General features: G+C 38.0%; 1 protein-coding gene across 1 annotated transcript; it reads left to right on the top strand.

Annotated features, from left to right (window-relative positions):
• Positions 1-21227: 21227 nt before the first annotated feature.
• On the top strand, positions 21228-42604 carry LOC145991487 (inactive pancreatic lipase-related protein 1-like). The gene is made up of 9 exons (XM_083127503.1): positions 21228-21320; positions 23466-23498; positions 24958-24994; positions 26961-27069; positions 28544-28680; positions 34721-34978; positions 36960-37166; positions 40957-41125; positions 42251-42604. The coding sequence occupies exons 1-9, from the start codon at positions 21279-21281 to the stop codon at positions 42342-42344; spliced, it is 1086 nt and encodes a 361-aa protein (XP_082983629.1). The 5' UTR covers positions 21228-21278; the 3' UTR covers positions 42345-42604.
• The last annotated feature ends 29485 nt before the right edge of the window (positions 42605-72089 follow it).

Below are 72089 nucleotides of genomic sequence, written 5' to 3'. Positions count from 1 at the left end.
GGCATGGGTGACATACTTCTTGAATCAACATGGATGGGTGGTCCACAGACCTTGGAATACTAGGCTCGTTCGGAATACTCTTCTGGTAACCTTGAGCGCAATTGTTGTGGGAAGCCCCCATCGTAAAGCCAGGCCAATGTGTGTTGCTCTTGGGATTTCACCCTTGTCGAGGGTAACACATTGTTTGCTTCGACAGGGATGGCGAGGGTGAGGCCAGAGGCGAATGCACGAACAAAAGAGGAAAGAAACCTTCACTTACATCAACCATGTCAAATTCAGTTTGTAAGTAGGGCCGCATATCTTGAAGGTTGGCCCAGGCGGGAGGATTCTAGTGATTACTATTCCAGCATCGGTATATTATATAAAATATATAGAGAGTCCCCCACCCTCAGGTGCTAAAAATTAGCAACCGGAGGAGGACGTAACAACCAGAAGGAAAAAATCTCCCTCATCCCCCTTCACAAATAACCCTGATTAGAACTGAATGACTCCATAATTACGCACGTATGTAATTGTAAAGGAAAATATTTCAATTTTAGTTCTTATATAAAAAGGAAAAAAAGTAAAGTGCTCCCCCACGCTATGAAGGCGTATAGGAGGTGTGGGGTTATATATTTTATTGAAATAAAATCAAACTGAAGTATATTTTGGCAGTTAGTGAAAGTATTTTTTATGTTTGTTTCAAGCGTACATCGGTTACAATTGCTGAAAACATAAAAAAAAAATAAAAAAATATATATAAAAAAAAAAGAGGGGGACAATTCTAGTTTCATGTCCCACAGATTGGACACTTTGTTTTAGAAACCAGATTCTCAATGTCCCAATGCCCGTACTGTTTTTTTTTGTTTTTTTTTGTCAGTTGAAAATTCTTAATGTATACAACAAATGTGTATTAGTCATTGTTGATCGTTGGGCTCTTTCATTTATCTTCATAATAGAGAACAGGTGTTCACAAAGGAAAATGCTTCCAACATCACTAAAATTCCAGCATCAAAATGACTTATTCAAGGATGCTGCTCTGGGAGATATAAGAAAAATCTAGAAACGCTAACCTTGTGATGATATTTCTCTCTCAATGCTGAGTTGCGTTGTATTTAAAAAAGTTCCATTTCAAGGTCGGAACTTGCACACGCACCATCAAAGGAAAAGGAATTAGCGAATAAGAAAATTCCCCTTAGAAGCCTTGAACCCTGTTTTCAAATTCATCAATGCCGATATCGGTGACAGAGTGTTTAGCACAGCGCGCTACGACGCTGGGAGTCCTGTGTTCGAATCTCGGCCTGGGCATCAATGTTTTTGTGAGAGTCCCTTTCATCATATAATCGCTCATCCCCATCTTCGTGTTTAACCAAAAGCAAAAAGCGAAATAAAATAAAGAAATCAATAAACAATCAAATTAATCAAGTTTTAAGTTACTTATAACTTGTATGTGTAAATTGTAAAATATATATGTTACTAACTTAGATAAATGAATACTGTATCTTTGCTAAATGATCTCTACGTCAATGAAAATATTTCTGTTGTGTCAAGGAGGGAAATCATGACAAGCAGTTATTCTGTCACACTGAGATGAGACTCGCATCCACGAGTAAATACAGCTAACTTAGCAAGCCCACAGACGTTCATACTTTCAGCTATTTGAAGAAAAAAACCAACAAACCCATAAAATTATGATTTCAATTTTTCGTTTTGACATAGCATGTTAAGTGACCAATCCTCTCCTCATCTGTAATTCTGATACTTTAGCCTTTGATTTTATTTCGATTTTTGTTATCTAGCATCGCTTTTGTGTCACTTTTGTCTAACGGCGACGGCGATGATGCATGAAAATATGATGAAGTGGAAGAAAGGGCACTCACAAAGAACACACATATCCAGGCCGAGATTCGAACTTGGGAACCCTCGAGTCGAGTCGCACCGCGACACTGTGATAACATAACCACTCCACTAAGGAGGTCAACAACTTTATTTCGTAACAAAGAAATATTTTTGAGTGAATACACGTTATGAGGAAACAAAATATCAACACTTTTCACAACAAAAATATGCAATCTGCTATTTCGTTTGAAAAATTCTACATTCCTCTTCTATAGTCATTTTCTTACTACCCACAAGTATTACGCAGTGGCAAGGTTGTGTGAAACTTTTCCAGAAACTGAAATTTCTTCAAGGCAAAACCTTCGCAATTGACTCGTTGGCGACAGAAAGTATCCCTGCTCGTCTCCACCAGCCAGCAAGATATTTCTATACTTCAGAACCAACCTGTCAATAAACTTGCTTAATAGGCAGCCTCCTCCACCTTTTAATGGAATGGAAGAATGTAGGGAAATAGGTTAATCTGGTGAAGTTTCGATGAGTCGACGCTTGCTTTATGAGGAAAAAAACACGGTAACTTCAATTGTACCGGTATATATAGTCCTCTATGCATGAAATGTAGGTAGGGCCAAGGCGAGCCGCATCAAGAGATGCTGCGGGCCGCGAGCTTGACATGGCTGACTTACATAAGTGCCCGATGCCAGGGCCGCTGTTAGGAAGCACGAGGTCCTTATATTTTGAAAAATGAATATGTATACACCTTCAATTCTTCGTAAAATTATACACTAAAACTCACATAGTTATTAATAGGGTGCGGATATGTTGGCACTAGAAATAGCTCAAATAGGCAGAAAAATAGGCGCCCAAAAGGATCAAAATACACTTAAAAAGCACTGAAATAGGCACTTAAAAGGCATCCTAAAATTAAAAATTAAAAATTGCACTAAAATTGGCTAAAAATTCTGCCTTTAAAAATTTGTCACTCTTTGTGAACCGTTATTTCATATGCTTCTTATCTTACGTTGCTTTTCGCCATTTTACTGAATCGCGACGATGAGGATGGAGGATCATTAAATGAAATTGCTGAAATACCGAGTACAGGAATCGCACGCGGAACCTTCGGCCGCCTAGTCCTTTGGTATTTTGAAACCAAGGATATCTTCACAAATTTGAAGCGTATCCACCTTATATCCTTTGACAAGCACAACAAAACAAATGAGTACTGTGACTCCTACAAGCTTCCAGTTGAAATAAAACAGGGTTTTGTCGGAGTACGAGTCAACAACCTATTTCCAGTTTGCTTACCCTGATTAAGCGACATTTGGAATTTGCAAAGATCTGACATTCCCTCAAATCTGTCGAATATCAGATTTCAGTCAGTTCAAATTAAACAAAGGCTTGCCTTCTACAATGCAGGGTAAGTCAAAGGGGGGGGGAAAGCCGAAGTAAGCAGAAATTGCAGAATAGGCATTTCAGGCACGGTCAAGCAAAATAGGCACTAACCCAAAAAATAGGCAATTATAGGCAGGATTAAAATGCGTTCTTGAACTAGATGCGCCATGAAACGAACTTAAAACATTGAAGCCTACGTTATGATATAGAAGAATAGAAAAGGCAAATGGGCAAAAATCTGCACACTAGTTATTAATATTGCGTAATTATAACCCCCTTTCAATTTTCCTTCAACCATCAACGAAATTTGGCTGCGTGTAGAGGATATCAAGACAACAATTTTCCGTAATAACTATTGCTACTTTAGGACCTATTTCAGGTCCACCAGCCCTCTAAAAACATAATATTATTATCTTGTGTATATGTAACCATGCAGTGCAGATTCATCGTTGCCAACATACTAAAGACATGAAGCGGGATCATAGGCCAGGGATGATTTTGGGGTCCAATAAGGAAAGAAATCAGGGAAAACTGGAACAAATTTTATTGCTTTCCTGAAAGGGTTCTTAACAACATATTAATTTTGCACGCCTCTACAACCCGGATGTGGCCGCCATCTTGGAAAAATAGGTACTAAAATACCTATTCTAAATGTTCTAAGGACTTTCTTGAAAACGTATTTTCAAGTGGTAATATATGTATATTAATCACTCGTAAACAATAATTTTATAGTATTTAATACAAAACAAATGAATATAATGTCTGTATTTCTTGCTACTGTTAGAAACCAAACCATCCCTTGTCTTTTACCAGCAAGAATTCTTGTAATACGTATGAAAAATATCATCACAGTTGTCGTGAGCTTTCAGATCGAAGCAGACCTTAATCTACCCAGGGATTTCAAACCGATGTGATGATGACATGTCCCCCTTTAGTCTATAGTAAAACATTCCCCGTGCAAGCGCGAACAACAGACGTGCTACGATGCACGGTATTGAGAACATGGCGCAGTTGGAGCGACACGTGCAGCTTGCTTCGAAAAGTTGCATTTACCTCTCAAGATTAGCTTCCGTCTCTTCTATACTCTGTCCCGGGAATCTATGGAGCCAGCGAATGAAAACAAGTCTCTGCGCACGTAGTAACTCGAGAGGGCTCGACGAATGAACACGTGAGAGGAAACGGGATTGCGTGGCGTGGGAAAATAACTGAAAGGACTAGCCGTTTACAGGAGCGTGTACTGCTTCGCTCCGCCCACTCGCTTACTTCCCTTCTCTACTGTAATACACGACCTTGCTCCAGAGATTCCTAGGACAGAGGATAGAACAGTGTCAGATTTTGAACACATGAATATATTGCAATGTTCACAGATCATTCAACAATTTAGCCCAATTTTCCTACAGCTACAAGGCCCCTTATGAAACTTTTAAGGCTTTTACAGAATATAATGCGAAGAAGCTCAGACTGTGCAGTTTCTTGTCTGTTGTGATACTTTCAGAGAGTGCTACACAGAGATCATAAAGATAAGACTTCTTGGTTTTCCACATCCTTACCTCATCAGCTATATCGGGTACGGGGCAAATTTGTACTTAAAGTTTTCTCTGAATTGATCTTGATTTTTTAGTAAAATATTTTTTAAATTAAAACTGGATACAACGTATCTCTGATTTTTATTTCAGAAGTGATCGCTTCAGTGAATCTCTCTTATTTTGTTCAAACCTGACATTTGCCAAATGCTCAACATTGAAGACATTCCAACATCATGAGCATTGGAAGGATTGGTTTTCTTATTCCCTATTACTCTTGTAACTATTGGCTTTATACAATCAAAAGCAGGGATCCCCGATGGCGTAGTGGTAATGTTGTCGCCTTGTAATCAAGGAGTCCCCGGTTCGATACCCAGTGGAGGCACATAGTTGTTCGAATCCCACTTGAAAACTGTAGGTCCAGTCCCGACTAGCCATATTGTGTATAAAGTGGACTTAAAACTCAAATGCAATCAAAACAATCAATCAAAAGCAGGGAATGGTGGCGAAGATGAGAATCACTGACAAAAGAACTGAGAGTCTTGTTTATCTCTTTGTGTACGAGACTTTCGTGCATCGACATGCAGCTCATCTATTTTATCTGTGAACTGGTAACTAACTAACTCTCTAGCCTTCTTAAACCCGAAGGTTTATGGCTACAGCAACACAATCCTTCTATCTGTTTCTATCCTGGACAAGAAATCAATATTTCCTATCCTTACCGATTTCCTTTAGGTCCATCGCAACGTTATCCCTCCATCTTCCTCTTGGCCTTCCTACAGGCCTCTTACCATCAGGTTTCCCAAATTGTTTCCCAATTGCCTATCTGTGAACTAGTAGACATGCCAAAAATCCACTTAGTTAAAACTGAGTTGATCACTCCTCTGCCATCCCCACAACTCTTATTGGAGCGCATCGCGGACGGCTCCATCGTCATATCTGACAAGATCCCAGACCAAACCTTTTCTGATCGTGTTATTGTGGTCTGAATTGTTGTTTTAAGTTTACTTTATGCACAGATAGACAATCGGGACTGGACTTACAGTTTATAGTGGGCTCCAAACCACTGAGAAATGTGCCTCCACCGGGCATTGAATCCAGGAACAAGGGCGTTTTAATATGAAATAACCTTTTTGGACCAAGTCAATATGTTCCTTTGAAGTTATCTTCTATTTTTGACAAAATATATTATCTCCTGTACTCAGGGACGCTAAACTATATCCTGTAAGTAGTGCATGCAGTGATAAAAGCAATTGAACCAATAAATTACGTTCTATGAGAAAGAACAAATGTAAAAAATCTAGTTTTATAGAAGAGAATTACCAAAACTTCATGTAAAACATGTTTCCATGAGCTCCGCACTTCCAAATCGGGGCTGAAAAAGGACTTAAAATTTCTCGCTCATCTAGCACCCAAACGGTGCATCCTAGAAGAAAAAAGCACAGAACCTTTTTCTAGAGAATTGTATGTAGATTAATTTTTGTTATAACGTCTTCTGCTGTAAAATGCTTTCCAAGTTAGATATTTGGAAAAAAACTTATTTTGGGGGCCAATTTCGAAGATGGCGGCCAAATCTGGGGTGGTACAGGCGTGCAAAATTAATATATTGTTAAGAACCATTTTATGAAGATAATAACATTTGTTCCACCTTTCCCTGTTTTTTATCCATATTGGACCCCCTTGTTGACTGGCCTATCATGGTAGCAGAGAATCTGACAGAACGACATTCCTGATTTTAAATTTCGTTCAATTCACGTACGTTGCTTAACATGCTTGATACCTTTACGTTACAAATTTTCTAAGTTTTATTAAGAGATATTCATATCCTGGAGGCTATCCTTCCTTGTCTGTCAGTAGCGTATTAAAAATTTTGTCGTTTTACAATAGAAAAAATGTTAGTGGCATCGGCATGTGATTCATGGCTGTAAGCACACAGGATAAAAGTGGTATATTTTGAGGGCTCGTACTCTCAAAATGAGACCTCAACGAACAAAATGTTATCGAAAAAAATTCGTTCATATTGATGTCGTTTACATGCTGTGGAAGGATGTCGGTGTTTCACAACGACACCCTGTGTTAGTGTATATCCATATACGTATATAAATATAAATGTGTTTGCTATTATATCTTTACCAATGCTCTAAGTTGGGTATTCGGGGAGTTGTATTCCTCCTCAATAGAATATTTTTATGCAAAGATACCCCCAAGGCTAGAACAACTTCTCTCACCTAACAATTTCCAGTACGAGCGCTGATCTTTACACATGGTTTCGAACAAATATGAATATTTCAGTTAATATGATATAGTTGCGTATTTGGAGAAAACAATGCAGCTTAACTCTCCTATAACATTTCTCTCTCACCTTTCGTGTAGCAGTCGTGTAGGTGCTCCTCTACCCACTCACCAAGGCCAATGACACCCCCCCCGAAAATAAACAACTGTTATTTTTTATTTTTAACGTTTGAATATCGCGGAAACTATTCGTTTTCTGATTTTGAAATTTAGAATACTGAAACACTTCCTGAACACGAACATGATGCATTATATATATATTCTCGATTGACCCTTGATAATCTTCATTAGATAAAATGTCCTCGTTGGCACGCCCGATCCTTCTTTCAGGTAAATAACGGAATCAATTACAGATACAGAGATAAAATTCTATGAACTAAAAATAGTATCACTTTCTACAATAGGATATAATATATCTACCTGCTCGTCTGTCTATCTCAAATGAGAGTTATATATTGATATTTCCGATTGATAAAGGCCTGTGGAGTATCGCGTTTACCTTGTAAATGCTGCTCAAACTTGTTTAGCTTCTACTGTCACAGTAGGGCGTAATTTTTAGAATTACTAAAAATATATGCTGTTGGCTTCCTGATTTGTCGGCAGAATCGTAAGAACAATTAAATCCTAAACACGAAAGCGATATAGAACACGAAGGAATGGAAGTGTACAGTGTACGAGCTACAGAGGCTTAACTACAAACGTAGAGACCCCTGCAAATGTTTCAAGATAGATCCCCAATTGATTTGTACAATTTACCGCCCATGCGTCTTGTTCGCAAATTGAAAGATCGTTGAATTTTCTACACTATAATTTACGTGTAAAATAGATGTTCTGAATTGATTTCTATGCCACGCATATGAAAAATACATTACTGAAAATATAATATATCCAAAAATAGATGATATTAATTAATTTCACTTTTCCGGAAAACTGGATGAAGGAAAGTGATTTTCCTCTGTAAGATATTAGAACTCATGCGCTATGTATTTAATTGAATGGTTAAAAATGGTTTATTGGAAGGAAGGGAGGGAAGAAAAACATAAATAGCGAGAGAAAAGCGTGCTGGCTCACTTCATATCACGACCTCTGACTCTTGTCTTTCCATCCACCCTGCTGTGACGCCCCTAATGAGCTACGAATCAAGCGTTGAAACCACTGGTAAGTTATGAATGTTTTTGTCCTCTTTGGTGTGTCATCCAATTGAATAATTCATATGCGTCTGAGTGAAAAGAAAAGAAAAACAAAGAAGGGTATAAAAGGGAAAATGATTTAAAAAATCATGGTACAGATTACAAAAAGAAGTAAAACTGGAAAATTCTCATTCTTCGTGTTTTCGTCGACATGACCGAAAGGCAAACGTGAAAGGGCATGGACTCAGTGGAAACCTTCTTCCCAGAAGCGAGGGGGAGTTATAGTAAACACATGTCCACGGTGCACCCTGGGAGGTCTTTGTCCCCTGCGTGGAAAGGAGGTGGGGGCGGTAGAGAAGTACCGTGACGGGCACGCGACATTCAGTCCGAGGACTTCACCCCCTCTCGCCCCGGACCCTTGGCGGGCTTTCGTGACCTTGAGGAGAGCGGAGTGTGAAATCCGAGATGTGTTACTTATGCCTGCAGACCGTTAACATAGGGACATTTGTGTGAGTGTGTTTATCGCTACAGGCACCAGACCTACGTTCCGAGCCACGCCTGGGAAAAGGACCAGACACTGAGAAAGCATTGGGATGCTTGAATATATTGTCGAGACGATCCGAGGACGTCCTCGCATCTACGGTCGGCAAAAAATGTCCTCGGACTGCTGATGTGTTAACACATGGAAGTCCTCGTTTACACGGGTAAACCAACGCACACCCACACATCACATACACATACATATATTTAAAATTATATATATATATATATATATATATATATATATATATATATATACACACTTTATCACATCATTTCATTAGGAAATAATGTGATTAAGCTCAGGCCATTATGTTAATAGTGTATTTACTGAGGTCCCTTAGGTTCATAGAAAAGATGTCAATGGTATTATTCTTGATTAACAATTTATTGGAACTGGTGCACATTCTCCACAATGGAGATTTCTTTTTAATTTCCGATCTAGCCTTCTTTATAAAAAAAAACCTTCATTCTTAAGTCTAATTTTGGACGACGGGATTCGAAAATTCATGTGGCGGAGTAGATGTTCAGCATCTACTTCATGATTTAACAAGTTCCACAAGAATACTATTTCATGTAACGTTCTTCTGTGACACAGCTTTGTAAACTGACATTCATATATTAGGTTGTCGTAGTGTTCAAATGTGGGGGTAAACTTTCTGAAATTTGTATTTTAAAAATCTAAGAAATCGTGATTGCACTCTTTCAATTGCTTCACTGTACTTTGATGTGTCTGTATTTCATATAACAGATGCGTATTCGAGTTTTGGTCTTACATATCAATAATATAAAAGTTTTAGTGTCTCTATATTCTTGAAATCCCTCCCCATTCTAAGAATAAACCCAAGGTTCTTGAACGCTTCACTAATTATTTGTTCTGCATGTCTATTAAAAGTAAGATTTGAATCAAAAATAACCCCTAAATCCTTGACAATAAACATCCTTGCTAGAGTAAGGTTGTATATTTGATACTGAAATTCAACTGGGTTTTTCTTTCGAGTATATATTACAAAATGGAATTTATTGATATTTAGTGTTAAATCATTGTTTATTGTCCACGTTTCTAACTTTGTAATATCAACTTGAAGTTGAACACGTTCAACACAGTTTAGACAGTGCTTTTCTATGAACCTAAAGAATAAAGTAGGCTATGTGTCCTTGTTACTACCAGGTGCTATGTGCACAACGCAAATATATACAGTTCCCATTCCATTCAACAATACTTTAATCAAAATGCAGTCTATATTCGGATGTAAACACGGTGAATCTATTAATGTACTCTTGACGTTTGATTTCACTGCAATGATGACACCACCACCCATTGTTTTAGCAGTCATTTTTTTTGCTTCTGTCCACCCTATATACAACATATCTTTCATCGAAAAGTTCACTATTCTCGTGGGAATCTGTTAACCAACTTTCAGTTATCATTAGACTATTGCACTAAAGTTATTACAAAGGAAATTCGTGTAAAAACCTCTTGTTTTGGTTCGGAGACCCCTAACATTTTAGTAACATAATTGAAACAACGAAGTGTCAAGATCTGCTGAAATACATTTGGAGTTGGCTGTACTTACTTGGCCGTTATTTTTGGTGAGATCTCTTTTGTCACCGGATTTGCTGACCTCTAGCCTGGTACGTGGAGGGAAATCACGTATGTCAAGTGGAAATCGCCACATATTAATAAATTATATATCAGACGTTTGCACATCGTTAGCACATAAAAGCACACTATTTATTTAAATGAGCACACAAATATTAATCAAGATATTAATGAGTTTATTGTGACGATTCTGGCTTGATATCAAGATAAAATCGCCACAAATAAAAAAAAAATTCTTAGCAACCAAATTGTACTATCTTCTAGGCATTTGTTAGCACATAAAAGCACACTATTTATTTTAATAACCACACAAATATTAATCAAGATATTAATGAGTTTATTGTGGCGATTCTGGCTTGATATCAAGACAAAATCGCCACAAATCAAAAACTTATTTTTCAGCAACCAAATTGTATTATCTTTTAGGCATTAATTGCCACAAATCAAAAAAATATTTTTGAGCAACTAAATTGTACTAGAGCTTAGACATTCGTTAGCACACGAAAGCACACTATTTATTTTAATAAGCACACAAATATTAATCAAGATATTTATGAGTTTATTGTGGCTTGTAATCAAGATAAAATTGCCACAAATCAAAAATATATTTTTGAGCAACCAAATTGTACTCTCTTTTAGGCATTCGTTAGCACACGAAAGCACACTATTTATTTTAATAAGCACGCAAATATTAATCAAGATATTAATGAGTTTATTGTGGCGATTCTGGCTTGATATCAAGGCAAAATCGCCACAAATCAAAAACTTATTTTTCAGCAACCAAATTGTATTATCTTTTAGGCATTCGTTAGCACACGAAAGCACACTATTTATTTTAATAAGCACGCAAATATTAATCAAGATATTAATGACTTTATTGTGGCGATTTTGGCTTGATATCAAGATAAAATTGCCACAAATCAAAAAAATATTTTTGAGCAACTAAATTGTACTAGAGCTTAGACATTCGTTAGCACACGAAAGCATACTATTAATTTTAATTAAAACGCAAATATTAACTAAGATATTAATGAACTCTGGTATGATATCAAAATAAAATCGTTAAAATAAAAATAAAATATTTTTGAACAACAGAATTGTACTTTCTATAAGGCCTTCGTTAGCACACTATTTATTTTAATTGAAACGCAAATATTTTAACAAGATATTAATGAACTAATTCTGGCGACTCTGGCTTGATATCAAGATAAAATCGCCACAAATAAAAATAAAATATTTTTGAGAAACTAAATTGTATTATCTTTTAGGCATTTGTCAATACAGTACTATTTACTTTAATTAAAACGCAAATATTAACCAAGATATTAATGAACTCCGACATGATATGAAGATGAAATCGCTATAAGTCAAAAAAATGCCTTTCAGCAATTAAATTGTATTATCTCTTAGGCATTCGTTAGCACATGAAGGCACACTATTTTAATAAAAACGGCATGATATCTAGTTAAAATCGCTACAAGTAAAAGCATTTCTTTTGAGCAACAAATTGTACTTTGTTTTAGGAATTCGTTAGCACACGAAAGCACACTATTCATTTAAATTAAAACACAAATAGTTTCAACATCTATGACACTAATACCTGAATCTTCATGATTTTGGCTTGATATCAAGGTAAATTTGCTGCAAATCAAATTTTTTTGAGCAACAAAACTGTAAATTTTACCTATTTGATAAAATCTACCAATAACGACAATTATTTTCTAGCATTGGAAAAACAACGTATGGTGAACACTGATCTAAATTAATGTAACGTTATGTTTCTACTCGGATAGGCTAATCGACACTGGGCCTGCAGTTAAAAGTGGAAACAACCCACCTACAGTATTTTAAACTGACAACAAACCCTCTTTTATAACAAAGCCACAGTGTTGCCACCATAACATTCGGCACGGTTTTCTTTTTTGCTACGTACAGTAGGATGCACAAATATTTCTATGCAAATTTCCATAATTCTCCTATGGCATCCAACTTGATTTTAAAGATTTGATTTCTACTTATGTTGCTCTATAGGCATATAGATCAACATAAGAACAAAGCACAGCTTGTTTTGAATTTTCTATAATGCATGATGCTCGCATTCTATAAAACAAGTAGAACAAACATTGTAATGGACAAAATTTGCTTGGTAATACTTATTCATCCCACTTATCAAGCCTGCACAAAAGTTGCTCAGGAAGAAAAACAAACGCAGTGTATTTTAGGTATTTAATAGATTCCTTCATTGCAGTTTACACAATACAGATTTAATATGCACAATGAAATTTCAATATATCGAAACCTTACATTTTCATGTTAGTTTAAACCATCATAGGCACACATTTTTTTAAAGTCATGGAGAAGTATCAAAGTAAGTAACATATTACCTAGGTAAAACTGAAAACATTGATGACAGCGGAACTTCCGGAGCCTCAATGTAGTGCTATAGTTCAGGTCGAGGGCCGAAGAGATCGAAGGTCGGTGTGTGTGTGTGTGTGTGTGTGTGTGTCTCTCTCTCTCTCTCTCTCTCTCTCTCTCTCTCTCTCTCTCTCTCTCTAAAGTGACTATTTCAGCAGTACCAGGTATTGGAGCGGTTAATAAAAAAAGAAATAAGCTGCACAGATCAACTGAAAATCAAAGTTTTGAGTGATGATTTAGTTGTGCCAGGACCAAATTTCGTGAATGCAGTCCGAGATTTTCATGGCATAAAAAAATACTTCTGTTTAAGCTTACTGAGTTCGATACACACTCAAACATTTAACTACCATAAAGTGACAGCCGAAAATTTTATGAATGTGGAGAAGAGAAAGCAAGAAGATGTAGACATTTTAGGAAATTGTAGGCTCTACTAGGACCCGAATCAGGCCTCTACCAACTAAGCCACAGAACCACTCTTGACTTCGACTGATTTTTCGTTAAAATGTGTACATAGTACATGTCCTGTGTGTGTCAAATCGTAAGATGTTTCCTGTATAGTGAACAAGCACATAAATTAAAGGAGAAAGAAGAAAACTGAGGGGCATTCCTACCGGTTGAGGAGATTTCTTTTCTTCTGTGGTCAACAAGAGCTACCACTTCGAGGTGTCGATGACAGTGGCCTAATAAGGGAGATTCCACACCGTGTCGCTTGAGGATTTCACAAGTCGAAGTAGGTTCTTGCGGTCTTTTGTGTCGCTACGGTGTGAAACGTTGCTGTTGATTGGCTCATTCATCGACCGGTACTTTTCCCCGCTCTTGAAGGTCTGGTCATAACACGGCTTTTTTTTCCAGTCCCTATGTTTACAACCCCGACAGGGTTTCTGTGACGTCATCACGATGAAACGTCTCAGTGTCGGCTATTTTCAGTGTAAAGCATGCAACACTCTTGTTTTTAAGGGAGAAAACGCATATTCAAGAGCATGGCAACACAACTTACATAAAATACATGAATGTATTTGTGCATAGAATAAATTAAGTAAGCAAAAGCATAGTTTTTCCACGGTTAATGCCAGGAAAACTGTAAAGAGGGCAGCTCTGGAGCCATTGTGTTTGCTTTACGGTGTTTCTCCTTTTCATTCTTTGAGTCCTGCTGTTCAGATATCGAATTCGGAAGAAGAAAATTCTTGCTTTACAAACAGTGGCGGCGATTAGGAGGATACGTGGAGAAGAGATCCCCATAATTTTTGCGCTTCTTTGGACTCCAACTGTGGGACGGCATGGATTCGAGTCTGCCTGGGTTCACTCTTGGTTCTCGGTCTGTGTATAGGATCGGTGGCAGGCAACCGACCATTGTGAGGAAATTGAACAGCTACGAGTGAGTAGCGTAACCAGGTGTCAGAAATCTCCTATAACGGCTAGGGGTTCGACGTACTGACTCCACGTCACACCATTACAAGTTGAAGAACTCCACACCTCTAGGTAGGATTGTGGGAGGGAGATAGGCCAAGGCCCTTCCAGGGCTGTTGCGCCACGGCGTATTATTATTTCATCTTTAGTTCATGCATGCATGACTTCGAGTCAGCTAGAACAATGAATGAAGTAATCATAATAGTAATGAAAGGAAATTGGTAGGGACGGTAAAGAGTATATAGATCTTGTTCAGGATAGGGAGAGATGGAAGGCCTGCGTTGCTGCAGCCATGAATCTTCGGGTTTAAGAAGGCTAGAGAGATATAATAACAATGAAAGATAAAGTGATATAAAATAAAATAATGAAGTTATAGAATGTTAATTACTATAAGAGGTTTTATGAATACAGTTGCTCGTTGTTACAATATGAGTTCCTGGTTACAAGTTGCTCGTGATTAAGTAATCAATGAGTCATTCCATGCGAAATCAACACAGTCCCCAACCTGACCATATCCGATTTTCATGAAATTTGGGGAGTTGAAACTATGCATGGAACTTAGTAACTATGAACATTTTTTGTCTCGTGCGTCTTGTAATTGTTAAATTATTCAAGGTCAAAGTTAGCAGAAATTGCCCTTTTTGAGCCCGCTTAGCTATACTAAATCTGCTGTAACTCCGCCACTATTTCGACTAGGAAGCTCAAATAAAGTTTATTGTACAGGGAATTGAACAAGCTTTCCAGTGATATATAACAAGCCTACATATGGATAAAAATATAATTTTGTCACGTGACCTTGACCTTTGACCTTGAATATCTCAAAACATGTCATCACCAAAAATCGTGAAAAAAATATATTTCGTCCCTCATGTCATACTTTAAAACATATCAAAAAATCATTCTGGGACTGCAATGGGATCGGAAGATACAAAATAATATGTGTAACTATGTGACTGATAAAAACCACATTACATGAACTATGACGAGTCAAAAGTCCCTTAACACTCTTTACAAAATGTAAAGGAGTTATCATGGTCATGAAAGAAATAGGTTAGACACAGGGAGACCCCTAGCTATGTGTGTCAAGCGCAAGTCCGGCACATTGTTGACCCCCATATTGAATTCAACGCAAAAATTTCAAAGGGAAGGGTGTGAAGTGATATATGAAATCAGGCTAGAACTTCACGAGAAATGAAATGGTGAAGGTTTTTCTAACTTATTTTTAGGCAGCAAAACGTTATACGCATATCTTTCACTTACGATTTATGCACATTATAGTGTTGTCAATATTCCTTTGAGCTCTCTCGTTGACGTTTCTCACACTCACATAGAAAATTTGGCAATGTAGCAGGTGCAACATCATTGCAAGCAGCAACTATGCCTTCTCTCAGATGGTCAATATCAGGGGCTTTTAGTGCATGCACCGTTCTCTTCAAATGTTTCTGAAGGTAAAAGTCCTCCTAAGATGTTAGATCTGGGGAATGTGCAGGCCTTTTAATAGATCCCCATCTGCCCATCAATCTACCCAGAAATTTACCATCAAGAAATTGCCAAAATGTTCACATAGTGTGTCACACACTGTCCTCTTTCAAAACTCTGGAAAAGTGCCATATCCCATAAGCAAGGATGAAAAACCTGTTCACTTAACACATCCAAGAAGCCCTCACCATTTAAGGTTCCCTTGTTGAATATAGACCAACCATTCCCGTTCTCCATACACTATACCACATCACTAGCTTACCAGCAACAACCATTCGGCTGGGATTTGTCTACTGTAGATTATCAAATCACATGTATTGCATATAATTTCTATTAACTTTACCGTGAACATAAAAATTAGCCTCGTCACTGAAGAATTTTTCATTCCAAAGGAAGTGTCACGTAATTGTTTGAGATACTTTTTCCGATATTCTCCACTATTAAAGTGTTTGGTGAATGTTGCTGATTAAAATCATATGCAATGGTGCGTATACTTCTTTCTCTCCCGACATGTCAGCGTGATCTCGACGAGTTCCTAACACGTTAGGAGCATTCTTAATACTTTGTTTTTAACATCTCGAAAAGGAGAAAATGGTTACAAGCAGTAATAACTTTTTGCTGGTTTTTGGAAAAACATTCGCCGTTTCATTTCTCGTTAGGTTCTAGCCTGATTTCATATATCACTTCACACCCTTCCCTTTGAAATTTTTGCGTTGAATTCAATATGGGGGTCAACAATGTGCCGGACTTGCGCTTGACACACACAGCTAGGGGTCTCCCTGTGTCTAACCTATTTCTTTCATGACCATGATAACTCCTTTACATTTTGTAGTGGGTGTTAAGGGACTTTGGGGACTCGTCATAGTTCATGTAATGTGGTAATGTGGTTTTTATCAGTCACATAGTTACACATATTATTTTGTATCTTCTGATCCCATTGCAGTCCCAGAATGATTTTTTGATATGTTTTAAAGTATGGCATGAGGGACGAAATATATTTTTTTCACGATTTTTGGTGATGACATGTTTTGAGATATTCAAGGTCAAAGGTCAAGGTCACGTGACAAAATTATATTTTTATCCATATGTAGGCTTGTTATATATCACTGGAAAGCTTGTTCAGTTCCCTGTACAATAAACTTTATTTGAGTTTCCTAGGCGAAATAGTAGCGGAGTTACAGCAGATTTAGTATAACTAAGCGGGCTCAAAAAGGGCAATTTCTGCTAACTTTGACCTTGAATAATTTAACAATTACAAGACGCACGAGACAAAAAATGCTCATAGTTACTAAGTTCCATGCATAGTTTCAATTCCCCAAATTTCATGAAAATCGGAGATGGTCAGGTTGGAAATTGCACATATCTGTGTTGATTTGGCATGGAATGACTCCAATGTAAAAACGGCATCTTTCTACAGCATCTTATTTTGTGTAAGTCCTAGCAATTCGGATTGTAAATCATCCCAACATCCCGATTAAAGATATTAGTAACCTGAAATATTGTCTTTTCGATACCCTTTGCTCTGCCAATTTTTCCGAATTTTTCATCGGACATAAATATATGGTAAAAAAAAATATTAGTATTTTTCGTTTTCTTGAGATAGTGCGGACATGCGCTTACAGCACAGTGAGACATTATCATCACTTGGACACTATAATATGAATTTCATAAAAGAAACATAACTGGAAATACACAAATACAGAGCAAAGAAAGAACACAGAAACACGTTTCCCTTGCTAAAACTAGCAGATACCAAACTTTCCCCAGCGATCTCTCATCGCTATGACGTCACAGTTTTACAACCACCTCAACTTGCCAAAAAAGGACCTTATGAACAGACCTTCCGAGGCAAGCGGCAAACAATGTCCACGGACATTGGTTTGTACCGTGTGTCCAGCGTTGCCAACCTTCCAATCAGCAAAAGTGTGCTGATTAAACTCTTAAATTTTGCTAAATGCTCTAAACTAAATTGTGCTCGGATGACTTAGGTTTTAAGTTCATTTTATGCATCTATTTTGGGGGGAGTTGTGATGTGAACATGCGTTGATGATTATTTACTAGAGTTAAACAATATTGGTAATTTCGCCCATTAAAATAATTACAATGGCTTAACCAATTAAATGGGTTCAATATAACGCTTGAAAAAGTTTTGAGAAAATTCGACGACTACGAAAGGCGGCGGCTTGTTTTATCTGTGACCCCAACTTTCTACCAATTTCCTTGAGTAAAATGTTCCTCGTGAGCTAAGTAAGGAAAGATACAGAAAAAATGAAAAGAAGACGGTAGACCAGGTGTGGCTGGATCGGCATGCTACCTTTTGTTTGAAACAAATAAGTTCTGATTTTTTTTTCAAAATATATCGTATTTCTCTGAATTTAATTTATCTGTCTCCCAGGAACGCATGTTTATAGATGATGCTATATTTTAACATTATGTAAAACACAGGGTGCTAGGTGCCATAAAGTTCAAATTGTACTACGTTTAGCAGTTACGCTACGGTTGGCATCACTGCGTGAGGCCGGACTCACTGTGTCCATTTCGGGCGAACGCGCCCCTGAAATTATGCTTTCCCGCATGAATCACATAGAATCTTATGGGACCAGCTGAGGCCCTCGGAGAAGTGGCTCAAAACGCGACGATATAGTCTCTGGCAGGGATGGAAATTTGTGGAAATTATCGTAAGACCTAGAATTTCAGTTTTCTTGTATTAAGGTGTGGTTTAATGAAATTATAAGTAATAAAATAATCTGTAATAGCCAAAAATATTAGGGTAGGAATCGTGACTCGTTCAAAATTCGAGCGTCGACCTGGCCGTAGACCATTTCTCATTCATTTATGTCCTGCAATCGTCGCGATTAACGTCAATTTTAACCAGTTTTAAGAACTGGAAAAAAGCGTTGAATGTGGATGGTTTTAAAACATCACGAACATTCTGAGGACCACAAAACATCATCTGCAGTATAGGAAAATTGTTCTAATCGTGGGTCGTTAGTGCCAACGCTATTTAGTAAAACACATTCAAAGGTGATTCAAGATTTGGGTGGTTGGTTCATTTGGTGTTTTAAGTCCACTTTATGCACATTAAGGCTAATCGAGACTGGACCTACAGTTTAAAGTGCATCTACCGGGTATTGAACCCGGGACCAAATGTGATCCAAAAAAAGCCGACACTACATGTCAGTTGTTGTGGATGTATCGCGGTTTCTTACTATTCAGGGACTTGATTTTCGAGATGATGGGTCTGAGGCACCTTATCACAGGGAATTTCTTCGATACTCTTGAAGTTAATTTCAAAATGAGGAGATATTATTCGGAAATGTATTGAACTTGAACTTTAAAATGCGAATTACACTCAAAATTATTTTCAAAACAAATTAATCTGCGTAATGTCCACAGTTATTCTCATCAAAATAAGCCAGGAAGTGGAAGAGGCGAAAATATTAGCACTGATGTCAGATGAAACAAAATACATTGCGAGATAGGAACAAGAAAGATATTTGTATTGCGGGCAGGTAAAAGAACGCTTTTAGAATTTGCCACTCTTCAATCATTAGAAGCAGATTCGCTTTTTCTCGTACATATCAAAATGAAGAACTTCTTCCCAATAACTCCATAGGTGCATGTAATTGTGTAGCACAAACATACGTTGGAGTGGTAGAGTGAGAGATGCACCAGGGTCAGAATATTTCTTGAATTATGAGATAACTGTAACCTTCTTCAGATTTTTATTCCTGTGATTACATTTCCCTGAAAGATGAAACGTAGATTTTGCCCAAAACTCTCCAGCGTTACGAAGATGGAACGAAATTACTCCACTTAATGGATTTAGATTTCTTTGAAATCCTAGGAAAGTATAAATTGACATTTCACAAGGCTCACACTCTAGTTGTATTCTCTCCAATGCAGCATGTGAAAGAACCTTTTCGTGTTTGAAACCTTTCAAATGCTTTGCTCGAAACAGGATGCCGGATGTCTCATTTGGCTGTCCTTGCTATTGAGAAGAAATGTCAAGTTCTGGACGTACCGAAGGTGGGCAATGTGTTCTCCAAAGCACATACAGCAGAATTCTCCTACAGGAGAATTGCACTTCACTCAGTGACGACTCGTGGCTTTTTTGGGGTGTAGGAAGAAGTTATGGTAAACCGAGGAAGGTTTGAAAATTTGCGTATGATGGCTCAACAAACAAAATGGGTTCGGCACGGTTATAGAAAATTCTTTGTTTACCCCCAACCTTCTACCGATTTCCTGCCATAAAATTTCCTCACGAACAAAATCTGGCAGGATAAAGAAAAGATGGATGGATCGTAGTATGGTTGTAAAAAGCTTGTCGCTGTGTAGACATACTCCCTTTTATTTGAAACATTTCCGCTGGTGAAGTAAAAATAAGATTTGGACCTAATTTTAGTTTTATTTCCTGAAAACATATCCCTTTGAATTAGATTTCCCTCTCCCAGAGACTCGAGTTTGCAGATCATGCTGCATTTTACCATTATGCCAAAAGCACGGTGCTGGGTGCCAGCAAACATTAAACTGTGCTAGGTTTAGTATCATTTTGCTGGGGTTGGCATCACTGATTGAGGAAACCCTCGTTGCTTCCTCGCTGGATGCTTTAAAACAGCAACCATCCCCCACCCCTTTCCCACTCCTCACCCATCTGTTTGTAGAGATACCAGCGAGGTTCCTCAGACGGGGCAGCAACACCTGTGTGTCCATCGTTTTAGGGCTGCAGCTGAAGCGAGCGACAGCAGTCAACTCCTAATATCTAGAGAACTGGAAGCAAGTATAAATGAACTGTAGGAAGTTCCTCACTTTCTACATGCAGGAATCGCCTCTGACTTCACTAAGTGACTTTCGTTGTTTCCAATACTTAAGAAGATTAATTTCTTCCAACGTCATGTTTATTTTGCAAGAAAATTAAACTCTTCGATTTTTCGTCATTTGTATTATTATCTTATAACTTGAATATTTATATCAGTAGTTTCATCTCAAGAAAGACGATGAATTATAAAATTATAAATGCGTTCCAATACTGAAATAGGCCACTAGAAACAACGCAACTTGCGGCAGTTCCCACGAATAAAAAAAAGAATTAATGCCTTTATTAAAGCGAATCATATGGAGATAAACTCGTAATAAAGAAGTAAATTTAGGTAGTAAACGTCATCTCTGAATAAAGGACAATCACAAAACACAATAATGAATATAGGTAATAATAATAATAATTAATATTATTATTAATAATAAGTATTAATAATAATAATAATAAGTATTTTTATTATATATTTATATATAGTGTTTTCGGGCGTTTCAATGTGACTGCCCCCCCTCAATATTTGATGGCCCTCTTCCGCCCCCCACCCCCCAGTCACTTTTCCCTGGCACCGCCACTGCCTCTGAACAATGCTTTCATTAGAGCATTCTATTTCTAAGAACGTGAGTGGAACTTTCTTTGGAAATCAGAACAATGGAAAAATTCCCCGTAAAGACACCGACTGCTTTCAACCCCGCCACCAGTCAACAGTGCTCATGATGTTGATTCCTGAGTCACCGCTATGATGGATAATAACTTCTCGTATTTCGGTTAAGCATTCCTTGCCTGAACAATCCCTGGCATTTTCCTTGGTGCACATATCGAGCTGTCGTTCCTTGCTACCAGTTGGTTTTCTGGGACACTCTCTTGCAATGGCTCTCGTCTGGGTGGTTTCGATCCTTCTGCTTCTACAGGTAATTATCTATTAACTATTGGAATTTTTTTACAGGGTGTGAACCGTGATAAAGTTCAAATATAATTCCCGGTGTTCAACGCGAACATTCAAAAGATTCAAGGGTACAGCCAGATGTTTTCTCTATTTCAACCTTAAGTATTACAACCGTTCACCACCCACACTCACGAACAAATATAGTAACAATGTAAAGGGTCTGTGCGATTCCAATGTATCAAAAAATTCTAATTCAATTCAATTAAACTGAATATATCATTTAAGGTGTGAAGTTTACATTTGCTATTTCACACACTGAAACTCGAAATACTTCACAAATGTTACGGAATATATTAATCTACGAAAAATTGTTAATTGTATAAGAATTTTAAACTTAAATTTCCATAATCAACTGGAAGGTACGTAATCTTGAAATAATCTTAGGTCTATCAGATTGTTAGTGTTCCTTGCAGAACAATCTAAGTAAACGAATTGAGATAATTTTGTTTTATTTTCCACGCAACTTTATTTTTGTCCTTCCTTGATTAAAAATACAAGCTAAACTCTTAAAAACTTTCCTCAGGGCATTTATAAATTATATATATATATATATATAAGTAATATGGATTAATAAAAGTTCGGAAAATTTTTCGAATCCGGATCCGTTTGGCCATCCCACATGAGCGCGTCTTTGGAAAGTAAGATTGTGTTTATAACATATTGTTACCTGCTAATATAATATACACAAATACATACATACATTATATATATATATATATATATATATATATATATATATATATATAGTGTGTGTGTGTGTGTGTGCGCGCGCTTGCGCGATTTGTAAATAATGCACTTACAAGGGAGGTTATCTAAGTGTCCCCCTGCGATTTCCATGAAACTTGGCAGGTATATAGAGGGGCCCAAAGGGAGAAATACGTGTTCTTGTGTTTCAGCTAAAAAACTGTTTTAGGGGGCAACCCCCCCCCCCCAAATGTCAAGATGGGGAGAAATTGAAGTGGGGATCTGACTCCGAAACCACGTAAATGTGGCATAGGAAGAAGCAGGGGGCATAGGGTCCCTCTATACACCTGTCAAATTTCATGGAAATCGGAGGGGGACACAGGGGTCAGATCTCCACTTTTATTTGTCCTCATCTTGACATTTGAGGCCAGTTTTGCCCCCTAAAACTGTTTTTTAGCCGAAACAAAAAACACCTATTTCTTCCTTTTGGCCCTTCTATACACCTGCCAGGTTTCATGGAAATCAGAGGGGGACACAGGGGAAAATGCCCACTTCAATTTGTCCTCATTTTGACATTTGAGGGGGTTTGCCTCCTAAAACAGTTTTTTTTAGCTGAAACAAAAACACGTATTTCTTCCTTTGGGCCCTTCTATACACCTGCCAAGTTTCATGGAAATCGGAGGGGGACACTTAGATAACTTCCCGTGTTAGTCTTACACTTTGTAATTATATAACGCTGCGTATATTATAATGTTTTATTTTGATTCTTAAAACTGTAACTGTAGAGGAATTGTATAATTTTTGTATAACATTTCTATCTTGTTAAATGTGTTAAAGGTTTCATCCTGGAATGGAATGTCTCACATTTATGTGTGTTTCCATTTGCAATAAATTCGAATGAATACACATTCATTTCAATTACATTCACAAAATCACCTCTGACATTTTATGTTAAACAAGTAAGATTATTTTTGTGCGCGAGTGTGTTAGCCGATGCGTAGCAAGGTATTTTAGGAACAACACTTGAAAAAAAAATCTTGTAGGACTGACTAATGAAAAATTTCTTTGTAATCGATGATCATAATACCTTTTAAGGTGTGGTAATATTATAATGGGATTGAGATACGAAACTCTCGGATCCGGAACTTTTAAGTCCGGATCCGGATACGTTTGGCCATCCCTACTTGAGACCAAGAACGAGGCAAATGTGATATATTAGTGTAACTCTTGACTTTTTAAAAATATGAGCAGGGGCATATAGAAACTCCGTGTCAGGACTCAAACACAGAACCACCCGCAGCGAGATTGAGAGACCAATAAACCATAAATGTGCTAACATTTTCAATTTTCATTATTGTTTTAAAAAAATATCGTAATTATTAAAAATACAAAGCAGTTTTAATTGATGGCACCTGTTTCTTTCCAGGTTACGGGAACCTACTGCAGACCTCTTCTGAAGGTACGTATTAGGCAGCTTTCAGATCGAAGTGACACGTGTCGTTTGGGAACGAGCCAATCAACAGCAACGTTTCACACTATAGGGGCCCGATAGCCCGCACAAGCCTGCGTTCGACTGGCGAAATCCTGAAGCGACACGCGTCGCTTTAGTGTGAAATCACCCTTAGTGTTGCATTACAGTGACGGAATAATATAGACTAGGGAATTTTGTAAGCGTGGGTACAGGGGTGCTATTGGCTGACAACTGCTTCGGTGGTCATGGCTGCCACGCGTGTTGCATTCTCATTGGAAACGATTCATCACTTTGTTAAACTACTTGTAGTCATAGGCGTAGCTAGAACTTTACATTTGGGTGTGCACAAAGAAGAAAAAATGAGGCCTTGTACCTTTTTAATAGCATATTTTGCAACACAATCACTTGGCTCTTTAACTGCACTGATGTTTGAAAAGGAATATAAATTCACTAAATGACAATGTTGAAAATTTCTGAATATATGTAGTAGAAAAAAAATCAAATTGCATAGAAATTACACACATACGCAGACAAATGTTCATAAATGTTACAAACAAATACATCAAAATACACGTCATCTATAACAAGAGACGTCTGTCAAAAGGTACAATGTTCTTAAACTCATCAATAACTTCATTTACATCAATAGACTAAGCTTTTTCCTGTTCCACAAATAGCAAGAACAGGGCTTCCAATCTATCCTGCTTCTGAGTTGCTCTTAATTTAGTTTTAACTTGGGTAAGCTTGGAGAAAGCTCTCTCACGCGTGCAGCTTGTGACAGGTATAGAAAGAAGAAAGCGCTGCAGTACAGAGTAGAATGCAGTAAATATCTTCTTTCTCCAATGACATCAAAAAATTGAAAATCTATAGACACCCGTTTCATAAGCGATAATGCACACGTTTGTACCAAGTAATGACAATTTGAACTTCTTACAAACTGTCGCTTATTTTCTCTTATTGAAATATCTGTCTTTAATTCTCTTTGAAAAGCAGCCCATCAGGGTGTGCCTAGGCACACCCGGCACACCCCGTAGCTACGCCTATGCTTGTAGTAAAATATTTCATCTTGTTTATTTGTGTGGCTAGCTCGGATTATTGCAGACAAGAGACAACCTACTTGTACCCCACCCCTTTTCGGTGGCGATGCTCATGTAGCTATTGGAAGATGTGAATATGGTTTATTATGAAAAGTGTGGAATTTGTGGAGGCAAGAGGGCCTATGCCTCCGCCCTTTATAAGTGACTTTTAAAAATCTTAAGCGTCTCTCTGTTTCTACTGAGCGGTAAATGACAATTACACATAAAAGCTATATTTCAGAAACATCGTAAGTGTATTTCATCCTTCACATTATTTTTAATATGTAGTGTGTATCGAAAATATATTTAAAAAAATCATCGTTTTGAAATAACTTATTTAATTTCACGTCATACTTTTCAATTTCTTGCAGGACTTTCCTCTCCGTGGCAACAATGTATGCTCAAATTGTAAGTAGCATTTAATTTTGTAACACTATTCACCCGTGTCTCAATTTTCTTATCTTTACGCGTTTATTAGTCATTGCTGTCTAATTATTACGCCTAGAATTAGCGACATTTACTTTTTATGTAAAAAGAACAAATATCCCGTGAGAGCCAAGGTCTACCTACTGACTGCCGGCCTCTCTCCAACCAGAGGTGGGAGATCATCGAACCAGTTACGGGGTGACGTGCGATCAGCACGACGAACCCCGAGTCGTTGTAGGTTTCCATGAGCGGGTTACGCTGTTCATTCTTAGCTCCCCAATTTCCTCACGATGGTAGGAAGCCACCGGTCCCATACACAGGCAGAAATCTCAGGAGAAAAGTTGTTAGCTTTCTCCAGGAGACTCGAAATTGTGCGCGTCGCGTAGCCGGCGCCGGCGTCCAAAACATGATGCATTAAACCGCACGACTACGGTACACCGGTCAATAACATCCTCTACATGGAGTAAAAGGTTGAAGTTTGCCATATTATACGGCATGTCCCCTCCCAAATTGTTAAATGTTCATGCAATTTATTCGGGAGAGAGAAAAAAAGAGTAAAGGGAGGGAGGGAGAGGAGAGAGAGAGAGAGAGAGAGAGAAAGGATGCAATTTATCTCTCTCTGTATCTCTCTTCTAGCTTCTATATCCTTATCTCTCTCTTTATCTCCGAGATCTCCCCTCTCTCTATCTCTCCTGTCTCTCTCTCTTTATCTTTTCTGTCCCTCTCTCTCTAACAAAGAGAGAGGGGGATGAAATAAGGAGAGAGAGATAAGATGATAGGAAAGAGGGACTCTCTTTCTCTTTGTTTTCCTCGGCTTCATCCATCCTCTCTTTCTTCCATCGAGAAAGAGAGAGAGAGAGAGAGAGAGAGAGTCGCTTCTCTTTCTCTCTCTCTTTCACCTCCCTACTTCTCTCTCTTTCTCTCTCTCAGAGGAAGACAAAGGGGGACGAACCCCGCCGCCCGCTAGTCAGCACTGACACTGCATCAAGTCAAGTCTCGAAATTCTAGACAAGATAGGGACCCCGAGACAGTCTTGTAATAAACGAGACAGTCTTGCAAAAAACGAGACAGACCTCTGTAAAATCGAAAGGAGACGGAGACTTGGTGTTCGAAGCTCTTGGTCTCTTCTGGACTTTGGTATAATACTTGAAAAATTGACCAAAACCCAACTGACTATACTATGAGACCTATTCAGACATACCAGCCGGATATCTACTTAATAGATAAACTATTTTATTTCAGTAATAAAGTCAATCCATTTAGTGGTAATTGCTGGCCTGTGCGGACTGGTTGCATACATTCAGGATTTTGTAGTGTAGCAAGGACCCCAATAAAAATCGAGACTCACGAGGGGACCAAGACCGACGTTTTTAAATCGAAACGAGGCCGAGAACGAAAGAAGCATTTACTGTACAACTCGAAAGACTATGCCATTATGTCTCGATATAATCCCTACTCTTAACTCCCCACTCCAAGGAAACATTCAGATATATACTCAATTCATCTGCTCCCCAGAAAATATCATTCCCTTGTCTGTCATTTCACTAATTTTTCTTCTGGTTTTGTTACTGACCAGATCAGGACTTGAAGTGGAAACTGCTAGCTGTGAAGGGATGTTAGTCGAGGCTTGGGTCTAGGTGGAGGGATGTTACTACGTTTTAACACGGTAAGAATGAAACAGCTGGGGGGTAGTTGGCAAAAAATTTCCTACCTGGGGTGATACCATCATCCCTCACTTTGTGCACTGGACCAGATGGATTGAAAATATGTTCACACATATACACGTGAAGTCTGTGGGAAATTTAAAGTTCATAAGTAGCAGGCATTTATATAGCAAATACATATGAATATGCTGGCATCACCAGAACACAACATCCAATTGCCCTAACGTCGATAGTTCTAATAACCTTGAGTGTGATGTTTAATTGTGAATTACCTTTCACTGCAGGTTCTTCTGCAGACAATCAAGCAACCACCGAGAACCATGAAAGACAAAACGTAGAAGGCGGTGAAGGCTTGTACATTGGTGATGGTATAGTTGCCAGATACTGGTTGCCGTAAGTATAAATCGATATATGTCCACTATATACCGAGGTATTTCATATTTACGTAGATAAAGGTACATGTAGCACTGTGACATGAATACACATTTAGGGGATTTGGGAGAAGGCACCGAGACCAGGGCTCGAATTATGCTTATTTAAAAAATTAATTTGTGCAAATGGAATATATTTCCACAATGTTATTTTGCACATAATCAAGGATTGGATTTATTGCTTGACTGACTAAAAATGTTACTGTTGGGTTAATCAGAGAAATAAGAAAGGATGGCATGAAAGCACTGAAAAAGAGGAATTCAAGAAAAAAGGAAATACTGCAGATGGTGGGCTGGCTGCAGTTCCAGTGTTCCGTGCTTGTCTCCAACTTATTAACAAACAAGGTGTATATTTTTTGTGTAACGGAGTTCACAAGTGACAAGAGTCAACAAAGGCATACAAACAGGACAACCCACAAAAGTGACAATACAATGGGTACACTTCCCCCACTACCCTGCTAAGTTCAAATGCAGCATCAACCTTTCTCTACACATAGTGGAATAAAAGGTTTTCATTCAGAGATTAGAATTGTAACTACCAGTAGAGTGGCCAGGATTTTCGAAAGGAAGGGGAGGGGGTACATATGTTCAGTATTTTTAGCAATCACCCCTCATTTTGCCATCTTTTCTTGCCTTTGATGTTGTTTCTTTTAGTAATACTAGGCCAAAGAAAGGGGGCTTATGAACCCCACCAACTCCCTCTAAGACATGCCACTGGTAGCTACGGTCTTAAAAAAAGTTTTTGGCTGTTGGGGATATTATCAGAACAAGCAGTAAGACTCAACAAAACTACACTATACACAGATAACAAGCAAAGAGATTCAGCACAGAATAAGCATAGAAACAAACACAACAATACTATCTACATGCATACCAAAGAAGTGTAAAACAATTTGTGATAAGCAAGCCTGACCTTGTTTTGGAAATATTTCAGGAACAACCGGGAATCAATTGATTGATTGAGTTAGTGTTTTTAGTCTACTTTGTGGACAAAAAGGCTAATCAGGACTGGGCCTACAGTTAAAGTGGGATCCGAACCATTATGTGCCTCCAGTGGGTATTGAACCCGGGACACCTTGAATACAAGGCAATGACATTACCACTACGCCATCGAGGAGGCCCAACCATGAACTGTAAAATTTACTTTTGGAAAATACTGCAAAATGACAACTGTTTGTCATGGGCATTGTTAGGGGGATCATACCCCTCTTAAAAGATACAGAATGTTACCCTCCATAATTGAAAGCTAATGGCACTTACATAGTTTATGGCCTTAATATGCTATTCACAGAAGGGTAAGCTCTAAAAGTTTAAGTAAATGAATCTAGAAGTCAGGAATTAATTGTAAGGTTACACTACTTATTCTTATTTATTATTTATGTATTGTATTCTATTTTTTCATAATATTTGTATTAATATATTGCCTATTTATGCAGGGATAATAAAGTAGTACACGAAATAGCTTTCGATGCAAAACTCTACAAAAGTTATGGCTTCCTTAGCGAAAGAAGCACGAAGATCATATTTCCTGGATGGTATTTTGACGACTCATACTGGCAGATGTTAGTAGATGGTAATTATTAAGACATGTAAACTGTTAGTATTGATTACAAGTAAAATAATTAAATGAACGAGTTATTTTCCTACTTACTTATCATGATGTTATAAAATAAGTGAACTTATTCTGAATTTGTTTTGGAGATTTGATATGAAACAATATAATCAGAGCCTATCTTCCTTATTAATATTGTTTTGTAAACAAATTCTACTTCCTTGTTAGTTTTAGTGCAACAGAAAATTAATTTCAATTACATAATGTGATGATATAATTATGTCCTTGAATTTAATTGGACATTGGCAATCTCTTCTACCTGTAATTTGCATGCAGTATTTATAACAACATGGTGATAAGCGAGAAGTTGCTCTGGGGGAGGGGCAACAGCATGAAACCCAGAGGAAGACATGGAAGGGCGGTTGCTCTCCTAGAAAATTAAAGTCAGTCTAAAATTAAATATTTCACACATATAATTTAATTTCAGACACAATAAGTTCTGTCTCCTGTTGAAAGGGGCTGATATTTGCAAGTAAGATTGATACAGGTCATTGCAGCAACACAATAACTTCAAACAGAAGCAGTATTATGGGCAGGAATGCCTTACTTGACATCTACAAAGAAAATCCAAAATGCAAAGGTCATTCTCGTTATTATAGTGCCTACTCTTGTCTCGATCTCTACTCAAAGTTTGTCAAAAACTTATTCTAGTTTACTAACTTTATGCTCAGATAGACTAATCGGGACTACATCTACAGTTTAAATAGAAATAGAAAAATCTTCAAATATTTAGTCTTGATAAAATTATGACAATTGTCAATGCATTCATATGCATTAATATGGGAAAAATATAGTGACGAAATATGGGCAGTAAATATTTTCACAATTTATTTTGTGAGAATTGTGGAAGAATTTAGTCTAGGAAGAACTCTATTTGAAATCTTATTAATCAGTAGACTACTACTTTAGAAAAGTTTATCCCCTCCTCCTTTACAATAAGGGTCATTAGCCTGCAGTATGATTTCCTGAAACTAAACTTTATTTTATTCCATCTCTCACACTCCCTTTTAAATAATTTTCATCTCCTCAAAATGATTTCCAAGAGCACAGGCAAAGTGAAATAACTACCACAATATACAAGAATAGATTTAGTGGTTCAATTTTTTTAAAAGATAATATCTGTAAACAATATAAACTTTGTGTTGAGCTACAAGTATTAGAAAACAGGTTCTTTTTACAGCTGAATCTTTAGTCTTTCAAATTATTTTAGGTGGGTACAACTTGGATCTACGGTTTAGGGAGGAACTGTATCCCCCTTCAATAATTTGGGGGGGGGGGTACAATGTGGCCATGTACACTCCCCCCTCTTTGTTTCTGTGCCAGTGTATGCTTCATTACATAGATTTATTTTATAGAATGTATTCACAGTAGCAAGACCACAAAAAAATAACAGCTGATATTCAGGCCATTCGCCTTCCAGAACATTTTAATCTACAAGGGATTGAAGGCTGTAAAGAAATCTTACATAATTTCATTCTTTAAAGTTAGCAAGCCCAGTCATAGGAAACTGTGCTAACCACTCTGTAATGACACCTGTAATCTAAGCATTTCTCAAATGTATTCTCAATACTTTTAACCTTTCTGCAAGCTTTTAATCCACTCAAGGGAAAACTTCAGGATGATAGAAAAACACAATGTCACACTTGGTATATTATTAGCTGTTCCTCTGTCACTAACAGTCTAATCACACAATAGAATTTATGCATACGTATAATGAATGATATACTCTGAAACTAACTTCTGTACTGAGAGCATAGTAATATGTCCACAGGACCAAAATAAACATTTAGGGCAAAATCTGTGCTCCCTAGTGATCGCATTCCTAGAGGAAAGTTGGCAAAGATCATAACACCCCCCCCCCCTCCCCAAGCATTTCAAATGAAAAAAAAATACATGACTGACCATACCCTGTTCCAGCTAACTGTAGAGTAGGCAGAGGAAGAGGAGGGAAATCGAGTGGTGAAAGTGCAGCGTTGCCAACCGTACATGTACGGAAATTTCATGGCATGTATGGACATACGGTCCAGACCTTACTCCATACGCTAAATGTATGGCTTGTCAAAATTTGCACTTACAGTTTTACCCCTAACAATTTCCCTAAGAAGTTCTTAAACCAAGCGTACGGACCTGGAGACAAAACTACAGCCCGTTTGCCATGTGCATACAGTATTATTGTTTTCAAAAGTTGGCAACACTGCCAGAGTGAAGCAGGGAAAGTGGGTAACTCCAGTCCCGCATTATGCAATCCCATTCCTCTCACTGTTCATTGGTGGAGCTGTCTTGCGCAGAGACTTGTTCTCGTTCCCCTGGTTTACAGTTAGCTGGTACGGGGTTTATTAACAAAGGAATAATCTCCCCCCTCCCCTTATGGTCATATACCCTCCCCTATGGAAATCTTGGGAACACAACTGCTTTTTATTATGCCATGCTTCAGACAGTTTCCAGGTAGCTCTTATTCATATGAAAAATTATGTTTTATGTCCCACTCTTACCCAGCTGATAGAGATATGGGTTTGTGTGCTGTACTGGATTATCTTTCTATTTGGCACACATACGGAGAAATTTCAGTAAAAAATGCAGACTCAACCAGGACTCGAACCCAGGTCTATGGTATACTGTGTCATTGTTCTACCAACTGAACTACTGAGTCAGCACTGGTTGTGCCTGATTTTTCACTCTTTCTATTTTAACCTGTGTGGAATTGTCTTGGTCAGTGTTACCACAACAGGGTACATTGTTGTTGATGTAGGTACCTAATTTCTCCCATCATAGACACCAATCTTACTCTTTGGCAGCAGTCATCAGTGTTTCTAAGGCAACAGACAATGTTGCAGTAGGATTGACAGAGACACTTTTATTTATTTATTTATTAAACACTACAGGCAAATGCCCAGTTACAGTGCTTTGAGGTTAACTGAGTTCAGTTTACATACATATTGACAAAACAAGTAATTAAAAATTGGTAAGAGAAAACAACAAAGACAAGTAGAAAATAACTACGTATAAGACGGAACAGAATAATCATTACATAACAACAATATATAATACAAGGGTGGTATATCATAAAGTATACAACATATTTGGTTACAATGCTATTATATACAGGGTTCACATAATAAGATTGCTTTTAGGTCTAAATAGATCAATGTCAGGGGTATTTTTGGAGACTATATTGTACAACGCGCACATCCTCCTCATGGGATCCATTTCAGCCATCCTGGTTCTACCGCGTGAAATTTTCAAGAGGTCATTTCTGGGTCTTAATTTTGAGCATGGAACGTAAAAGTTTATTTTTGCAAGAAGTGCGGAGGAGTCTGTTTTTCCATTGACAAGTTTCGAAAGGAATGTTAACTGGTGCATCTGTCTTCTTTTTTCAAGGGACGGGACACTCAGCATGTTGCGTAAGATGTCACCCGAAGTGAATTTTGGATAAATGCCATCTAATTTATATACTAAATACCTTAAGAATTTATTTTGGAGTTTCTCTATTTTTTCGATTTCCTTTATAAATAACGGGTCCCAAACGACTGAGGCATATTCAAGTTTTGATCTGACAAACGTATAGTAAAGTAGCAAAAAGGTTTCTTTTTTTCTTAAACTGGCTACACATTCTCATCACAAATCCTAGGTTCCTGTGCGCTTCACTGAGGATGCGCGCAGTGTGTGTCTGGAAATTTAAAACTTTGTCAAAAGTGACTCCAAGATCAGTTACAGTATTCTCTCTTAGGATTTCTATGTCGGAAATGTTATATGAATATTGGATGGGATGTTTGTTACGTGTGAATGACACTACTTTGCATTTCTTGAGATTGAGATTAACCTTGTTGTTCTTGCACCAATCAAGTACTTCGTTAAGTTCGTCTTGTAATTTCGTACAGTCGTGATCACTTTTAATTTGTTTGAAAATTTTGACATCGTCAGCAAAGATTAATTTTTCGGAGTTTTTTAGTGCATCTGGTAAATCGTTAATGAAAATCAAGTACAGCAGGGGGCCTAGGTTCGAACCTTGGGGGACACCGGAGCTGGCTACGTAATAGGAGGACCTTAGTCCTTGGTGCATGACATATTGTCGTCTATTCTGTAAATATGAAGCAAGTAGTTTTATAAGTTGCGGGGAGAGGCAGATGTAAGCTAGTTTCTGAATTAAAGTATCGTGGTGTACCGTGTCGAAGGCCTTTGAAAAGTCCGTGTATATTACATCGACCTGTCCTTTATCGTCAATAGTTGACGCAACGTAATTTGTTAATTCGACGAGATTAGTCACAGTTGAACGGTTTTGTACAAATCCATGCTGGTGTGGAGAAAGGATAGGTTTGACATGAGAGTAAATATGATTATAAATTATTTGCTCAAAGAGTTTAGCTGGAGCTGACAGTTTCGCGATTGGTCTGTAGTTACTTATGTCTGTCTTATCTGCTGCTTTGGGGATTGGACAAATCTCCGTCGTTTTCCAACTTGCGGGGAATTTTTCTGTTTTCAAGATTAAATTAAAGAGGGTGTGGAGAGGGAACTTGAGCGCCTCTGAGCAACCTTTAATAACGTAGGGGGGGATTAGGTCCGGTCCAGCTGCTCTTTTTGGTTTGAGTTTCTTGATGGCTTTTTCGATTTCTTTTAGGGAGATTTCTGGGATGCTTAAGAGACTAAGTTGGGATTTCGGGAGCGCGTTCGTACGTGTGGTTTCGTAAGGGGACGGTTCCGCGGAAAAGACAGATTCGAAATATGTAGCATAAACATTCTGGATGTTATTGTTATCGATAGGTTCACCATTGAGTTTGGTTGGTTGGGCTGGTGGATTCTTCCTTTGATTCTTAACTAAAGACCAAAATAGATTTGGGTCGCGAGTCAGATTAGCTTCGCAGCTGTTAAGGTAGTTTTGGTAAGCTTTGTTTATTTCCGCTTTAAATTTCGTTCTTAGGGCTTTAAAGTTAGCTTCATGATACCCTACATTCCCTTGTTTTTGTTTCCATTTTTTATGATGGTGCGACTTGATCTTTATACCTTTTATAATATCTAGCGTGAACCAACATGGGTACTGATTAGAATAAGTTGAGCGGGAGAATGGGACGCATTCATCAAATATACACTTAATTATTTCATAAAATTTGTCCACTGCAAGATCGATATCTTTGTATTTATGTAATTGTTCCCAGTTAGCCGATTTAAATTTGTGAAACATACTGACGAAATCAGCTTCCTTAAAATTGTATCGCTTAATACTCGACTTTGAAGTTTTACGCTTAGGTTTGGGGCGTGGTACATTTATTCCTAGGGGAGGGTGGTGAGTATCTTCCGGCACCAGCGCATCCTGCCGGAGTATCGTTACATTATCTATATTTGTTAGGACTAAATCTAGGGTTTTACCGTTGGCATTTTGTATAGTATTTAAGTTTTTGAGATCATTAAAATCAATAAAGTACTTCAATTCACGACAGTGGGAACCTAACGTGAGGAGGTCGTTAGTAGGATGAGTTATGTCAGGGATGTTAAAGTCACCAGCGATGAGCAATGGGGCCCCTAGAGGACAATGTGCGGTTATGTGGGAGAACAAAGTTTCATATACCGGTAGGGGTGATGACGGCTGGATGTATATTACAGAAATATAGATGGCATGTGCATGTTCCGGTTTTAATTTTATAATTACACAGTCTATGGTTTGTTCAGTTAACGGTAAATCCACCAGTTCAGGGCAATGTTCTTTCTTTACACCAATAAGAACACCACCTCCTAGGGTTTTCCCATTTTCTCGTGGGTTGCGGTCCGATCTAAAAACACTGTATTGTTCTGAAAATATTTCCGAGTTGGATATTTAAAACAGCAAGAGTGAAAAATCAGGCAAAAGCAGGGCTGGCTCGGTAACTCAGTTGGTAGAGCATTGGCACGGTATGCCAGGCTTGAGTCCTGGTTGAATCTTCATTTTACGATGGAATTTCTATGTTGTACTGGTTTAGTTTGTAAAACTGTGTGTTTGTGTTTACAAATATGCATTTCTTCTGTCTTGCAGCATATTTCAACTCTGGCACTACTTCCGGCTATAATGTGATTGTTCTCGACTACCAATCACCAATCAACCTCAATTATCACATGGCAGTACTCGCTCTGCCGGAAGTAGCAGAGCCTATAGCAAAACTGATAGATTTCTTGGTGCGAGAAGTGGGCGCTGATCTAAAGGGCATACATCTGATTGGTCACTGCATAGGAGCACATTTGGCAGGTTATGTCGCCAATGCAGTTACTGTAGGCTACATTCCACGAATCACAGGTAAAAATTCTGCAGCTATTTCGTTCACACACACACAAAGTATATTCAGAAAGTTCCTGAAATGGTGATATATGGCAACTCCATTCCAATAAGGGTGATTTGTGACATTGCATTCCTTTCAACCAGATGCTATTGTAAAAGAAGGCTCGAGTAATAATCGTAAGTTAATTCCACAAGCATTCTAGCTTCTGTAGAAAGATTTCCACTAGGAACAGAGCCAGAAAATAATTGTGAGTAGGTACATATGTGTGGACATTATTAGTTTCACATGCATGTACTCTCTCTTCTCTCCATCTTTTCTGTTTACTTATATTTCACCAATCTGCCATTATGTATTCCATTCCCTTTTCCTATACTTCTTTTGCTATCCTTTACTGAAGTGGTTCTCAAACTGTGGTACATGTACAACTTGAAGGGGGAAATTTTAGGTGTGATTGACCCTGTAAGAAACCGGGAGTTGAATGTTTACATTCAAAAACAAAAACAATGGGAATTTGGAATGACAAATCATGTGTGTCCACGACCAAAGAAACTCACCCCATAATACTGTACAAAGTTGACACTTTTCCACTGAATAGCAAGCATCCGTCTCAATATTGAACAACATGTTCATATTGCTCACTCCTGCACAGGACAAGTCATCTAACAACTTGTTGAATGAGAATTGGCTTCCTTATACCTGCCAATCTCAGAACTTTTGGAGTTGACTCTCATATTAAACCAGTCCCATAAGCAAGTTATATGTATACTTTTATAATCATATATCTACTGAAGTTTAACTTACAAAAATGACTTTCTACTGTAACTTATTAAAAGACTATCAACTCGCAAGTTAAGTTTGTAATTTCCTCCTTAATAATATCTTTATTTGTTAAAATCATTATGAAGATGAACCTGAAGAATATTGCTACTACAGTGAAACCTTGATTTTACGTTTTTCAGGGAACCAAGCTATACAGACTTAAAATGAGGGAAAATCTTTAATCGAGGAAAATTTTATAGCATTTTGCTAATTTAGGACCAGCAAGATTGAATGTATAAAGCAGGAAAATGTAAAATCCAGGAACAAAAAATTGGGGTTCCACTGTACTACTATTACTACAACAGTGAAATCTCAATTTCACATTCTCAGATGTTACATTCTCCTGCATTACAGTAATTTAATCTTAATGGTTCAAAACAACAAAGCATTAGAATTATTTCTTATATTTTACATAAAGGTATTTAGCCCTAGATCCATCAAGAAGAAATAATCTGGGTTCTACTGGAATACTATTATTTGTAGCATACCTCTCATTTTCGAGTTACGCTCTAGCCTTGTAGGCAGGAAACATTGAAGAATGTGTTAACTTCAGAATAATGCTTTTTCCAGTTACTGCAGAGGTAAAGTGGAGTGAGAAGGAGAAAAGTAGGAGGAGCCTAGGCGGAGAGCATGCAAGTTGAATCTTGAAGAAGACAGTTGGTATGGTTTGGGGAAGAGAGGCTGTTTTGGTTTGGAAAGAGAGGCCATTGTGAGTTTGAAAGGGAGTCGAGTGAAAGTTTGAAAGACAGTCGATCTTTATTATGGAAAGTTAACGTTGGTTCGAAAAGTGGTTCGGGAGAGAAGTACAGAGAAGTTTAGAGACAGTTTTAAGAGACTAACAACAGTGTGAGTGTGTATGAGTCAACTTTGGACATATTGATCATCTCTTCGAGAACAAGACAGGTAATATGTTTTCCTCTCAAAAGCCAACATTGCCAATGCAGTCTTAAGGTCATTTTAACCTGAATATGTGTGAGTTGCCATTCATTTAAAAGGTTGTGTAGATTAAGTTTTATCTAGGTACCTCCACGATGAAGGATGCAGTCAAGCGAGTTCTTATGAGCTTACATAACCCCAATGGTAAGATCCTGAACCTTTACGGTTCCTCCGAACCTTTATGGTTCCTTACATCCTTTTTGAGGTATATGTATTGATATTATTGTATCATTCCATCCTTAGGCTTAGATCCAATTAAGGAAGATTTCGAATACGCTGACTACAGTCAGAGACTTGATCCCTCAGATGCAGGGTTTGTGGATATCTTCCACACCAACAGCCTTAAGCTGGGCATGGGAGGGCGAGCTGGAGATGTGGACTTCTTTGTGGATTTAGGAACGTGGCAGTCCAAATGCGTTTTGGAATCCCCTGTGGTTACCAAATATTCAGGTAACAAGAGTTTATATCATAGAATATTATTTTACTGAATCAAAACGATTTTACTTATTATGTAATTTTTTCTGTCAAAACTCGCATTACTGTATAATTGTTGTATGCCTCATTTCTTCTTTGTGAGAATTAACATGCTTCAAACAAATTTATTTATTTCAAAAATCCTGAATACAGACAAATGCATTTTATATCAAGATATCAACAGAGAAAATGAAACAAACAAATGAGAAGCAAGCGCACAAACATAAACACACATATATAACAAGAATAAAAACAATAACATCTAGGATAAAGAAATATTAATTAGTCTTGCTTGATGCACATCATTCTGAAAGCCTGTTTGGATACATGGAAGCCTGGATGATCATTTAATGAATTGTCAGGGGCGCCGACTTGTCAAAATTATTGGGGGGGCTCTGATCACTGAAATAAATGAATGAATGACTCACTCTCTCCCTTTTTTAAAAATAAAAATTACGTCTTCGTATAGCAGTTTTTAAGCAGCTAGTATATTCCTCATGCAAATGAAATGTAACATGAAAAACGTTTAGAAAATGTTTCAAAGTCTCTTCATGTCTTCTGTGTCTGTTCATTTGTTTCTTAGATAACAATTAACATTTTTATTGAAAAGTATCTATTTACATTAAGAGACCAACCTAACAGTTTAATCCCGGCCTCGGTAGCCGAGCGTGTTGGGTGGTCGACTCGACTCGTTTTGATCCAGAGGTCTCGGGTTCGAATCCCGGAGAGAGCATGGGTGTGTTTTAATGTCCGCAACAGACATGTGATGTGTTGCAAATAACCTTAGTGTTGACCTACCCATAAAATTACGAATATTTAACAGTTTTATTTAATTATTTACATAAATGCTAACACAAATCGCAGGGAAATAGTTTTACTTTTTTGTTCTTGCTACAATATTTTACTTTTTAAATTCAATTTTGCAATAATAAGAAAGAAATAGCATGTACACTAAGATATACAGTGACATACACAACAAAAACATATGAACATGATTTAAAAATAAAGCAAAGTTGCTCTACGCACTGGGTTATTTTTTTATGAACTCATTAGGGACCGGTCTCAGGTCCAAATTATCAAGCACAGTTTGATGTATGTGGAGTACCGCTAAGCTGCTTAGTCTCTTCTGCCTCATTGTAGATCTCAAATATGTCTTTAGTCGGCTAATAGCACTGAATGACCTTTCGGCTGTGGCTGTCGTCACTGGCACAGCGCGGAGGACCATTATGAATTTGGCAACTTCAGGCAGAAGCTCCTGGAGGATACTGTCTTCCAAAAGAAACTTCCTTATGTCACGTATCGTAGTTAGAAACACTTTCTTCTGTTTGGCGATATCACCAAGCATAGACATGTGTAAGGAGAGCCTATCGGCATCCAAATCTTGGCGAAAGAATTCTCGCGTTTGCTGAAAGTTTGTTGTGCAACTGTTCACAGTTGAGATGCATTCACTCTCTACGGCTGTTATTTTTTGTAGTCCTGTAGATCCATGTCCTTGTTTAACACATGATTTTGCTGTGTCACACGTTAGTGTATATTGATTTATAATACTATTTTGGAGTATAGAACTTGTGATGTTTGGCAGCATCAGGATTTTCAAGTCTCTTAGGGACGTGACGTTGCCGGGGCAATTCTGGCTCATCCCAAATAGTCTTTAACAAGTCGTTGGCTAAATTCATTATGGCTGTAATTAATATATGTATAATAGTAATAGTAATAATTATATACTTAGTATATAGTAATAAGTCATGTATTTTGCTGTCTCCGGTCATAGCCCCCCCAAAGTTGATGCTTTAGCGGTCTCAGCCCCCCAAAGTTGATGGTCTAGAACATTTCAAATGTGTATTTAAAGTTAAGTTCATGTGGCACAATTCAGAGTAAACTTTACAAGAGAAGAAAAATAATACATTAGATCCTCTTAAGCAAAATTATTTGGGGGGCTCTGCCCCCACATCATTAACATTGGGGGGGCTCGAGCCCCCCTAAGCCCCATGGAGTCGGCACCTATGTGAATTGTACATGGTTTGTAGCCTATACAGAAGTGATCTTTGCTCTAGGGATAACCTTGAAGCATGTAAAAGAAGTTGTTGCATTTGCTGTTACTACGTGGGATCTAGATATGAAGAAGTGGCAAGAGTTCATTAGTGAAAAGTTGCCCATTCACAATTCTGTAAATAAATGTCAAATCTGAAACTTGACAGTAAAGAGAAAGATCGTGAATTTGCACAGTGGATAGAATTTCGTGTTTAGGAAAGTTTGTAAGGGCTACACATCTATGTCTGATTATTCTGAGGAAAAAAAAATACTACTTTGTCTGTTCTCTTTATATTGCTATCACAAACCATTGACCAAATACAGGAACCATTTTCAAGAATAGGTGCAATGCACGTACCTAAAGTAGGTTTTGAGGGCAGAAACATGTGTGATATCTATAAATCTGTAAATTAATCCAAGGGTATTCATGACTTTAGAAGTTATGTGATCTACGTATATGGTGGCTGAAAGTGAGTTTGCTGTCAAAAATGACTCCAAGAATTGAATTCCATTCAGAGTGTTTGATTCACTTTTGTCAAGTTTTATAGTACAACCAATTTACATTTGAGAGGTTATACTTTAGATTTACATGTACAAAAATGTAGTAGAAGACGCACACCGAAGTTGGACACCTGACTTATTTTGTCAAAGTAGCTCAGCCTACTGACTGTTAATTTTGTTCATAATACTTTTAACAAGAAGGAGTATCTTTGGCCCAATTTCAGTTGCAAAAATGGCACATATTCATTCTTCTTTGCTCCTGAATATTTGACAAAATTTTGAAGTTCTGAATTTTAAATGCCTGAGCAGTCTAAGGTTATAAAAGAGGGGGGAGGGGAATCGTATTATAACTTTTTTGTTTCTTGACATCAAAAAGAGCCAATTATTTATCTAGCTATTTCTTCCACTTCTGTGTTTATTTTACATCCCTTTTTTACCTCATGATCTAATCTTGATGATGACGATGAATCGGACAAACCACCATGCCTTGACCAGGGTTTGAAGCTGGAACCTCTGACTTTGGAGTGCTCAACAGTGCCAACTCCACTATAGATCCTGCAGTTATTTGACTATCTTATGTTACATAAATCGTTAAATTCAAGTGTACCACAGATAAACAATACATTTTTCTGTGAGCATACAGTCCAGAAGGCAAGAATGTGTTCACTTTCACATGCATGGAAAGTTCCAATGTTCTGGGAGGCAACTCTGGAGGAGGTTGCAGTCAACTTGCAACCCCCCGGCCTCCATACACTGGGATACGGGAGAGGCAAGTATACCACCCAAAATGCATGTAAAAGGATAGGGAGGTCTCCAATGCATTACTGAAGTGTCAGCAGCCGAGTATCGCAGAAACAGAGATTTCCATCCCGTACATAGGCAAAGAACAGAAAATACTCAGAAAATAATTTGCTTTATGGTTATATAAAGTTATGTAACTACTATTTGTTACAAAATAAGTTTAATAATTATCTACGTAAGTCCAGAAATATGTGGTGGTTGTGCACAAAGGAGCAACTGCAGCTGGTATCAATCTGTCAATCATTATTGTATGTGCAATAGTAACACAATATTAGATTTTTAACCAAGTGGTAGCACTTCCCCATGAAAAAATCATCTGATTTTCAATTTTGCAAAGTACGCCAGGAAGTTCTGGAAAACTTTACATAATACAAAAACAAGATTTTTACATTCATGTGTAAAAAATGTTCCATTCAGTTCTTACTTCTTTCAGGTCGATGCAGTCACTTGAAAGCCTGGAATTACTATCAGGTTTCCATAACGAATTCAAAGTGTATGATGGCCTATCCCTGCAGCGGTGTTTGGAATTATGAAAACGTCAGAGATGCATACTGTAAGCCAATAGGGCGCATGGGTGAGCATATCTTGGAACAGGACACAGTGTAAGTATTTATAAATTACATTAGTAAATTCTTTCCTTAACCCGGGATCGGTCGTGCTCGCTGTAGTCACGTCTTCGGTTGCAGGTGAGCACGGCGCTTCTTGAGAAGTATGATTAAAACTATGGATGTAGGGAGTGATTTCCAGGGTCTGGGAAATTGTTCCATCCTGATACTGACCTTGGGAAATCATCTTTCAAAATACACCATAGTCTCAATTCACTTCTGTTGTGAGGTGTATGACTGATGTCCCATGAAGCAATTGTGCTGCAGAAGCTTGAAAATGATATTGAATCATAGCATATGCCTAAATACAAAATCAAGAAGGGTCTGGTGTAAATTTGTTAATCTACATTTCTCAATATCAGATAAAAATTCATGTTGGATTTGTGAACAGGTTACACATTTTCAAAATTTACCCACGATTCATAGCTAAGGTGTCCAAGGTGATGCATAGCCAATAAAAATAAATGTTACATCAGCAGCAATTGACATTATTCTGGATGATAAATGGGAACAACATATAAAATGGCTTTACATTGATAATTTACTTAATTGAGTGTAAAAAGAGGGGGAGAAATGAAAAGACTTGCTTTCAATTGGAATTGTTCAATGCAAAAATTAAGAACTAGACTGATTGAATTTAAATTGAATTTCATTTAATTCAGGCCACATTTGTAAGTTTTGCTCTGTTTATTTTTAACCACTTCCCTAACCTGCCCCTACTTAGCATTATCATAATTTCTACCAAAGTTGTTTGTATTCAGGGAAACAGGAAAAATAAAAGCCTTTCCCTCAGTTTCCAAGTATCACCTTGGCTGGTGCAGTGGCACCAGTTTAGTGGCAGTGTGTTGTCTGTCCATTAAGCTAAGCAGCTGACTGGAAAGCATGGAAGAAATGTGTTTTTTTTGTGCCTGAAAGTGTGGGAGGAAATGGAAGAAATGCTTTCTCTTGTGCCTGAAAGTGTTGGAGAAAGAGTTGCAAGCATTGTTTATGCTTTCCATGTGGTTGTTTACATTTTGTATGTGTGATTCTTTCCTGTCTTGCTGATAAGAAGAGTAAAGTAAATCCAGAGTTGTTTATTTTCATGTCATTGTTATGTACCTAATAATGATTCTATTGTTTCAGTTATATGGGAAATTATTACATCAAGATTTCTTATTGGTGGGATGCCAGTTGGAATCCACAATGCTTTTGGTTGTGGTTTAAAATATTTGGATGAGAAATTGAATTCTTGTTTCAAATTAATGGATTACACAGTCTCATCAATTACAGCTCTGCCAATATCCTCGACTCACATTGGATGGATTTTAGAAAAAATAATGTTTTTTTTTTGTTTGTTTGTTAAACGTATGAACTATATTTAGGAATTTGGTGAAATACTATTTCAATATTATTAGGCGTACACTTTACATGTAAAAATTCAAGTTAGAAATGTGCAAGTAGTGTAACTAGAAGCAATGAAGACAAAGCAAGTGAGCATCTGTATCAGTAATCCACAATAAATGCAAAAACAATGTTCTACATAATCATTTCTTAAATCTCGATTCTACAATGCCAATGCCAAAGCTTTATTAACAGGTTTTTTGTAAGTATTGGGACCATTGTGCCCTTGACTTACTATCATGTTCTTACAAAATAGTGTATATACAACATTTTTCTTGCTATAACCTGGGTCGACTGTCGGCCGGGATTTGGACAATAGTTCATCTGTATTATTTCACTAATTTGAAATTGTTGAGTTCCTTGTTATAATTTTGCATTGACAGAGGAAGGAAATAATCACTATTATTTTTCAAACCATACAATAGTTCGGTGCACTGATGAAAAGTTCTAATGACAAACTACATTTTGCACATCACTTTAAGACACAAAACATAAAATAACCACATAGAATAATAATAATGATAACAATATATAAGTAACAATAAGTAACAAAGAAGCAACAAAATCACAATCTGTGCTTTTATAGCTGCACTATCAAGGAACACTAATCTGCTCCATTGAAAACAGTACTTTGAAGTACTCATAAACAGGGAGTATAACAGTTGGGCTGAAAAGTTCGTAGGCTAACATAGTAAAAAATATTTTTTTGACAAAATTCGATTTTATTATTCAATATAGTTGCCTTTGAGGGCGATACAACGATTATAGCGGTCATACAATTTTTCGATGCCATTTTTATAGTACGATTTCTCTTTAGCCTCAAAATAGGCCTCAGTTTCAGCGATTACCTCTTCATCAGTGCTAAATTTCTTTCCAGCGAGCATTCTTTTAAGGTCTGCAAACAGGAAAAAGTCACTGGGGGCCAGATCTGGAGAATATGGTGGATGGGGAAGCAATTCGTAGTCTAATTCATATAATTTTGCCATCGTTTTCATTGATTTGTGACACGGTGCATTGTCTTGATGAAACAGCACTTTTTTCTTCTTCAAATGGGGCCGTTTTTTCGTGATTTCATCCTTTAAACGCTCCAACAACGCTATGTAATAATCTCAGCTATCTCGATCAACTTTACTTTACGATCATTTAAAATTATTTTGTGGACTTTTTTTTAATGTTTTCGTCGATAACAGCCTCTTTGGGGCGTCCACTGCGTGCATCGTCTTCGATGCTCATTTCGCCTCGTTTAAATTTAGCAAACCACTTCTCAACGGTTGATTTTCCTGGTGCAGAGTCCGAATAATGTTTATCAAGCCAAGCCTTGGCTTCAACAGTATTTTTTTTCGCCAAAAAGCAATGCTTTATTAACACACGAAATTCTTTTTTATCCATTTTTTCACAATAACAAAAGCTGCTTCACTCACAATGCTATATCTCACGAACTAATTATCCGGCAGCTGTGAAATTTATACACGTATCTTTTGAAGGTTAGTACTAAGTAAAAATCACATGGATTTAATTCTAGTAACGCCATCTATGAGTCAGCCTACGAACTTTTCAGCCCAACTGTTATGTAACACATAACATAATAATACAATAGCATTTTTTGAATTTAGATTTGTTCAAAATTTCGGGGCATGGAGTGGGTCATCCGGACCTGTGGTCAAGTTCCAATGCCCCGAACTGCTGGATTTGGATGCTGTTGGATCTGGCTCCAGAAGTTGTAACACATGGCAAATATAACAGATTGAACATAATCTAGTTCAAGGTCCTCATGGATTTGTAAGATACGAGTATCTCGGCTATGACCAGTAATAAGTCGAGCAACATTATTCTGTATAATCTGCAATGTCCTTATGACTGAAGGTCGGAGATGACCCCAAGTTGGTGCTGCATACAGGAGTGTGGGACGTACCATCATCTTATACACATGCAAGCGAGTCGTCAGTCCCAAGGTAGGATTTCGGAAAACTGGGTACAATTGTCCAACTCGATTTTGTGCTTTTGCTGTCACAGTTGAGATGTGTTTATGGAAATTTAGTCTTCGGTCCAAAACCACTCCTAGATATGTGGTAAAAGGTTTGTCCGGTATAGAAGATCCCTGGAGTCGTAGAATCTTTGGTATTTGTTTATGTCGACGTGTAAATAAAACCGCAGCACTCTTCAGTGAATTATACTTCATTCACCAGCGAGTAGACCAATCTTCCAACTCTAATAGTTGTTGTCTCATCCTGCTATAGCATAGTTCTTGTAAAGGGCTATTTGTAAAGATGGCAACATCATCTGCATAGGTAGCTAACATGCATCTATGATTAGCAGGGATATCACTGGTATATAAAGCAAACAGAAGTGGAGATAAAACAGCTCCCTGAGGGACACCAGCATGTATGATCTTAACGGTAGATCGAGCACTTAAAAATTGCACCTGAAATTGTCTCTTTTGTAAATACTGATGCAATAATTGCACCAAATAAATAGGAACTCCCAATTCCGATAGTTTCACAATTAATCCAGAATGCCAAATTCGATCAAAGGCTTTGTCGGAGTCAAGAAATACCCCTAGAGTATGTCGACTCAGATTAAAGTTTCCTCGATTCTACAGGTAATACAAGAAACATGGCAAAATAATAACAAAAAGTTGTCACAAAGTCTATTTTGGCAGGCACGTTTGAAAACATGTGATGTTCAAAATAATCTTGAGTGATGCTAAAAAAAACTGCTGTTGCAATGTTCATCAGAACAGATTAACAAATAAGGCACATACAGAATTTGTCCAAAAAGTGAGACTATGTTATTTTTCATCACTTTTCTACCTCTTGGGTTAATTGCAAGAAATGGATGATGGGACAAACCTGCCTTAACCAGGCTTCGTACCTGGGACCTCTGGGTTCATATCTTATCACTCTGCCACAAAGGTTGTCACTTTGTATTTTTAGACTATCTAAGCTGAATATGTATTCGAGGGCCTTTAACAAAAATTGTTGAGATGAATTGAAAGAGTGTAAAACTACAAATACTTGTTCTTTCTGAGAACATGATAAAGCCTTGTTTCTATGACAGAAAATAACACTTAAATATGCTGACATAGGCAGTCGATATTTCAGTAAAATTCGCTTAATATATGATGTTTCAAGTGGTTTTTTTTACTGAAATATCGACTGCCTTGGTCAGCATATTTGGTGCTTTTCCTCCTCCTATTCCCCACCTCTTAATTGCTCATACTACTGTAAGACTATAAATTAAAAGTTGCACTTATTGTATTCTAGTTATTTTATGTTGCTTTTCCATCTCTTTCTATTCATCACAAAGATGAGTTTGTATAATGACTTGATGCATAATTTAGTAGACCTTATGGTGTGTTTTGAAATATTCTTATTCTAAAGCACAATGACAATGTCATCTAGTTGGTAGGGCATCTGACTAAAATCAGGGGCGATTCCGTGCGAGTAGCGGGAAGTTGAAATGGGTGGTGTAATAGAAAATCCCACCAAATGCGAGGTGAGGTCGGTGATTTGATTTCTCAATGCAAAAGGACTGAGTGCGGCTGACATTCATCGGGAATTGTGCGCCATTTACGAACAAACAATAATGAGTAAAAGAAAGGCAAGACAATGGTGACGTGCTTTTCTGGAAGGACATTCAAATGTTCATGATAACGAGCGGAGCGGCAGGTCTAGTGTTCAGACGGACGACCTTGTGCAACGTGTTGATGAGAAAGTGCGATCCAATCGCTGTCTCACCATTACTGATCTAGGCAAGGAGTTTCCTGAAGTGTCTGATAAATTGTAATGGACAATCTGGGTTATTGCAAACTGAGTGCGAGGTGGGTGCCAAAAATGTTGACAAACAATCACAAAGATGAAAGAATGAAATCAGCACGTGATTTTTTGGCCCGCTGTGAGAAGGATGGGGATGAATTGTTTTCTCAAATAGTGACTGAAGACGGAACCTGGATATCGTACGTCACTGGTGAGTCGAAGCAGCAATCCACGCAATGGTGTCACTCCAATTCACCAAAACAGAAGAAATTCAAGCAAACACCCCATCACATCGCAAAATCATGGCAACTGTGTTTTGGGACGAAAAAGGTGTAATCCTCATGGAATTCCTGGAACCGGGACAAACCATCAAAGCAGATGTGTATTGCCAAACACTGTCTAATCTGCAATGTGATACTCAACTGTCAAAGAGTCAATCTGCTGCCGAAAGACGAGCCCGTCTGTCTTTGCCTGCTGTTGAGGAAGGTTTCTCCTCATACTACAGCCAGATGGGTGAGGGGCAGTGGAAGGGAGGGAGGGGGGTTGCCCAGTTTTACGAGACCACGAGGAAGCTTCAGTGGTATCCTCAATCAGTGATGCCAACCTTAGCATAATAGTTATAAACCTAGCAAAATTTGAACTTCGTTGGCACCTAGCACTCTTGTGTTTGGCATAATGGGAAAATCCAGCATCATCTCAAAAAAGGGCGTCCCTGGGAAACAGAGAAATTGAATTATAATGAAGATATTTTGAGGAAATATACATTAAAAAAATCTCCAGATCTTCATTGTACTTACTTGTACTCGAATCAGCTCAGCCCTAATTTTAATGAATTCTATGAACAGTCACTAGTTCTAGCCTTGCCATTCCCTTCAATAAATGTACTTCAAAGGTACACAAATGAACCCTTCATTTATACATTGATTTAACATGTATCGTGACATGAGTTATTCATATATTGTAAGTGTTAGGATTCTTTCCTTTGGTATTGTATGTTCAGGGTTCAATTTTATTAAGAACTTCAATGTTTGAAGTTTTCCATTCTTCTGAAGACAACTGCCATGCCATGATGCTTTAATATTAAGTGTAGTAAACTCTCATTCAATATGAATGTGGTGTTCATAAACAGAAGTTACTTTGAGTACAACCCATTAAAAAATTGTTGAATGCATGCATTACATCCTTGGGGGAATTTCATTGGCTACTTCCGCTGAGAGCCTTTTTTTACGTTTCTTTTATATAAATAAATAATTTGCATAGTTGGAATGAAGTGGAACAAACATTGTGGCATCTAAGAGACATACAAGGATGGATTAAAGGAGGCATAGGAATGAAGACTCTGAAGGGGCTCTTTGGGCAACAGCTTGATAAATGTTCTGCTCTTCTGATATTAATAAATAGTATTCACAGTTAGAAAGAAATAAAGCAAATATTAAAGCATTAAACGACACACATGACAAGATAGTGCAATTGCAGGAGTAGGGGGAAATTGTCATGCAAATTGAATTGATTAAATGATAGGAGGCATTGAAAGAAGGGGCTGCCAAAGTTTGTGAGTAATGAGGAAAAAACTTTAGGTGGACTAACCTTACTAGCTTGTGTCTAGAGTTGATTAAAGAGGTCAGGAGGTGACCCACCTTGCCAAAAACCTTGGGAGTTGATGCAGAGAGTGATTGTTTGGAACTTTATATTATTTTTCAAAATACTGATAAATATGGACTAAAATAAATCAAATGTTGGGGCATTTTACAACACACATGCAAACCAATGTGGAGAAGGGAGGAAAACCACCCAGTCAATCAGTGTGTTACCTTGCCCTCCAGGGAAGGAGAAAACTGCACAGAAAATGCTCATGAAGCACAAATAGGCATTTTTGTATAGTATTTAGGACTACATGAACTGTGGCTACCCATAGAAAATATTCTTGCCACCTCTACCTCGTGCCCACCCCCTTCCCCTGATACTATACCCAATACCAAAATCCAATGTTTTGGTAGACTGTTTCGGGGAGGGGGGGGGGGTTACAGAAATAATGCCTTGCAATGCAGCTGTCTGTCTCTGTCTACATATACACACACTGTGTTCATAAATTATTGGCCAATTTTGTGATGCCATAATCAGAGTTGGAAATGTCCTGAGGATCATGAAATTCCTGTCAATTACACACTGCTCATGCACATTTGGAATAGCCCTAGTACTACACTGCCATCTTGTGGGAAAAAGCATGTATCAGTGTCGGAGAAAATGGCAGCCTTACCAACCGAACATAGTTGGTGTGTCCTCGAATATGCATGAAATAACAGTGCTGTTGCGGTTCAAAGAGCATTCAGACAGCAATTTGGACATCATGATCCTCCCATGCTGTCAATACAAAGGTGGTACAAACAACTTTGTAATAGAGGATGCATCTGTCATCAGGTGGGGAGGCCAAGTATTACCAAAGAAACGAGAGAGAGAGAGAGAGAGAGAGAGAGAGAGTGAGAGAGTGAGAGTGAGTGAGTGAGTGAGTGAGTGTGAGTGTGAGAGTGACAGTGAGAGTGAGTGAGTGACAGTGAGTGAGTGAGTGTGAGAGTGAGTGTGAGAGTGAGTGTGAGAGTGAGAGTGAGAGTGAGTGTGTGTGTGTGTGTGTGTGTGTGTGTGTGTGTGTGTAAGTTTTGTTTGTTTGCATGCGTGGGTGTGTGTGTAAGTAAGTAAGTAAGTAAGTTTAATTTGGAGTCCTAGCAAACCTCTGCAGAGAGCCAGTCAAGAATTGTAGATATTAATGTCCACAATACAGACAATCCTATGTAAACGATTGCAGTTGTACCCATACAAATTGTAAATGGGAAGAAAAAAACTCCAGCCTGATGATCCATCCAAGTAGCTGAAGTTTTGTGAGAACGTCTTGGCCATGATGGAAATGGGTGAGGGTTTGTCAGAATGAATTATTCTTAGTGATGAAGTGACTTATTGAATGCATTTATGGTCTGTGTGAAACTTCAAATATTCCTCTTTCGAATAGTGCTAATACCACGTACTGATGTTCATTATTGTTGAAAATATAATCTTTAAAAATTGATCAATAATTTTTGAACACCCAGTATGTACATCAACTGTTGACTATTGTATTGATAAGATATTACTTTTGAACTATTGCATATAGGCCTGATTCAAATTGTAAGTTTTGTTCATTCAAAATTATGCTCCTTATGGATTTACAGTTTCTTGAAACATATTTAGCACTTCTTCCTAGTGTAATCTGTGCACAGTTCTCATCGTTAGACATTAGGTATTATTCACGTCAGCTTTGATCAATAAAGGGTCGAGAACAGTATCTTTAAGTGGTGATAGGAAGAATTACATGTGTACTTAAACATTTGGTCAAAAATTGTTTGCTACATTGAACAAGATTTTTCATTATAGATGGTTGTTCCATTGTGGTGCTCTTCCAACTGTTGGTTTCTTTCAAATTAAAATTGCCATGATATGCAATGTATGTGTCATAGAGAGTTGTGTAAATATACCCAGACAATCAATCTGTATTTCTAGACAAATTGGCAAAATTTTGGGAGAGGTGAGCTCATGCCTAGCTTTACCTGTGCCCTCAGGGCCGAAAAACACAGTTGATGAAAATAGGTTTAGGGGAGAGACCAATTTTACTAGCTTGCTGCATGGTATGGACCGTAGCGCACGCAGAGCCGTCATTTTGTTATATTTCTGTTTCATTTGTGCCAGATTGATGGAATCATTGTTAATTTTGCCACCAGAGGTCAATAGAATCGGTTACTCAATGACGTAATAAGGAAGCCTCGGTGCGACCTCGCAGCCCTTCAGGCAGCGCAATTTGGATTTTGACCCAGAGAGAGGAAGTTGTTTTCCTCAAGATAGACACTTTGTGAAGGTGTCCGAGATACCACGATATGGAGGAGAAGGATAAGTACTTTCCGTATGTTTTAAGTTCCGAACTTGCACTCACTCACTCAATTATATTTTGTTCATAATCTTTCTCTTTTATACTACGTGAAGAAGTGACTTGACAGTCAATAGACAGATTTAGTTCCAGGCGTGTCGCGTGATAATGTTCGCATGAGCACGTGAACACTCATGTTTAAAATTTAAATGCACACACACACACACATATATTTATTCGAAAAAATACTTCTTTGATGTTCGAATATATACACACAATTTACTCGGAGTTGACGTCTTTCACATCTGATAACTTTTTTAGAGAGTTGGTAACACTGACTCCCACGGCGTTCCACGGATTGCGTTGAACACAATTGCTTTGCGTGTAGCATCAAAACTGACAGATAAGGGACTGTTGGCCACTATACCGCGAAAATGTTCACTGGGCTGTGCGAACATATGGTGCTGGGAGCCCTGATTCAAGCAGCAATACTTCTTGCATTCGGCACCAGAGTGCAGCATATACAAGGCATGTCTAGGGGACTCTGTGCTCGAGACGATCTGCGCTACATAGTTGCAAACTTTAGTGAGAAATTGCTAAACCTGGCGGATTTTAAATTCCAGTGGGCACTAAAGTTAATGGAATAGTGACGAGCGACTTTTCTTTAGAAACTAGTCGGCAGGAGTTACATATCTTTCAAGGTTTATATGATTTGTGCATGTGCGTCTAAGGGCCATTCAGACTATGCAACTTTTTTTAGTAATCTACATTTTTAATGCAAAAAAAAAAAAAGAACTCTTACCAACTTAAATTGCAAAGGATAGTGCGAACTATATTTACATTAATTGAACGTGCATTTATCTGGCAACTATACTCAGAATAGTATGGAGTCCTAGGCCTAAATAGCTGTTACCGAAAACAGTTATCAATTGATGTTAGTAAATTATTTTTACTATTCTCTACGTTATTAGAATATGCTTATTGTGAAGAACAAAATATAACTTTCGGAATACTAGAGATCAGTGACGTGGCGTGACTTTTTCAAAAGTGTTACCGGCCATCAGACGTTATTATCTGCACCCTACCTCTCCCCCCGAAAAAAAAAACCATGCCTTTGATCTGGATTTTTCTCCTCTTCTTTTTTGCAATCTGCTCAATTATATATTTAGCCACAATCACTCCTAGAAAGAACTACCACTCATGAGAGAGTTACCGCGAAAATCCAGTGAATAACAGTCGAGCCTTGTCAACCATCTCTGTTTCTTTGCAAAGAGGTGGAAAGGGGAAGAAGAACCACACATTCGGGTCAGTTTGACGTTTCTGCGTTGAGCAGATGGCAGAATTTCCCTCCTCCAGCAGTGGGAGGAAGTCCAGATGTACGTACTACTGTTGCCAACTTAGTTTTTTTTGGAGCAAGGTTTGTCCAATTCACGAATCACATCAACTACTTATCTTTTTGTCTATTACTAAACGGTCTCAAATTGTAGTTAAATCCAGCTTTGGTTTTGCAGTCTAGCTCTTGTTGCTTCAGAGAAATAGTATCCCCGTTTTAGGCAGGATTTAGCTCTTTCTGGAAATCCAATGTGACAACACTTGCTGATCCGGTATGCCGCAGCGGGAACAAGGCCTCTAAACAGGCATATGAATAATCACCCCCCTAGGACACTTGCCTCCAAGTCTTTTCCTGCTGTTCCCTAGCATTGGCGGGCACCCTTTCCTCTTGTTGCCTCTTGAGAGTAGCGGAATGGCCTATCTCTTCGCTTTTGTTGGCAGCAGAAAAAATGTCCTCTTCAATATACACTCAACTGCAATGCTGTCGGTTAACTTATTTAATAATGTTGTTATTTTATAGAGAAAAAAACTTTTTAATTTCTTTACATTTTGCTGTTGCCTAAGGTAACACCGGTTACATGCACGCCTCTGCTAGAGATGCATTTTGGCTACACATAATATTTTCTTCTTTGAAGTTAGAAAGTTAAAATGAAATATGCATAAAATTATCTCATTTGAAATTAAGTTATTTTTTTAATCTACATATAAACGCACAAACATTGAAATTTCATTTATTGGTTGGAATAAACTGATGTAAGTTGTTCTTTACAGCACTTTTAAAAATATATTTTGAATTTTTCACTTGTAAATTTAATTCAGCAACTTTTAGCGCATGTTGAAGATTTAGCAACTTCTGTGTTTCAATTGTTGGCAACACTGGTGCTGTAGGAGAACTACAAAGGGGACACGTTATTTTTGGAAAGGTCAAGTTCCGTTCGTTTTGCGGGGCAATAAAAAAAGCGTATGCTCTTTGGCGGCAACCGGCAAAACGCGGTTACAGTGGTGTCGACTGTTGAGAGTGCGATATCTATTGGCAAGCTCTTGGGTGAATTTATGTGCATTGGCTTTCAGACGTTAGTGTGTTTGTGTGTGTGTTGTGTCGTGTGTGTGTGTAGTGTAGTGTTGTGTTTTGTACACTATGAGTACTGTTAGGAGTTTGAAAGAAACTTCATTTTCGCGAATGAGCGAAGCAGAACGAACGGAAGTAAAAAGGATGGCCCCTCACCAGATGGACCTCTGCATTGTTCAATAGGTAAGTACTTCCAAAGTTCAATCATAAGCATCCTAATTGTGGGCGGGGCGAGGGCATTCTGTATAATACCGAAATATCTTACATACACAAAATATTTTGATCTGGACTGGACTGGACGTGTCCACCCCTCTGTCTTGCTTATGATGCACGTGCTTTCAATGCTGAATGAATGTCGTTGGTTAACATATGGTCGGTGTAATAGAAAGTAGATTGCTAAGTATGGTAGTCTTGCATTGTACATACCTGAGATTGCATGTTATACTAATTAGTTTGCACTAGCCATTACTAATTGTAAATTACGTAATTAAAAGAGTGTTAATTCAATAAAAAATCTTGTTTTACTTCAAATATAGCGTAATTTTTGTGGGAAATAGTTGAAAATAAATTTAACTGTTATTCTTACTTTTTCAATTGAATATGAAGTTACAAGGGGAGAGCAGTAAATCTCCATTCAGTATAAAATTTTTATTGTGAACACCCGTATGTGAACCGCACGCGACGCCAGTTTAGTTCACTGTTATTAATTAGTTAAACGAATATCCATCAAACTGGCCTAAGTGAGAAGACATGTTTTTCTTTCAGTGAGTTTATCGTCGAACAAACTTCGTTTATTTGTGTAGTCTAATTGTGCTTGCACATTATGTAAATAAACTTGCATAATCTGGAACAGTGTTATATCTGTACATTTCGAATAGCATAGCTGCCCCATAGCAAATAAGTAGACCTTTAAGGCGGAAATCTTCCACTGCGTGCTTACTTCAAGGTTCGTATGCATTAAACGAGCCAGTTTAACATGCATAATGGCAGATTCAAGGGCTGTCACACTCTCTTGTGGGGAGGAAGGCAATCTCTTTCCCTTTCTCAGAAATTGATAATCTGCAAAGTTGAAATGAAATGTAGCAAACATTGTGATATTTTATGATTATGACTAGAGACCAGATGTTAGGCAAAATGCCTATTCTTTCCTGTTAGAGATATGATGAAAACAAATGTTGCGAGGGCCAGGGGGGAGGAATTAGCTTCATTTAAAGGCAATTTAATTTTGCCTATTTTGCCTATTTCATACGATATTGCCTATATTATTTCATAAATGCCAGATATTGCCTTTTTTAGGCATTTTCTTTAAAATTGGGACATGACTGAACTCTGTGCATACAATTTCCTGTTCCGAGGATTAGTTTCCGATGCTTCCAAGAAATTTAAAAATAACAGTTTACAGTAGAAAGCTGAATGGCCTGCTCAAGATCAAGCTCCACCCCGATTAATTGGAAGAATGTCGCCAAGGGGGTGATTGGCCTCTGTCCCTCGCACTTTACTGGGCTGGCTATCTGAGTTGCATTTCACAGGTGCACGTATGGAGAAAGCTCTTCAAAGGATCATTGTAGTTTTCTCTCTCGTGGTTTGTGGTGGAAATTTTGCATGTATTTGTGCTTTTTACTCGCAGAAATGCCCAAGGAAGCATCTTCTCAGAGAACCAAATTGAGCAACTATGTGAAAGAATTCAGGTCCAGTGTGTTTACAACTGATGGATCGGTGTTATATTGTAAGTTATGTGAAAAGTCTGTAAATTGCACGAAAAAATATTACGTTACGCAACACTTAGACACTGCTAAACACAAATCTGTTTCTATTAAGAAGCAAAAGTCATGCAAGCTAAAACCGTCACTAATTACATCATATGCTATTTCTCCTAGGCAGTCTCAGTTTTCTGCAGATTTGTGTAAGGCATTCATAGAGGCAGACATTTCTTTGTAAAAATTTCAGAATGCCTCGCTAATGTTGTAATTGCTACAATGGAACACAATGTAGAGCCCAAAATATTTCTTCTTGCATGTGAGCAATTGGAAAAAACTAATAGTACAGCAATTGCTCAGTTGTTCACTTCCGCACTAAATTTGCTTTGGCCGGATGGTGTTAAGCATGAAGATGTGCTTTTGTTTGTAACAGATGCAGCGCCATATATGAAAAAAGCAGCAACGGTCCTTGAAGTTATTTTCCTCGCTATGCTGCACATGACATGTCTCGCGTATGCTCTGCATCGAGTTGCAGACGAAATTCGTGTTTCATTTCCTGAAGTTGACTCTTTAATTTCCAATGCTAAGAAATTATTCCTCAAAGCACCATCCCGGGTTCTTTTGTTTAAAGAAACAGCCCCTGAACTTGCTTTGCCTCCACGGCCAATACTAACTAGATGGGGTACTTGGATATCTGCTGCAGTATATTACGTGACCAACTATCAGAAGGTGGCTGAAGTAATCAATTCCCTATCTGAAGATGATGCAACATCAATTCGCGTAACACAGAGTCTTTTGAAAAATTCTGTTACTTAGGATTCATTACCACCCATTATTCAAATTTGCCAAACACAATAACATTACTGGAAGAGAGAAGTGAAACACTGATAAATTCTATGGACCGTTTTCATCCTGCAGTTGAGCAAATTTGTGCTGTACCAGGTGCTAAAGGTCAGGCTGTTCGTGAGAAATGTCAGCGAGTTATTGCAGCTAATAAGGACTTGGACAAATTAAGGGCAATTCAACAAGTTCGGAAAGATGAAAATATACAAACTGAGTTAGATCCACATGTTCTCGCGTGCTTTAAGTATGCTCCGGTAACATTTGTGGAGGTTGAAAGATCTTTTTCAATTCTAAAAAATGTGTTGTCCGATCGCAGACATAACTTGTCAGTTTATCACCTGAGGAAATACCTTGTTGTGATGTGCAACCACAATTAGTGCTTCTTATTCAGAGCCTGCCAAACCGTACAGTACAAACTTGAAATTCATTTAAACAGTTTCTTAGTTTGAACTGCTGTGTGGAATATATAGTGTAAATTTTTTAACTGGAATAACCCTGTGTGCAGTGATAAAGTGTATATTTAAATAATTCGCGTACTGGTTGGAAGTAGCCAACAATTTCTTTTGTCAGACTATTGTATGTAGACCAGAGGCCTGCACAAGACCTGGAGCAGACCCGTTCGCAAGACATCGCTCCTGAAATGCCATGCAACCTGCGCAACACCCTCGCTTGAGCAGCTTGTATGCCCACCTGCCCAGATCGTTCCTGGCAGGCATTGTAGACCCGCCGGGTACTCGCAGTCTTACGATACCTAGTAGGTCTCAGTTCGTTCTTTCCATCAACTACAGACCCCTCCCTCTGCATGACGTAGTTGCTTCGAGTAGAAACGGCGCCGGACCCACACCGTTCTGCAGTGTTGCCAACTGCACTAGATTTTCACTACTTAAAAAAGGGAACTCAAAGCTTCGTAAGCCACATCACCAATGAAATGAGATTTACGAATGTTGCTACCCCCCCCCCCCCCACACACACACACATTGAAATAGGTTTTCCGTGGCACAGGATCCATAAGTATATGTCGTAAATAACCAATATACGTATATATAGTGATATAGGGCAGGACTGAAACATGTCACGTTCGACGCTGAGGTCGCGAGTCAAACAACACACTGTTCTACTGCGAACACCAGGGCCGTAGCCAGCCAGGGGCATTGCCGTTACCCTCGTTTGGGGGGGGGGGGCAAGTACTTGGATAAACGAAACAACAACAACAATCACAATAATAGTAATAAAGTAGCATGAAAGGCATTATTATCCTCATAAATCACGCAAAAAGGGGGTAGAAGTCAGTTCTCACACATTTGTGTTGAAACAGAGGATTAGAAATATTTTTTTTCAACACGTCAATTTCACATTAGCTAATAATGGAAAACAAGCACACAAACTATTTTTGAAAGAAAGAAAGTGCGTGATAAATGCATTCCGAATGTACATACATATGGCATGTAAAATTTCCATCTACAATATTTTCTTTTCACATGGAGCGACGTATTACATAATTAATTCATCCAACCCGTAACAAACCAACAATAATAGCAAATAATATCACGGGCCGCCATAGCATTCTCTGTTTTAAAACTTTTCTCATTAGATCGTTCGGCGCTCAGGGCCGACTCCCGCTACCCCTTTGCTACGGCATTGAACTTGATGAGACTTGTACTTTAATGTTTGACCCCCACCCTGACCCCTCCGCTAGACAATTTCCATCCAAGGTTGTGAGCAATGCACCCTACCCCCTCTGGTTGCGCCACTGCGTGCCTGGTTAAGGCACCATGCAATGAAAAACAATTAGTTTTCAGTGAGGAGATTTTTGTTTGCTCGATCATTCATTTAGATAAATGAAACTGTAATATTGCGTGCATTTCCTGGCAATAAGATAAAAACTGCTTACGCTGAACTGAAATCGCTAAGTGTATAAATTATCCTTGGAGAAGAAGCTCCTCCTAGGACTTCGTAGGATTTAGTAGATACGTAAGTAGGCAACACTGGCTGCAGCCGTCCACGTGGTGATGAAACACCTGGAGCGACACGCTGCCGGAGGGCTGTTTCCTTCCAGCAGGTTTTGCAGGCGCCCGGGTCTTGTTGAATGCCCAGGTACCTTGTAAGCGCAGAGCGCCTTGAAGACCAAGAACCCGGGTAAAGATGCAAGTCGACTCGTTGCCGTGGGCAGGCGAGCAGGTAAACCTGTTATCGCGTGCAAGCGGGCAGTGGGTAGGTAAAAGGCAGACTATGCTGGCCTCTAGTGTAGACATTATACAATGGAAAATTTTGGGCTGACGTGACTCCTGTTTGCAGTGATTTATTAAGTACAATATTGGACTGCTGTCTCTAATGATGAGCTCCTGCTTTATTTTAAGCAACTATAAAGAATGTACTGGTATGTTCTATATTTTTCAAACATCTATTTCTTTTTATATATCTATGTTCATTATTTTGAGTAAAATTTCATTGCCTTTTTTATTGCCTATTTGTATTTTAATGCCTATTTTACTGCCTATTTTGAAAATTATAAGTGCTTATTTGCCTGCCTATTTTATATGTTTTTAGTGCCTAAACATCCGGTCTCTAATTATGACACATGATGAGGCTGAAGCTACAGGGACACTAGCTTAGACCACAAGCCTTGAAAGATGTGTGAGGGGGTGGGGGTTAACAGATTGGGACACTGATAAAAAAATAGACAAGGAATAGTGATTATTGACGACAAGCAAGGGCTTTTTCTTCCCCTTACGTTGGGAAGAGAGTGATGTAAAGGCACTCTGAGAGAAGGTAGCTTATCTGCTATGGTTCTCCTTGGAAATTTGTGGTTACCAATTACATGCAAAGTCCTTGAATGAAGCAAAATTTATTTGGTCAAATACAACCTGTGTGAGTACTATAACTGTTGACATGAGAAAGTTTCTGGAATATACGTTTTCTATGGGAAGTAGCTGCCCATTGTCCGAACGTTCTTGAAATGCTTCAGAAAATAATCCAATTTTTCTTCACTGTTCAAAAAATGATGAAATATTGTGAAAGTAGATATATTGGCAAATGCTTTTCCCAGACAACAGTAGGGAAATGCAGTTCATGATGCTTCAAATCTGACAGTTTTGAGAGAACACAGAGACTGAATGATCTAATAGAATTACAAGTACCAAGATGCAGAACTTTCAAGTTTTCTCTTATTGATGACGACAATTCTAAGATGTCTTCACTGCAGTAATACTTTGTATTGTGGATCCAGATGTATGTGAGGAACTGAAAACAGTTGAAAGCTTTAAGAGGTATATATGAGCCTACATCATTATAGTATGAGAGTTTACGGAGCTTTGGACACAAAGCTTTTATCACTCAAAACATTTTGTAACTCATACAGTTGACATTAATTACTACAAGATTTAATGTTGGAAGAACAGCATCTTTGTGAGTTAGTGCGTATCTATCAAAATCATCGAGCAGGTTTAGCAGGAAGGGACCCATACTTGACAATTCAAGAGTCAATGCTTCCATGCTTGGGATCATTTCTAGAACCATCAATTGACTTTGCCATGTGGCATTAAAAATGTGTCCAGAAACTGCAATTTCTCAAAGAGTATTGCACAGAAGACTTTCTCTTTTCTCTCGTAGAGTTCTGGAGGTTTCCCAGGTGGTGTCAGTTGCTCAAAGGGAAGAATACCTTTGGAAACTTCCACAATGTGCTCTTCCATGAAGTACTGACAACAATGGTTCCTCTTTCAACTCTTCGTATGTTCTGAGTGAGGAAACTGAACCCCTTGGTTGTCACTTTTGAAGTATAAATATTAAGGTATTGAACACATGTGCAATTCTCTCCAATAATTTTCATTACAGTTTCATCACAAAACTCAGGCAGAGATAATTTCACCAGATTCTTTGCAGCTCCGAATGTGCTTTTCAAATTATCATAATTTTCCAAGGTGAACTTAAAAGCCTCATTAAGGTAACCGGATAAGGAAATGTCTTTCAGATGTTTCCCATGTTCTGAAATTGTATACAGTAGCACGTCCATATGATGAGAGTTAAATGTTTTCTCCAATCTCAGATGGAGTATATGTAACTTACAAAGAATCAAAGTCATGTGAATATACTGTAAACTCCGGTGTACCACAAGGATCTAATCTAGGACCTCTCTTATTTATTTTGTATGTAAACGATCTACCAACTTGTGTTAAGAACTCACAAATTCTTTTGTATGCTAATGATATTAAATTGTAAGGTAAAAAAAGGTAAAGTTCTCCCCTGTGCTTAGCATCATGCCATGAAGGTGTATAGGGGGTGTGGGGGTAACGCCCCACACTTTCTTGATCCGGTCATGAGTGGGGGTGATGTGATCAGCATCACGCCCCTGACCGTCTTTACCCCCCAGGATTTCCCCCAGGTACCCATGTCATTCGATGCTGGGTGCGCACCGGGGCCGCTTCCAACGTTAGAAAAGTTCCCGGATTTGAACCGGCCGGGGATCGAACCCGGGATCTTGAGCATGGTAGTCAGATGCGTTACCGACTGAGCCACCGCGGCCACGATAATATTAAATTGTACAAAGTAATTAATGGTCTGGACGATACAATAGATCTCAAAGAAGATATAGAGAAACTATATGATTGGAGCTGCTTAAATGATCTCACAATTAATACAAATAAATGCTACTTTATGCAACTAACAAATAAAAGAAATAATTTGAGGTGTACATATTCAATTTGTGGTAAATTACTTCCAGAGGTGAACCTAATCAAAGATCTTGGTGTTTTCATTGATTCTGCTTTGACCTTCAAAGAACACATATCATATATGGTAAATAAGGCCTACAGATCATTGGGTTTTGTTATAAGGAATTCTAGAGATTTTAATAGTATACATTGTATTACAACTCTATATAATAGCATAGTAAGAAGTAGACTTGAATACGCATCCGTTATTTGGTCTCCAATGTATAGATCGTACGAAAATAGCATAGAAAGAATTCAGAAAAGGTTCCTAAGGTATCTCTTTTACAAAAAATATGATATGTCCCCACGACAAAACGTGAATTATAATAATCTGCTTGACATATTTGGATTTAAGAGTCTTAATAACAGGAGGAAAATATTAGAATAGTTGTACTTGTATAAAACAATTAATGGTGTCTTAGACAACAGCTCCTTTCTCTGTCAAATACAATTCAATATAAGAAAAAATAATCTGCATAATAGAAATATTCTAACTTCTAAAATTTCAAAAACTCAGAAATATAGAAACTCACCAATAAATAGAATGTGTCACAGTTACAATATCCTTGTTGCAAACAACCAATGTGTAGATTTTTCACTTCCATTTGACAGATATAAAAGGATAATAGATTCAGTGCTATAGAAACTCTGATAGAATATAGATTGTTTAATATAAATGTTACCATTTACAGTGTGCAATATTTGTGAATTACGTATAAACCTCTTGCCTAAATGTATGTAGATAAGTGTATATATATATATATATCTCATGCGTTACGTATGTTGTATGTTATATGTGTTGTACGTGAATGAATGAATATGTGTTTGTATATTTCCATGTAATTTCTATTGTATTAATCAAACACAGTGTACGCCTTCTGTAATTGGAGGTTCAATCCTCTGTAGAAGTGCAAAGCATAAATAATAAAAAATCTCTTGAATACCAGTTGAGCATAACACCTCAACTGCAAATAGCATGGCAATATGTTCTTCATATCTGTTGTCAATATTTAATAATAATTTCTGCCTGAAGGTCATTGGTATTTGGCAAATGTATACTCTCATATCGCTTATTATACCCCACACCTCCATCACGTTTAACATCCTTCGGTGTAGGGATCGAACCATAGGGGTAGCGTTAGGGGGTGATGTTAGCTCATAGCTACTTGCTTATGTTTTAGCTTCATCTGAAGAGGTATCTAGATAAATGTTAATCTACGCAACTCTTAAATGAATGGCGACACACACACATTTTAGGTTAAATAACCTTAAGACTGCATCAGCAAGGTTAGCATTAGAGAGAAAGAGATTTACCTGTCTTGGGTTCAAAGAGATGATCGATAACTGACCCAAAGTTGAGTGTCTCACACACACTCCCTCACTGTCTCTTAACTTCTCCTGAACTTCTCCCTCCGTTTTATCCTTCCTGTAACTGGAAATGCATTCTGCTGAAGTAAACACATTCCTTCATATTACCTGCCTTCTACAAAGGTAAGTGTAGCTTGTAAATGAGAGGGACACTACGATATAATATTTGTGCATAACCAGATCAGTGGCATCTCTTATTATCTTTATAATTGAAGATAAAAAACATTGTCCGAATCTTCTTGAATGCTAATTCCTGTAGGCTGAGAGGATTATGTTGTCGAAAATCAAGTAACCGCATTGTGGATGATTCAGTCAATTTTGAAAATCGTTATCTTCTGTTCTTTATGAACCTGGAAAATAATTCTTTGTAATTAGCTGTTCCATGAGAAATATAGACTACAGTTACTTCATTGAAATGCAACTGCAATACAATAGAAAAATATGTCATCACCAATTTATCACAGGTAGTTGGCACCAGGGGTGCTCATCCCCCCAAGGCCCATGATGCATTCCCCCCCTAAAAGGTAGAACATCCCCCCGTTTATACCAAATTAATTAAGCAAATTATTTTTGTCAGGCCAAATTTGCAGAAAAATATGGTAACAGTAGTATAAGTCGGAGACGGATTTCTTAAAATTTACAGGAGAAAAGACGAGAAAGTACTTACGGAATTGTGTTCTTGAGGGCTTTCTGAAACCGGAGATATTTTTTTTTATAATCGTGCTACGTATTTTGCCTGTAAATAAGGTATTTTTCGTCAATCATGCATCTCCGTTGTGCGATAGCTCGTGCCGCCATTACCGTCGACTACGTGAATCAAATGTTCCGTTACGTCCTTTTCCTAAGGAATACGTGTCATATATTGTTGGAAAGCTTATTTTATAAGGAATTCAACAACGTAAATCCCAAAGCGAGCAAAAATTTCCTGAAGGAGTAAATCGAGAAAAACCGATGTTGTCCGGATATGCGCAATTGAACATACTGAGGTATTTTTTAGATGATGAAGCACATATTTAGGGGTGAAATGAGTGCTAATGGAACCTAACCTAACAGGCCTAACCTAACCTCGTAGGCATACCTCGACCCCGTGAATGGATAGTGGGGCTATCGTGAACAGAAAGTGTAAAAAGAAAAAGGTACTTACCCGAAGAGATGCCGGGTGCCGCACCACGATCGCGCACCGCGAACGCAAAGAAGCAATCACCATGCAGATAAGGACGTAAAGTAGAGTCTAGCCTCAATTTTCGCTTAAAAACCTTTTGTGAATAGTTTGTGCGGCATTTATCGGTTCATAAGTTTGGAAACACTGCACATCAGCTGACGATACTGCATATCAGCTGACGATAGACAACGTGAGTCAAGATTTGCCCGCCGAATTAGCAACGACCAATAAATGATTATAATGTTAAAAGTAACGTGTTTTTCATGGAAAAAAGTTATGGCCAGCTTGAAAAATCTTCCGCTATGCATATGAGGTAAGTAGCAATGATTTTTATTTGAAAACAACCGAGTTTTATGTGTCTCCGGCTTATACTACTGTTACCAAAAATATAATATCAGAGGTGCAACCACAAACTTTTGTGTGTGGGGGGGGGGCAAGTACCAGGATAAACGTACCAATAGTGATAATAATAATAACATTAATAATGGCTTTATTAATATTATTATTACTACTACTACTACTACTACATACTACTACTACCACCATTAGTAGTTGTAGTATCAAAGACATTATTATCCTCATAAATTACACAAAAAGGAAATAGAAGTCTGTGCTAAAGCATCTGTTTGTAACAAACGATTTGAAATATTTTTTCAACAATGTCAATTTCACATTAGCTAATAATGGAAATCAAGCACACAAACTGTATTTTTGAATGGCAGAAAATGAATAATAAATGCATTCCGAAGATACATGTGTAACTTTGATGTACAACATATGTTTTACACATGCAACATGGAGCGACATAAAATAGAAAATACATATGCAACAAGCTAACACTAAATTGTGTACGTATTCAAAGCTTATTCAATACAAATATACAACACACATTATTTAAATCCATTACATTACAGAAAACAAGTAAACTACGAGCGAAGCGAGATTGAAAATTTTTAGATCCAATTTTTGCAATTGAAAACAATATTGATTTAATAGGGTGCAAATAATTTCACTGGACGCCATGGCATTTTCTCTTTTACAACTTTTTTTTTATCATTCGATGCCCATGGCCGATTACCACGGCCCCTAGCTACAGTTCTGAACTTGATGAAAACGAGAAAAGCAGATAATGCGGGCGAAGCAAGCAAGAAAATTTTACAAAATGTATTTTTATTTGCATAAAATTTGAAATCGAAAGGGGTAATTGCTCCTCTGTGCCCCCCTTCTGGTGCCCTTGGCCGTCAATGTTTGTCCCCCCTTGGTACCCTAGAATTAACTTCCATCAAAGGTTCGGGGGGGGGGGGAGCAATGACCCTGCCCCCCTATGGTTGCGTCACTTTATAATACAGACATATTTAAGCAATATATGTTTGCTTTAGATACTTTAGGCTCACTGCCATTCATAGGCGTAGCTAGAACTTTACATTTGGGTGTGCACAAAGAAGAAAAAATGAGGTCTTGTGCCTTTTTAATAGCATATTTTGCAACACAATCACTTGGCTCTTTAACTGCACTGATGTTTGTAAAGGAATATAAATTCACTAAATGACAATGTTGAAAATTTCTGAATATAGGTAGTAGAAAAAAAATCAAATTGTATAGAAATTACACACACACGCAGACAAAATGTTCATAAATGTTACAAACAAATACATCAAAATACATGTCATCTATAACAAGAGACGTCTGTCAAAAGGTACAATGTTCTTAAACTCATCAATAACTTCATTTACATCAATAGACTAAGCTTTTTCGTGTTCCACAAATAGCAAGAACAGGGCTTCCAATCTATCCTGCTTCTGAGTTGCTCTTAATTTAGTTTTATCTTGGGTAAGCTTGGAGAAAGCTCTCTCACGCGTGCAGCTTGTGACAGGTATAGAAGAAAAGCGCCGTAGTACAGAGTAGAATGCAGTAAATATCTTCTTTCTCCAATGACATCAAAAAATCGAAAATCTATAGACACCCGTTTCATAAGCGATAATGCACACGTTTGTACCAAGTAATGACATTTTTAACTTCTTACAAACTGCCGCTCTTATTGAAATATCTGTCTTTAATTCTCTTTGATAAAGCAGCCCATTAGGGTGTGCCTAGGCACACCTGGCACACCCCGTAGCTACGCCTATGCTGCCATTGTTAGTCAACATTATTCTGCACCGTTTGTCTGCTCAACTAACCTTGTATTAATGCGAATACCATGCCCCTCCCCCCCCATCCAAACTGATTCTAAAGGCATAAGAGATAGTGTTTCATTTCAACCCTATCGCCGTGATCACCCACAGGTAGATAGAAAAACTATACATAATAACCAAAATTAAAAATCAATAACAAGTCAATCAAACAACACAATCCCCCCATTTTTGTGTGAAGATATATAGAATTGGTATAAAATTTTGTTCCCCCCAAAGATTCCCATGATGCAGGCACATCATGAAACCCCCCTATGGGCACCCCTGTTTGGCACACAACAAGTAACTGCACATTCACATTAAAGACTCAAAAATTATTATTACTTATTCAATAAGTGGACTATGAGGGTCAGTTCATAAAAAATGCACACTGTTCTTTTCTTATATGTTTATTGTATGTAATGCAGTATATCTTTGCAGTCTTTCAGTGTCGTCCCCCCTGTTACTCAATAACAGTTTCCCAACATCTTTGAAAATATGTGGTGCCAATTAGCGTACCATTGTTGTTCAGTCCGTGGATGACTCGAGTACCACTGTAGAAAACTCTTCCAAGTAGGAAAACTATTGTTCTTGTATGGGCTCTTTCAACTTGGGGAATAAATCGAAACAAAGTGTGGGTGACTCGATGTTTGGACTGCATGGTTGGCGAGCCAACACTTCCTACTCATAATTGCTCAGCAAATTGGTCACAACATTCCTCACTTGCGGGCGTGCAACATGAGTGGCCCATCCGAAAACAAGCCAGGTTGTTTTTTGTGCATTTTTGAAAGTAATTTTTTGATCCAGACATGATAAAATGCTGCTGTGACACTAGTTTCATATGAGACTCTATCAGTCATAATGATTTCTTTCTGATCTTAGGCAAATGTTATAATTTGCTTCACCTTTGCTTGCATTTGACGAAATTATTTGGTCATGGGGTCTATGGGACTTCTCCACTCATTTAACTGCGACTTCAACTAGGGTCCACTGTTTGCTCACCACAAACTTCACGCAAAGCACTGTGAATTTCTGTTGGGTTTTGCCACTTAAACTTTCAATTTTGATGTACGATGTTTAGTCTTCAACCATCACAGTACTTAAGGCACCTGCAGATGCCATTTGTAGCACTCGTCACTTCCAACAGGTGTAACTTTTACTGTGATTGCATCAACCACTCTGCAGCATTGCCACATTGTGCCTTATTTTTTAAATGACCCTCATACTTCAACTTATTACACAGTAGGAAACAGACAGTGTTCGTGAAAACACAATTCCTTCAAATCACTTCCTAAACACTGCACCAAACTCTCAATCTCAAGGGGAATGCTTTAAATTTTGCATCTGTACAGTGCACTGCAGTGCCATAAAACATCTAGGCATCCATAATAACCTATTGTAATTGGTTCATGAAATTGATTGATTGATTAGCTTTATTTTATTTTGCATTTATGCCACTTTTGGCTAATTGCGAAGATGGGAATGAGTGATGATATGAAATTGAAGAATGGACACACACAAATAACCAGTAATACATAATAACCACAAATAATACATAAGAGTAGAAATGGAGAGAAAGTGAGAGGGTGAGCCAAAGCAGTGCATGTTGCTGCAAATGTATAGTCAGATACCCCGTTCATGCAATCCCTTTCCCTCTCACACATTTGCTGGTCAAGCCTTCTTGACCTGCCAGTGCAGAGGACTTGTTTTCATTCACTTGCTCCAGAGACTCCTGGGATGTAGTATAAAGTGCAAACAAAATGTCTTTACAGTGTTTCTTTAATCACTCACTCCTCAGTGTCTGATGTTCAAATTTCTAATGACATCCTTGTCCATAACCCTACATACTTTGCTTCAGGGTGGAATTAGCTAAAATTTTGTTTCAACCCAGAAATAAATACTAAAGAAAAGATTCTTTTCCCAGGAATGTTCCACAATATTAGGACAGCTCAATTGCAAAATACCAAATGATGGAAGCTTTGGGAAAATCATTCTACATATGAGGGTCGGTCAATAAGTATTTGCACTTCAGCTGTAGTTTTCCTTAGGTTGACCACACTGCTTTCTGTACAGGAATATCAATGGAGTGTGGATTTTTCATTGATTTAGTGTGTATTCAACCCACAATCAATATTTCATTCTTGTGTTTACAGGGAAAAAATGGTTGCACCAGTCTTAATTTGTACTAAAGAACAACAACAATTGGTATTTTTTTTCTTTTTGTGTGTGTGGTCTAAAGGTTCTTGCATCAAAATATAGAGGACTATTGTGCAGATGGCTTGCCACTTCATTGCTAGTTACTCGTGGGTCAGGATCGTGGTGTGGACTTACTCAATGTTGTCATCAGTACTGGATGTGATTGGACATTATGCTGGTCCTTTGTGCTTAACACTTATCCAATTATTTTTTAACTTCTCAATTAATTTGGACAAACTTTGTTTGGGGTGAGGGGAAGTTAGCACTTCCCCAATATTGTGATGTAAGCCTTCAGTGAATTTCGGCTCCTAGCAATCTCATCCCTGCCAGCTGAAGAACTCTTGCCTACAAGTTCTCAACCTTCTCCACCTGTTAAATTACACATCTTGTGATGCTTATTGTTCTCTCATTAGGTTGAAGTTCAGTTGTAGATGTGTTGTGCATTCCTCTTCGCCCAGTAAACAAAGGATGTTTGTCAGAAATAATTAGGGGAAAGCTGAATTTTTGGGTATTGTTAGAACATCATAAGAGATGTATTTTACCAAAAGTCCCCACCCATCCCCCCGTAGCTTCCCTCCCTCAGATCATTCAATATGCAGTGTTTTAGGAAAACATCCATATCTCTGAAACTAGTGGTCATATCGGGACGTTCATTTTTAAATTTTAGTGCCAACATTACCCTCTATAAATTTGGTCCTCTTCATGTTTTAAATATTCCCAATGGGGTTTGAGTAATTTTAAGACAAAATGAAAAAAATGTAAATTTTTGTACTTACTTTGTTTTCGGCACTGTATTTTAGTTACGAATGATAATATTGAAAAGTTATCCAAACAAAAGTTGTAGAGTATAGAGTTATCTTTAATTTGATACCAATTATGATAAGTTTGCTACTAAAATGTGCCGTGTAGCAAGTAAAGTTTGAACGCGTGTGCATGCTTTCATTCGCTGTGTGCCCTCCCCTATTCGCGCTACGTTCCGCAAAAATGTGCATGTTTTGATGTTTTCTGTTCATATGTGATACATTTAAAAAACATTTTTAATATTTTGTAACATTTTAAAGTAGCCCATGTACTATATATGGATAGAATATACAATTTTCATTGTCTTATTTTGAAAATATTAAAATAACCTGCATGCAAATATTTGCATTAGATAATATCCCGTGGCTCAACAGCCCTTGAAGGGCTTAAGCCGATCTTTCAACTGCCAGTCTCCCTCCAACAATAATGCCTAGAAATGTGGAGATCTTCAACCGGTAATGGGGTGATGTGTGGTCAGCACATCAAACCCCCAGCCGTTATAGGAGATATCAGTGACCGGGTTACCTATAAAAAATATCACTCTTGTCTATTATTCTCATATTGTTGAACTCTACACATGATTGTTTAAAGTAGTTTTTCGTAGTCTAGTTACACTCTGTACCTAGATTCTTTGGAGCAGTGCTGCACACAATGGCAGAGAAGGGGAGAAAGCAAGTGAATGAAAAAAAACAGTGCAGGCTGCTGCAAACAGCTGGTAGCTGCAGCTGCATTTCCCCTCCATGCACTAAAGCACTCATTGGTCGAACCCTCTAGAGTCCTACTTGCATAGAGGACTTGTTCTTGTTTAGTCTATATGTTTGGCACTTAAGGACAAACTAGTGGATTAGTGATAAAAGGATAAAAGGACCTGTTGTGGATTGCATCAGCTGCTGTTGTAATAATAACACTGTGCGACAATGAAAATTGCCGCAGAACAAAAACATTGTGATTCCTATGGAGTTCCGTGCCCTGATGACGATAGTGAAAATGGTTTTTCGCTATCACCTAAACTTTTTTCTGGAAACACAATTTTATCAGTGTACGACTGCATGTTATTGTTGTCACTTATCAGCACAGCCTGTTACTAGGGTTCGACAGTGCACAGGGGAGGGGGTGGAGAGGGAAGGGATAGATAGCCACTTGGTTGAGGTACAGTAAGGTATAATGAGTTGCAATTATTTGCATCAGTCAGTTACTAGTGGGATCACGCAGTGTCTGTTCCTGCAGTATGTGCCATGCAAAACCCCTAACGTGAAGAATACTGTTTGTGCGTGTTCACGTGTTTTTTGTGTTCAGCGATGGCTAGGAAGTGTGTTAATTTATCAAACCTTTTCTGTTATGTGTGTGGTGAGTTTACGACGAAGTCCCAAAGACATCCCATTTCCCCGCTTTTCAAAAAGGCGTACAAGTTGTATTTTGAACCAAAGGTAGATGAGGGTAAGTGTTGGGCACCACAGAACTGTTGCTCACATTGCTCCCGCTATTTAAGAGGCTGGTTGCATGGATCCCACCCATCTATGTCATTTGCCGTACCACAGTTGTGAGGGAACCTAGAGACCACATAACAGATTGCTACTTTTGTTTAACGAAAGTAACTGGAATCTCAAGTAAATCAAAACACACAGTTTCATATCCAAATTTGGAATCTGCAATGTGCCCAGTTCCACATTCTGATTCTCTCCCAGTTCGAAAACCAGCAACGGAATGGACACTATGGACACTGGAAGATGAAACAGACGATGGTAGTGGCCAACCAATAGATCACGAAGATCTCTATATCACTGCCCCAACCACAGCCATTGTCACAGGCAGAATTGGAATGAACCCTTTGTTGACAAAGACAGTGTGCTGCTACCACCGCTTCATCTGAAATTGTACTTCATGAAGAATTTTGTGAAAGCAATGGACAAAGATGGCAGGGGTTTCTATTTTTTACTGTCCAAATTTCCTGCGATTAGTACTGCAAAAATTAAAGAAGGTATTTTCATTGGGCTTCAGATTCGTGACTTGATGAATGACATAACCTTTGAAGAGTTGCTGGCAGATACTGAGAAGGCAGCTTGGCTTGCCTTCAAAGATGTATGCAACAATTTCTTGGGTAACGTCAGGTCTGACAATTAAAGGGAACTGACGGAACATATGCTGGACTGTTATAAGGCTATGGGGTGCAACATGTCCTTGAAAATACATTTCCTGCATTCTCAATTGGATTTTTTCCCGCCTAATCTCGCAGATATGAGTGAAGAACAAGGTGAGCGATTTCACCAAGATATCGCTGCCATGGAAAGACGATATAAGGGAAGATGGTCACCAAACCTTTTGGCAGATTACTGCTGGACCCTCCTATCAGAAGTTTCACCATCCACCAAAAAACGGAAAGTTTTCAGGATATGTTTCTAACTGTAAGAACATTTCAAGCTTATTGTAGGTTTCTCGTACCTTTTTTTATATTTTGTAATACAAACAATTAATTTTGTTCCGTGATCTCTATTTTATCCAGCTACAGGTTCCTCATGTGCTGTAATGAAGTCCTTTCCAAGTGTCGCGAAAGTTGCTAGTTTGTTTTTCATGTATTACAATATATTGCTTACTATATGAAATATAGGCTAAGTGGTACATGTAGCATATCTTTTCCAGAAAAATTGGTACGTGATGGAACAATTCTGATTTCATTTTCGTAATCAGCGTATTTGATTTAGTAAAGAACACCTTCTTTCATCTCGCGGCAAGACACAAAGTTCAAATTTGTTGCACTGTGTAATCGAAGACACCCAAAATATGGTCCATAGATTTGATAATAAATCACTTCACTGGAATCAATAAGGTAAGGAGGAGAAGGACTAGAGCCTGAAACTCTTAAAGCTTTTACAATGAGAGCAAAGAAGAAAATTATATATGATTCCGTGTAGATCAATAGCAATAACTAATGTAATAATATCAGCTGTTAGGCAATGACCATTTCAATCACCAATTGAAATTTCACTGACATTACCCTTCCGTTGGCTCTATGGATGGTTGGATGACGTAGTGGTAACGTTGTCGACTTATTACCAAGTGGTCTGGGGTTTGGTACCTGGTGGAGGCACATAGTGGTTCGGATCCTACTTCAAACTGTAAGTTCAGTCCTGAGTAGCTAGCTATTCTGTGTATAAAGTGGCCTTAAAATGAAACTCAAACAAAATAAGCACCTTATTGATGTTCTGTCATGTTCCAGTTGTCAAAAAGAAACAAAGAAAGAAGGACTTAAAAGTTATTGAATCAAGGACTATAGAAAACTTCAAGGCAGGGCTTAAAGTGAAGAACATCTGGGGTGATGTTTGGACGAGCCATGGGATTAGCTGGGAGTGAGGATGCTCCTGCAACATGATAGGATGGGATAACATGGGAGGATGCTTTGCGAAAATCTTGCTAGCTGTGGGATAACATCTTATCCTATCCACCCTCACTTCGAGCCCTGCTTCAGGACTCTTTCAGAAACAACATCAATTGTGTCGTCAATATTTTTTATGGCTAAAAGGTTTGAAAGAACAACCAGGCTAATGCATCCAACAAAGGGAGACTAGCTAATGCTGTTGCTCAGAAATTTGTTTTAGGGGTCGTTCTTGAAGAAGTGGTTACTGTTTTTGACATAATTCAGGTGGGCAGGTGGGTATACAAAAATTGATGATTAGTCAAAAGTTATAATACTTGGATCAGATGTAAATTTGCTGGTCCTACAGTTGCACTGACCCCGAAAGCCCCGTCTTTTACAGTACCCAAAAACTCATTCACCGAGATGATCATATATATGTTTCCTCATGGCCATTAACGGGCTTCTCTTTTGAGGGGGAGTGGAGTTGGGGAAGACAAAAGTAGTAGAACTTATTATCATCTGATGCAAAAGATCAGGCTGCCATCTTCAGCCAAGGAGCCTACTCTCAAAAAGAATTGATTACAAAAGGAAAAAAAACAGTTAATTCTGTCTTCTTTGGATTGAGTAAATACAAACATCTAGATGAAGTTCGTAACTTTAGCTTCATAATTCAAACAAGCAAATCGTATTACAAAGCTCATTCTGATTTGGATGAACTACCTCCGAGTGCCTCAGCAGACATGTCAACATTTTCAGGGCTCACTTGCAAATCAAGACATGGTTTGGAAAAAAACTTAAACATACTGACTGGGGATGGAAAAAAAGTAGCCAAGGTTTGAAACTAATGATAACCACCCACTCTGTTGCTGATGACAACGTTCTTCGTCTAATTTCATGTGGCTGCAGGACAGTTTGTGGAGACTCCGTGGTTGGCAAAGATCAGGATATAACTGCACTGGTATGTGCGAGCACAGCAATAGACTTTCCTGTCACAATTCTCCAGTGTTTGCTCAAGAACAATAACTACATTTTGACCATTAGTTGTAGAATATCATAGACTGCTCTAAATAGCATACGTATGAGTACATAAAATGAAGCACATTTTCAAAGAGGACCAGATATGTTACACACTGTCCAGAGAAACTCCGGACCAAGAAAAACAAAAACATGTCCTCTACACAAGTAGGACTGAAGAGGGTTCGACCAATGAGAGCGTGAGTGCATGGAGGGGAAATGCAGCTCC

The sequence above is a fragment of the Lepisma saccharinum genome, chromosome 8 (assembly GCF_977018435.1).
Source record: "Lepisma saccharinum chromosome 8, izLepSacc3.1, whole genome shotgun sequence".
Classification (NCBI taxonomy): Eukaryota; Metazoa; Arthropoda; class Insecta; order Zygentoma; family Lepismatidae; genus Lepisma; species Lepisma saccharinum.
This window is presented reverse-complemented; position numbering and strand designations above follow the sequence as displayed.

Coding starts and splice junctions, on each gene's coding strand:
- LOC145991487 (XM_083127503.1), top strand. CDS start 21,279: ATGGCTCTCGTCTGGGTGGTTTCGATCCTTCTGCTTCTACAG. Junction 27,070..28,543: donor GTTGCCAGATACTGGTTGCC/GTAAGTATAAAT, acceptor CTATTTATGCAG/GGATAATAAAGTAGTACACG. Junction 37,167..40,956: donor TGTGGTTACCAAATATTCAG/GTAACAAGAGTT, acceptor TACTTCTTTCAG/GTCGATGCAGTCACTTGAAA.